General features: G+C 39.9%; 6 protein-coding genes across 6 annotated transcripts in view; 2 read left to right on the top strand and 4 right to left on the bottom strand.

Annotated features, from left to right (window-relative positions):
• Positions 1–2336: 2336 nt before the first annotated feature.
• On the top strand, positions 2337–13370 carry anxa4 (annexin A4). The gene is made up of 13 exons (XM_080047036.1): positions 2337–2459; positions 3969–4022; positions 4690–4777; positions 7180–7274; positions 8405–8518; positions 9133–9223; positions 11001–11080; positions 11411–11467; positions 11558–11651; positions 11973–12068; positions 12415–12473; positions 12759–12881; positions 13120–13370. The coding sequence occupies exons 2-13, from the start codon at positions 4014–4016 to the stop codon at positions 13174–13176; spliced, it is 963 nt and encodes a 320-aa protein (XP_079903162.1). The 5' UTR covers positions 2337–2459; positions 3969–4013; the 3' UTR covers positions 13177–13370.
• Positions 13371–23361: 9991 nt separating this feature from the next.
• On the top strand, positions 23362–25454 carry prlhr2b (prolactin releasing hormone receptor 2b; the record flags this gene model as incomplete). The annotated part of the gene is made up of 2 exons (XM_080047035.1): positions 23362–23819; positions 24821–25454. 2 exons carry the CDS (start codon positions 23362–23364, stop codon positions 25452–25454), a joined length of 1092 nt encoding a protein of 363 aa, XP_079903161.1.
• A 2379-nt stretch (positions 25455–27833) lies between these two features.
• Positions 27834–32813, bottom strand: brf2 (BRF2 general transcription factor IIIB subunit). Its single transcript, XM_080047033.1, has 4 exons — positions 32604–32813; positions 31302–31361; positions 30863–31184; positions 27834–30352 (listed from the first exon to the last, which is right to left on the bottom strand). Exons 1-4 carry the CDS (start codon positions 32752–32754, stop codon positions 29584–29586), a joined length of 1302 nt encoding a protein of 433 aa, XP_079903159.1. The 5' UTR covers positions 32755–32813; the 3' UTR covers positions 27834–29583.
• A 969-nt stretch (positions 32814–33782) lies between these two features.
• LOC307265329 (uncharacterized protein) lies at positions 33783–47283 on the bottom strand. The gene is made up of 6 exons (XM_080047025.1): positions 46833–47283; positions 40021–40445; positions 37662–39549; positions 35423–36241; positions 34886–34997; positions 33783–34657 (listed from the first exon to the last, which is right to left on the bottom strand). The coding sequence occupies exons 1-6, from the start codon at positions 47228–47230 to the stop codon at positions 34451–34453; spliced, it is 3849 nt and encodes a 1282-aa protein (XP_079903151.1). The 5' UTR covers positions 47231–47283; the 3' UTR covers positions 33783–34450.
• Positions 47284–49057: 1774 nt separating this feature from the next.
• On the bottom strand, positions 49058–55074 carry gpat4 (glycerol-3-phosphate acyltransferase 4; the record flags this gene model as incomplete). The annotated part of the gene is made up of 12 exons (XM_080046617.1): positions 49058–49235; positions 49772–49851; positions 49976–50104; positions 50314–50399; positions 50483–50538; positions 51295–51410; positions 51508–51601; positions 51829–51918; positions 52112–52186; positions 52297–52594; positions 52713–52782; positions 54904–55074. The coding sequence occupies 12 exons, from the start codon at positions 55072–55074 to the stop codon at positions 49058–49060; spliced, it is 1443 nt and encodes a 480-aa protein (XP_079902743.1).
• A 2901-nt stretch (positions 55075–57975) lies between these two features.
• cabp1b (calcium binding protein 1b) overlaps positions 57976–62109 on the bottom strand; it is a gene marked incomplete at its 5' end in the record, with an annotated part of 14300 nt that continues 10166 nt past the window's right edge. Inside the window, 7 exons of the mRNA XM_080047034.1 lie at positions 57976–58080; positions 58805–58877; positions 59010–59084; positions 59423–59532; positions 59748–59891; positions 60003–60033; positions 61577–61744. Of these exons, the coding sequence (XP_079903160.1) occupies positions 58055–58080; positions 58805–58877; positions 59010–59084; positions 59423–59532; positions 59748–59891; positions 60003–60033; positions 61577–61744 (627 nt within the window). The 3' untranslated portion in view covers positions 57976–58054. The remainder of the gene's footprint in view (positions 58081–58804; positions 58878–59009; positions 59085–59422; positions 59533–59747; positions 59892–60002; positions 60034–61576; positions 61745–62109) is intronic.

Genomic DNA, 62109 nt, shown 5'->3' with positions numbered 1-62109 from the left:
TATGAGTTGGACACCTGCACAAATGCAAAATAGTGTCTTGACTGGTAGTCACAGACTTTCTGGCCCTACTTTGTGTTTAGGCCTATCTGGAAAAGTCAATATCTCGTACACTGTCTAACAAAAAATGTCATGCCTGTGGCACAATGGAAGCAAAGCCACCAACACTGAAGGTTAAAACAAAATAAAATTCAAAAATTAACTCTGTCTTATTACAAAGAAATGCCGTTTGATTGTATCTGGTCTCACATGCTTCTTTAAAAACGTTTCACTATCAAGAATTAACTATAGGCTGTTTATATGATGTGACTGCTAGAAGTGGTGGAGCAAGTAGGCCTATTCAGACCATTAACTGAGAAACATCTTAAGCTTACTTAGCCTTAGTAAAAGTACAAATACCTCATTGTAAAAGAAGCCTACTCTGTTCAGAGTTCATGTCCAGCATTAAAAATGTTAGGTATACTCCAGAACATGCAATCTAAGTACATATTAAAAATAAAGCAGGATGTGATTATTAGTAAATTATTACTCATGCATTAATGTTAAAGCAGGATTGTACTGTTCGGTTGGGGTTGAGCAAATTAACTATTACATCAATAAATAGAGCTGCAGAATTGCAGATAATTATTATTTGCAAGATGGATTGATATGATGATTATTTCCACGAGTAATTAACTGTTTGTTTTTTGAGAACAGAGGGATATGCCATTACGATTAATCAGAGACCAAAGTGAGACCTTGACATCACCCCCACACACACAAAAAAAGTACAACATTAAAAGTAGAGGGCCTACATTTTTAAAAAAAGATTACAATATTGAAACAAAATATTAAAAGAAATATAAAGCTATCGTTTCAGTTTTACCTGTATATACTTTTGAGATTAAAATTTATAGTAGCCTATAACATCATATTTTTCTTTGAAGGCTATGTTTTACTTGCACTTACTTTTGTAATATTTCTTAAGTAGCTTAAATATTAGTCTCGCACAGTCAGACCAATGTACAGCTAGTATTACCTAGTTATTACTAAAGCAGTCACATAATTATAGTGAAACAAAAAGTACTAAAGCCTATTTCCGTCTATATAAGTGAAGCAGAACGTTTTATGAAGGAGAAGACTCGAATAAATTACAAGTACCGGTGTGGTGCCAAAAAGTGATCGGCCGCCGTAAAGTGATTTCAGCCGCGGGAGGGCGCACAGCCTGTTTAAACTGGGCTATATCGCCTCGAAACGTGTGTGCGGCAGCAATTTCTGATCAGTCATACTACTCAATAGCACTACAGGATTATTGTCCGCTGTATTAACACATACATGTCTTTTAAGGCGAGCAGACATCAACGTTGTACGGGGATCGACCCCGTTTTTGGTGGCTCTCTGTGCATCAAGGTGAAATAAAATAACGTGATTAAGGCAGGCATATAGCTATTGGTTTTTGATTTGTTTATGTGTACCGTGGGTCAATTATCCTGCTTTTTGTTTTATATACCTTAAAATGAGTTGTAAACATTCACGAGTATGACAATTAATAGATTATATCCCTATTTTTGCTTTAAAACGTATTACAGCTGTTAAAAGAGACTGAATTTGTTCTTATCTACCCCATATAGCCCACATGAATATTATAATGTCAGTTTGGAGCAGAAATATCATTTTAACTACAAGATTCGGCTTCAGATCAATTTCTGGCAGCAAGAAAACGACTGAAATATCTTATATTTGACCATTTAAGGGTGTTTCAGCGGGTAATATACACTGGATATGATATAATCTATTTAATGTGCTGCTCATGAATGTTAACTACTAATTTTAAGGCATATAAAACATGTCAGTATCAAGATAGGGCTTGAGATCAATTTCTGGCAGCAAGAAAACGACTGAAATACCTTATAGGCTATTTGACCATTTAAGGGAGTTTCAGCTCGTAATAGACACTGGATGGGATATAATCTATTAATTGTCATACTCGTGAATGTTTACAACTCATTTTAAGGTATATAAAACAAAAAGCAGGATAATTGCGCCTTAAAAGACATGTATGTGTTAATACAGCGGACAATAATCCTGTAGTGCTATTGAGTAGTATGACTGATCAGAAATTGCTGCCGCACACACGTTTCGAGGCGATATAGCCCAGTTTAAACAGGCTGTGCGCCCTCCCGCGGCTGAAATCACTTTACGGCGGCCGATCACTTTTTGGCACCACACCTGTACCACAAATTTGAATTTAAAAATGTAGTAGGCCTATTTACAACAGTAATGCGTTGTTCCCATTTGTTCCGACATTCCCTGAAAGCAGCAGCAGCAGCTCACGAAGGGAGGTCCCTGTTTGTGCATATGCATCCCGGAGGGTGGGACATGAGCTTGAGAGTAGTAGTTATAGCCTATTTTTTAGTTTCCTGATACAGTGACGCTTTACCCTCTCGTCGGGCTCCCCGCTGACCAAATTGTCTCCAGGACAGGTAAGGTGTCTTTCAGTGTCAGGTCGGTCGTGTTTCCGATGTGTTTTGTGCTTTGTTTAGTTTTGTGTTTGACAGATCAGAGCTCAGACTGAGGCTGCCTGGTTCTCTGTCTGCAGGGTGTGCCCTCGAACTTCACACAGTTAACTATTACCACGCTCTGCTTCCTGAATCACTTTGTATAAGGATTTTATATTTGCATTTTGTGAACTTTTAAGTAGCCTATCCCGAACAACCGCTGTCAAAAATCTGAACATATTGAATAGCCTATACATTCAGCTGCAATTATAACGGCGTTATAATAACTTTTAGAACATAATTCCTGTCTGAAGCCCCCCGCCGCCAGTCTTTTACAGAGAAGTTTTCTTCTTTCCTACTATTGGTCAATTACCAATTCATTCACTGACATTATACGTTTGTGATCCAATCTCTTACTCTGTCGCCTATAACTATGTAGGCCTACAGTGTATGTGTGATAGTACAGTATGATATATGGCTATGCACTGTAGGTAGCCTATCTGATAATAAAAGTCCAATATAACAGGCTAACAACTGCATCCAGGTAACTCATACATATGCAGGCTATTACCTGTCACATAGTCTCGCAAAGCCAGACCAAACTACCTGTCACATAACCCACACAGTACATATTTACAGAATTATGGCCTGGAGCTGTTGTTTGTTTTGAGGAATAACAACCAGGTTTTCAATTTTCTTTCCCCAACAGGATCCGCTTTGTCTTTATTTACAGTGTGGTCGATGCACAGTGTGTCCTGTGTGTGTGTGTGTGTGTGTGTGTGTGTGTGTGTGTGTGTGTGTGTGTGTGTGTGTGTGTTAGACACCTGCCCAGTATTTACATCACAACCCCCTCAGGTGTGGCTGCACACACTGCACACAAAGACACACACATATATACACACTCACACATAGTTCAGGTCACTATGTTTGATTAGCAAATATCTCTGCATTTACAGGACAAGGATCCCTGTTGGGAAATTTAAAACATTTGTAATTGTTTTCTCTGTAATAGTCCTAATGTATTATACAAACATCTAGGCAGTGGTTTAGCGCCTTCTGCAGCTTGTACACCTAATATAGGTCTTTTTAACTAGATGCATTTGGACCAATATATGACGACTACGTCAGCAGGTAACTCAACCCTCACTTGAAGGAAAGAACCCCTCTGCCTTTGCTCTCAGTGGAGTAATTACAGGTGTGTCCTAACAAACGCTGTCTTAATGGGATTAGCTCCGGGGGCGCAGGCACAGAATTGGGAGACATAAGAGAGCTCACAACCAAGCGTGTGTGTGTGTGTGTGTGTGTGTGTGTGTGTGTGTGTGTGTGACCTAAACCCTCTTTGAAATGTTGAACTGCATACAATATTGATCACAGGCTAATGAGGGTCACTCAAAAACTGAGACAGTTTACTGCCACCTAAACCTGATGCTTCATTTAACTTATTATAAACACACAAGAGACTAACAATAGCATCTTCTCTTTGTTCTTTGGTAGCTTTTCTGCACCTCTCCAGTTTTGGAAATCCACACTCTATCCACAATGGCAGCGGTAAGTTCGTCCAACAGCTGCTCTTCTAACTGGCTGTCAACATCATTTCCATGTATTCGTATCAGCAGTGGAATTAAGTTTAGCCTGGTTTTTAAATATAATGACTTGTAAAGATGGTGTTGTAAGTCTGCAGCCCGTGCTGATAGTTATGTTTGAGGTCTCTCGTGATCATTTGGTATACAAAATGTTTTCTCAAATCGGATATGAAATTTAGGCCAATATTATTTTGTCTCAAATATAGTTCTCACAGCTCCTACACTTTGTTCTGCATAGGAAATTATAAAAACATATTTCTGACACAGGAATAGATGAATAATGTTTCTAGCTTTAACTTTTGTTATTCTTTGGCATTAAAAATGTATATTCATACAAATATCCTGCTCTGAATAATAATTAGCCGTATATGTTTCTTTTTAAGTAAAAAAAATAATTTCACAGTCATATGTGCACGCCTTGAACTCAGATCTAAGATGAGCCAAGAAAAACTTCCCCTCTTCTGCAAATACGTATAAACAGCTGCTTGTGTCAATCTGTACACATGCATCTTTCTGCACAGTAAAAGTGAACACATTACAAGTTACACATAGTGTTAAATGGAGGGGGACTCCTACTTTTTATTTCTGTTGAATAGATAAATGGTTGTAATAATTTTGTCTTTTTCGTCCAGATTGGAAACCGTGGAGCAGTGACTGAGGCGGCAGGGTTTGACCCAGTGGCAGATGCCCAGAAGCTTAGAGAAGCCATGAAGGGAACTGGTGAGTGAATACAGCCAATGTCATCTATAAAAAAAAAAGATATGCTAAACCTTGTCATTAAGGCTAGTCCTCCACAAGGGGAAAAACATGTAATTTTACTTTTTTCCCTTCTCTCGCCTCCTCTCCAGGAAAGTTTGAAACATAAATTCAGTGTTGCTCCGTGCCCATGTTGTCATGACAGCTCTGAGTTTTTTTCTTGCCCCTTTTAATCTGCTGAGTGTGTCATTGGACTTCGCCTCACCTCTATCCGTCGTTTTGCTAAGCTTCGCCTCAACTCCTGATATGGAGTAAAAAAATTCATCTTGACTTTGCTGATACTGCAGGAAGCAGTTGTGAACTAATCTCATAATGGGGGTGCAACTGGAAGATAAGCACCAGTCAAAGAGGTAGATGTCCTAACAAATATATTCAGGGGTGCATAACATTCAGGTTTTTTTTGTCACTTTTAACACATTTAGGGCTTGGAATGTAAGTGTAGTTTGGGTTTTGCCGGCGTAATCATCTTCCCCTGACTCTAATTTGCGCTCTATTGCTAACAGATGGTTTGTATGCTGTTGCCAACAAAGAGCTGTGTGTGTTAGGCTCATCTCCAAGGTTGCAGTGCTGTTGCATGATTCTATGTCCTACGCCATGAGGGCTGAACAATTGTTCCTTAAACTGAGCTCCAAACATCGTAACATACAGTCATATGAAAAAGTTTGGGAACCCCTCTCAGCCGGCATTATAATTGACTCTGCTTTCACACAAAAAAGATAAAAGTGGTATGTCTTTAATTTACCAGGAACAGCTAAGTACTGGGATGTTTTCCAAACAAAGATTTTTTGAAAAGCAGTATTTAGTTTTATGAAATTAAATAAAATGTGAAAAACTGGCTGTGCAAAAATATGGGAACCCTTGTGGTCTTGCTGAATTTAATGCATGTAACAGCATGTAAAACTGAGGACTTTAAACAAAAAATTGGTTGGATTATGTTGTTAAGCCTTGAACCTCATAGAAAGGTCTGTTTAATCATGATAAAAGGTATTTTAGGTGCCTAAATGCAAGTTCTACTTCTCTTTGACTCTCTGCAGAAGTGAGACAGAATGGGATCATCAAAACAGCTCCCAAAAGATCTTAAAAACAAAGATTGTTCATTGTCATGGTTTAGGGGAAGGCTACAAGAAGCTTTCCCAAAGGTTTCAATTGTCAATTTCTACTGTAAGGAACGTTGTCAGGGAATGGAAGGACACAGGCACAGTTGCAGTTAAACCCAGGTCTAGCAGACCAAGAAAAGTACAAGAGCGGCATATGCGGCGGATTGTGAGAATGGTTGCACACAACCCAAAGATCACCTCCAAAGACCTGCAAGAACATCTGGCTGCAGATTGTGTATCTGTACATGGTTCTACAATTCAGTGCAATTTGCACCAAAACATCTGTATGGCCGGGTGATGAGAAGGAAGCCCTTTCTGCGCCCACGCCACAGATACAGTTGCATGGAGTATGCAAAAGCTCATTTAGACAAGCCAGATTCATATTGGAAGAAAATGCTTTGGACTGATGAGACAAAAATTAAGTTATTTGGTCTTTATAAAAAGCAGATGTTTTGGTGCAAATTGCGCTGAATTGTTGAACGATGTACAGATACACAATCTGCAGCCAGATGTTCTTGCAGGTCTTTGGAGGTGATCTGTGGGTTGTGTGCAACCATTCTCACAATCCTCCACCTATGCCGCTCCTGTTTTTTTCTTGGTCTGCCATGCCTGGGTTTAACTGCCACTATGCCTGTGTCCTTCCATTTCCTGACAACGTTCCCTACAGTCGAAATTGACAATTGAAACCTTTGGGAAAGCTTCTTGCAGCCTTCCACTAAACCATGACAATGAACAATCTTTGTTTTTCAGATCTTTTGGGAGCTGTTTTGATGATCCCATTCTGTCTCACTTCAGCAGAGAGTCAAAGAGAAGTGCAACTTGCATTTAGGCACCTAAAATAAATTTTCTCATGATTAAACAGACATTTCTATGAGGTTCAAGGCTTAACAACATAATCCAACCAACTTTGTGTTTAAAGTCATCAGTTGTACATGCTGTTACAGGCATTAAAATCAACAAAACCACAAGGGTTCCTATATTTTTGCACAGCCAGTTTTTCACATTTTATTTTATTTCATACAACCAAATACTGCTTTTCAAAAAATCTTTGTTTGGAAAACATCCCAGTACTTAGCTGTTCCCGGTAAATTAAAGACATACCACTTTTGTATTTTTTTTGTGAAAGCAGAGTCAATTATAATGCCGGCTGAGAGGGGTTCCCAAACTTTTTCATATGACTGTATATGATTCTTCCAATTTTTCAGACATTTAAGCCTACAATTGGTTAAACTAGGTTATACCATTCTGTGTTGTTTTATTTTTTCGCAGGCACCGATGAGGCAGCCATCACCGCGGTCCTTGCAAAGCGTACTATTGCCCAGAGGCAGCGCATCAAAGAGGCCTACAAACAGGCAGTGGGGAAGGTGAGAGATTTTAGAGAGCCGTACTCAAAAGGCAGCAAACAAAAAGTATTTTTGTGAATGAAAAAGTTTGTTTCTCATCACAAAATGACACATGAAGCACAGGAGGGGAAGAAAAGGCGGCTGGAGCTTTGGAAGAATTTGAAAAGTGTAAATGATGGAGACTCGGCAGCAGCAGTGCATGTGTCATACCTATATGGCACCTAATTCCATTGTTAACTCTCCTCGTCATTCTCTCATTCTTCACAGGTTAGGGATTTGCTTAGTTAACGCAGGGCTGATAATGTGAGAGTTAACCATTAACACTAAAGCAGAAATGAACACCACATGTAAACAAAGACCGGGACAGAGACACCTTGTAATCTATAGAATAAGGTGAATGCTCCCTCTGTTTCCCCCTCTATATAAAACAAATAGGGGAAGCCACAGCAGTGCAATTCATACTGACCGTTCCTTTGTTTCATGATTACGTGGATCAATATGTTAACTAAAAAAGGGGATGTAAGGGATGTTTTATGGTATTGACATAATGTGGTAATGAGAAGACGACTCTGCAGTGCTCGGTACGAGGTCAGTAAAGTTTTCTGTGAGTTTCGTCTGAGGGGAGATGCAAAAAAAAAAAAAAGGTGAGTGTTGAATCCTGGCGGGCAGAAAGAGTGAGTCATGATACACACGGCGACGCCCACATGTGCTCACACAGACCCGTTGTGTTGTCCAGAGACCACACCCTCTAGTGGAGACACTAATCCCACTGCAGGAATGTGTGAAAGTGTTGTCATATCCACGTCGACAGCAGAAAAACCTTCAAATAAAGCTGATATTTACAGATTTTTTTAAAGATATTTTTTTGGCAATTTTTATGCTTTATTGATAATGTAGAGACAGAGGTGAAATGGGGCAGAGAGGGGAGTGACATGCAGAGAACGACCGCGGGCTGGAATCGAACACAGGTCCGCTGCTGGCCGAGGCCCATGGGGGGGACGCCCTACCAACTGAGCTAAGGGCGCCCCACAGATTTTTTTGATAGTCATATTTCCTCACAGATTCCACCCCTTGATGAAGCTATTTCAGTTTTTTGGAATGATTTGTGGGTGATTTCCCTGTTAATCCCTCTGTTCCCATTCCTCCTGCAGGACCTGGCCGACGAGCTGTCTTCAGAGCTGAGTGGAAACTTCCGGAGTGTGGTTCTAGGTCTGCTGATGCTGGCCCCTGTGTATGATGCCTGCGAGCTGAAATTTGCAATGAAGGTCAAAGAGTGTTTCATTTACTTGTCAGTGTTTTCTTTATGGGGGAAAAGTCTAGTGATTGTCAACAAATGCCAAGAGGAGACCAAATTCGACAATGAATTCATCCTTCTATGAAATTTTAACTGACATGTCATTGCACCATCTTCATGTTATTTGGTAACTTAATAAACCTGTCAAATGTAGTGTATTTTGAGTAGGCCTATATCCCACACACACACACCTTGCTGCACTTAATTCTAATTTGCTCAAATGTGTATTAATCCGCAGCCTAAAATAGTCCTAAACCAAAACACAATTTATTCTATTCACTTCTTTTTTAGTATTCCTAGCTGTTTTAGTGAATTATTAAGCCTTATGAAAAATAATTTGTGACATGACTTAAAAAACTTTGAAGGGATTGTGAAACGTATTCAGATGACAGGAATAGCACATTTTGATTTTGGTCTTTTATAGGTTTTGATGACAATAGCAAAAATGTAGAATAATGCAGAACTTAATCCTTTACGCTACAAGTCCTTCAGGTCGTAAAAGTAACGTGTGTATCCAGTATAAAAGCATTACATCTTCCTCATGTCTTCATCCCTTGTTTATTAACACGTGTCCATTCCTCACAGGGGGCTGGAACAGAGGAGGCCTGTCTTATCGATATTCTCGCTTCAAGGACAAATGCCGAGATAAAAACCATCTGTGCTTTCTACAAGAAAGGTAAGCGTGTCACTAGTACAAATATAGTCTTTGAACATCAGTTTGTGTACTTTGGGGACTTGTATGTTATCCGATATTCAGTGACGGAGCCCCTGTTTCTTTGTAGGGAGCTGCAATGAATTCCATTATTAGAGAACAGGATGGCATAAATTATTCATACAAGCCATTGCTGCTCTCTATGTGGCAGTTTATTGTTTGCCCATTTGTTCTTTTGGTTGCAATGGCGGTAGTCCCACAACTCCTTTAGCCTGCAGCAATTAGCATTCGGGATCTTAAACATTGATTCACACAACTGTTTTGTGTAAAAGCAGTTTCAAACAATCAAACCGTTATTACTGTATACTTATTGTTGGGGATTCCGTGGGTAAGCTGAGCCTTTACCCATGAGGACAGGTTTAGGATTTAAGAATGAACTGTGGAAAGATGCAGCGCCTGTTTGAGTCAGTTCGATATATTTAAAAAAATAATGCAATAAAAATGTATGGTCCCATCTCTTGGCTAACATTTTAGCCTTTACAACTTTATAAGCTAGTGTATTTGGCCACATGTAGCCATAGACATAGGGGAAGGTGGGGTGATTTGTGCATTTTGGAAGTTGCAAAACCCCTTGTTTCTAGAAAACCGTGGAAGAAATTGGAAATGTGACCACATATTTAAGAAGAGCCATCCATTTGACTCATCCTGTAAAGAAGGGAGACACAAGGAATAAGATATAAGCACATTTAAGCTCAAAAAACTGTGTTTTGCCTTTCAAAGTAAAATTTCCATGATCAAGGTTTTTTGATTATTGTGTCTGAACAATTATAGACACGTTTGAAAACATTTGACACATGTTTTAGTGCTTTGGTATGCTACACTTTGAGTCTATATAGTTAGCACAATGTCAACCCTAAATTGCTGCATCATGCCTATTATCCAAAATTCTGGGGATGGGGTGATTTGTGCGCAAGGGCCTGGGTGAGTTATAAGTAAGTAAGTAAGTAAAATGTATTTATAAAAGCACATTTATGACAGTTTGCACTGTCCAAAGTGCTGTACATAGTGCATTCAGTAGGTAAACAATGAAGGTAAAATAACAATAACCAAAATAAAAGACGTAAAGCCCATACATCCACATAAACACAGATAGTAGTGCAGAGGTAAGTAAGTAGTGCAGAGGTTAATGGGGAGGAAACACCAGGGTGTACATATGGGTTTTGAGCCTTGATTTAAAGGCAGAAATGTAGGGGGAATCACATTTGTCAGGTGGCAGTTGGTTCCACAAGCACGGAGCAACTAGTGCAAAGTACATTTCTGAGAGTTGTGCCAGTGGCATGGCTGTATACGCTGGTCACCAAAAGAAAGTGATTGTCTACAGTAGCTCAGAAGAGAGTGACATCTCAATTCCACTTAACGACACCACTGATGAGAGTTCAGATGGCCAGAAAGATGATGATGGTGACTTTGTCATTGTGACACAATGACGCACAAATCACCCCACATAGTGGGGTGATTTGTGCGACAAGACAACTTTTTTTCCGAAAGCTATATTTCTTAAACAGTTTATTCCAGATCCAAAGTTTTTATTGCCAGGGATGCACAACATCCTGAAATATATGTACATATTTGAGTTGGAGACATAACTGTCAAGGCCTCACTTTAAAATCACTTTGAGTAAAAAGTTGCACAAATCACCCCACCTTCCCCTATAGTTTTTTTTTCTGTGTATCAGTGAACATGGAGTAGATTACATTCTTAATATTTAAATGTCGTTTTTGTGTTTATTTTTTCATGACAGAACATGGAAAAGACTTGGAAGACGCAGTGTGTGGGGACACATCTGGAATGTTTCAGAGGGTTTTGGTCTCTTTACTCACGGTGAGCAAACATCATAAGCCCACCATTTTATGATTGTCTAACATATTTATTAAAAATTCAATGTAGTGAAAACAATGCGATTCAAGTAAAAGTAGAGTCTAAGTATTCGATTCCATGTATCTTGCTGGAAAACCTCAGCATTTTTGTGATTCATTTTGTTTGCAAGAGCTGATTTAAGAAATGAAAGTATTTTGAAGATGTCTTGTAAAATGTCAGTAGGAACCATGGTCTGTTTGGGGAAGAGGAAGCAATAGTCACATCTGCACCATAAAAAAAAATGTTTCCCCTTTTTTTTCCCTCTGTTGAATGTTGTGCAATTCTGCATTGCAGGCTGGACGGGACGAAGGGGACCAAGTGGACGAGGCCCAGGCTGTTGCGGATGCCAAGGCATGAGTTCAGGTTATTTATAGATGAAAGTATCTGTTTTCAATCATAACTCTCGGTATCTGTTTTTATTTTGAATGTTTGTGATTTTAGGAAATCTATGAGGCTGGCGAGGCTCGATGGGGCACGGACGAGGTCAAGTTCCTCACTGTGCTTTGTGTGAGGAACCATAAACATCTGCTCCGAGGTATTCATCCAGCATTACAGCAAACGTCATGTGGAAATCTGCAAGCTCAACATCCTTGTGTCTATGAGTGTCACATGATGAATGTACTTCATTTTACTAAAATTAGCTACAAAAAAGTCCTGTAGCAGGAATCTAGATTTTTTTAGTGACCCCCTGGTGGCCCTTTTTGGAACAACAGTCTCTTTTTGTTAAATCTCTTTCATGTTTATTCAATCGTGTAGTGTGTAGTGTCAGGACTTTGATCAAAACAAATCAGAGTGATAGTCGGATAGATTTATTCTACCTGCCCATAGATCTCATTGTGGTTTTTTTCCCCTTCAGTGTTTGAGGAGTATCAGAAGATTTCTGGGAGAGACATTGAGGACAGCATCAAGAGGGAGATGTCTGGCTGTCTGGAGGACATCTTTCTGGCCATAGGTCTGTCTCCGCTTTAAATGCCGAATAAATATGTATAGCCAAATATATATAATTACGAGGAATTAACCATGTTCACAACCAGTTCAAATGAGCACAAACAAGGCTTTATAGACAGAAAATAAAAACCAAAATAACAATTACAAAGCTGTTTGTTGTAAAGATAAAGTGCCGAATCTCTTTCTACCCATTGATCCTCTTTCCTCGTTGATACCTGCTTATACTTAATATGAATACCCTGCAAAGAACATCAGAGGGGTGATTTTTTTGGTAGTGAGATCGAGGCGACTTTTAAAAGACTGAGCTTATTGCATTCATGTTGTTACAGCTTTCTGTTTTTGCTTCACAGTGAAATGCATAAGGAACAAGTCGGCGTTCTTTGCGGAGCGTTTATACAAGTCAATGAAGGTAAATATTGCATGCTCAAGGGGGAAACTATACTGTTATGTGCAGTCACTACATGTGAAATTCTTGGTGTGTGTGTGTGTGTGTGTGTGTGCGTGTGTGTGTGTGTGTGTGTGTGTGTGTATACAGTATATCGTGTTTTCATTTGCTTGATTAGTTATCAATACTCAAATTTACAGTTTTCCCATTGGCCGACAGGGAAAGCATTTGTTGACTGAAGGATGCACGTGGTTAAAAATAGGGTCCAAGCTAAGCGCAGTTTAACACAATGTTCTCTCTCTTTTTCAGGGGCTGGGCACTACAGACAGTGTCCTCATCAGAATAATGGTTTCCAGGGCCGAGATTGACATGTTGGACATTAAGGCAGAGTTCCTGAAGATGTATAGCAAGACTCTGTACTCCTTCATCAAGGTGAGTCATTATGAAAACTCTTATCAGCTGAGATTATAATAATGAGAGTGATTCTAACTTGATGTTATGCCCTAATGACGCTCTTGTTTGTGATGGGACTTTCACTAAATATTGTATGTAGATTTGAATTTTTCTTTTTGAATGTTAATAAGAATATCACAGTTTTTGATATAAGTTTGGTAGTCTGATAGGAAGGTCCTTTTTTGAAGTCTCACTGATCCTACTTGTTTGCGCACAGGGAGACACGTCTGGTGACTACCGCAAAATCCTGCTGGATCTGTGTGGTGGCGAGTGAAAAGAAGAAGAAAAAAACAGCTCTGTTGTCACTCTGCAGACCACGTTATGAGCTCCTTGTTTTCTGTTCTCAATACTTACCCTAACTTACCATTTTCTCCTCCAGTCGCCGTCACATTTCACTGATGGACCCCACAGTGCCTTGTTTATGTTTGTACTGTAATAGCAATTAAACCAAAGAGCAGTGACCTTTTACACATGTCTGTGTTTTTTATATTGATCCTGGCTTATTGGGATCAATTCATGGTTTAAGTTAGACGGAGAGAGATATATGCTTCTCACATCTCTAACGAACGTATAAAGACAAATGTTATTGGCTTCCAGCTTCCGGTCTCGTTACAGCGCAACATTTCCATCACTGTCCTGTCGACCAAGTCCATTTGTTTAATTGGTAGCAATACCTCATTCGTTGAGTCAGCCCTTCGCCAATTGACTCAATTACATTAACGGGATGCTAGCTTGATTTGGGAGGCAGTAAAGTGTGCTCTAATTAAGTTAAGGAGGATGCCACCATAGCTCATGCAAAACTTGCGGCTTTGTTTTCCCAGGAGCTGTGTGCAGTGGTTGTGCTCAAGGTGACCACTAGGTGGAACCAAAATAACTCCATGAAGTGAGTCTGAAGCAGCTAAGAACCCAGCGGTGCATGGGAATCAAGGCCCCCTCCATTATGCTTGTGAATAGAACATTATAAGCTGTGTTTATACTTCAGCAAAATATGACTCATCACCAAATTAGTGATGTACAAACCACAGCGTGTTCTTCCGCAGTCCTGACTATTGAACTCTATCGAAAAGACCAGAACCAAAAAGCACCAAACCCTGACTGACTGTTACCAATTCTGCATCCATTTATGTCTCTGTCCTCTGTCCCCCATGACCATCTGGCAATTGCTTCATTTACTAATTTCAGAGGTTATCAAGGCAACTGTGAAGCTGATTCGGGCCCCAGAAAGGCTTTGGTGCAGATTTTCCCAAAACCATTTGGTGGTACATTTATTTTGTTGTAAGGCCTCTGTGTCCCTATTGTAGTCCCCATAAAATTTTAACCTGATTTTTATAACAGGACAATAGCATATCCTTTAAATGAAATGCTTTCAAGCTGTTTTTTTAAAGAAACATCTCTGTTTTATTGTGGTTGGTAAAAATCCTTTAAGTGAGCACCTTCATTTATTAGAATTTGTCGCACGAGGTCTATTCATTAACAGAAAGAGGATTTGTTTATTTTTTTATTGTGCGCAATAAAAGATCTCCCGAAACGCTTTAAAAAGGCATTTCTATTTGCCAGGCTTGCTCATATAGAAATGGTCATAGCCAAGATTTTAAGTGTTTTATTTGATATGTCTGTGCACTCACTCTTGATTATAAATAACAAGTTGTTTTCTGAGGTTTCCAGACGTGCAGGAATACCTTGATGAATTTTGGCAAGCAGAGGCAAAGTTGTTTGAGCAAATTAAAAGGTCACACAGGGAGACGGTTTGTTCATTTCCTCTTTTCAAAGCTTTGAGATTCCTGAGGGAACAACCACAATATTGCAACAGTTGCCATGGGAACAGAAAATAACATGGACTGCAACAGCATCCAACCTGTGATGCTCAATGTACACTCAAGCCCTCTGGCTGCTCACGTACAGATCACTGTATGTGTGTGTTGAGATGAGACATAACAGTACGTCACTAACTTCATGAAAAACAAAGAAAGCAACAGGGAATATGCACTGCCATGTCAAAGGAATAGCTTTAGAGAGATGGAGATGGAGTGTGAACATCTGAAGCAGAATGTACAAAGCAGCCTTGGTCCAAAAAAAAAGATGAAAAGGCACTCAACTAGCAGTCAGTTTGCCACACTTAATTCCATTATCACACTTTAAAGTCTATCTATAACAACATGAACAAAGTGACTAAGAAAACATTGATACACTAGGCGTATTTGTTCAACTATATGTCAGACTTATTTTTCTGTGTGTGTGTGTGTTTAGCCATGCCAGCAGCATGTTGGTCAAGACTTAAATAGGTTGTATCAGTATCATATTCAGGATTAAGGATTAAGATAATTTTTTATTCAGACACTCAGATTCCCTAGACCTAGAGGACATATCCCACTGGCTTTGGTGAACAATCTATTTGTATAGCCTAGGTTTGCTGTTGAAATTTGTGAATGAATATACAGGGGTGTGGCAGGGGCTTTTGTGTATGATACTACACTCTACATTGAAGCATGTATCCCTTTATTCCATAAATCATTGGCTCACTATAATGTATAAAAGTATTACACTTAAAGGAGAAAAATATGGCATTTTGCTCACTCCACAATTTAATTACTGACCCAAAATATAATAATGTAAGACAAAACTTTGCAACGTTTTAGGCTCAACATTTTGTTACATTATCGACTGGTTATTACATCTTGAGTTTTATTTATTTCATAAGCAGTTAAGCAGAGGTATATCTGGCATGTATAAGGGCTTCATGACAAAAAGAAACCTCGCCTCACAGAGTATGGTCACAATAAATGAAGGCAACTTTGAGATTTCACAGGAGAGTTATAGCTTTTGGGACTTTCAGTGGCGGTGCCCTGACAAGGGAAGTGTCTTATTAGAATTTTCATTACACAAATCACAAAAGCAGAAAGGTCACTTTACAGGAAAGGATTTAACATGGGAGACAGGAAGCCAAATACTGGCATATTTTATGGAAATGTCCTAAATGATTTTGTGTTTTAATCCTAGATGGAGTTTAATACAGAGCACTTCAACAAATATTTGTGGGCTGTTCTGATACCGGCTTGTAAAAAAAAACTTACAATACACTGCTTCCTGCAGATACTTTTTCTTAGGATGCATTGCACTCAGTTTAAGATTTTACATTTCTATTCAACCATGCCATTACATTTCGATTTTTTATATGTACACTGTATGGACGAAACTTATAATACATATTTATTTTTGTGAGAGAATTCATTTTGTGCACAGTTGGACACATGTAAATCAATGTTGTCGACGGGTCCTTGTTTACAATATCCTTTAGTTCTGCTCAGCAATAAAAAAACAGAATTACAGTATTTGCACTTTAAATTTTTAAATGTAATTTAATTGTTTTCAAATACTGTCTGATGGTACATTCCCTAAGTAACAGTGCTCAGTACAAAAACTCAAAGTATAGCCTGGCAATCGGTGGTAAAACAGAGGCGATACTTTGAGGATGTTGCACAAAAGTTGAATTGTTGGTAGCAGGGTTTGATAGTCATATACAGTAGCTGTAGTTTAAATTGTGTTGTCCAATGTTAAACAGATGAGAAAACAATACTTTTCAATCGAGCACAAATTGTAGGTTTTGATGGAAACAATTGGTTTGGATTGTTTCAGGTTTTGAGATTGCACCTATTTTGCAAACAAGGCCGTGCTGTTTTTGTCCTTTCATTTACTGTGAGCTGTTTCGACAAATTGGACTGTGAATGGATAAAATGTCCCAAAGTAATCAAGAACAACTGTAATGAAATATGCTGTCTACTGCCTAAGGGAAAAGTTGCCTGCATTTCCTTACTGTGTTTTAAAACCTAGATAATTTACTGGATTTTCTCCCCGCAGGTTAGTACACCCATGTTACTATACATCCCTTTTTCAGAGAGCATATTAAGAATGTTTTCCGATGCATGTTGCAAGAAAAAAAATATTGAGAAGGGAATGGTTTTAAGACATGTTGCTCACCGACTTCTATATGCTCTCTGTTATTGTAAGGGCATATGTCTTTGTAGTTAGTGAAATGCTCTTAAGCATCCTCTAAACAAATAAAGAATTAAATAACCCAGAGCTGACCTTCAGACAGACGTCGGCAGTGACAGTTAAGATGAATGATGGGCAAAATAGTTATAGACAGTAATTATGAAAGAGGATAAGAAGCATCAAAACACGTAGAACCAATTCAATATATTTCCATTAACAAATATGTATCAATTTCTAACTTGACATTTAGAGAAACATGATTAATTAAATGCTGCATTTTGGGATGTGAGCAGAAGAAAACTAATACGACCTCCCTCCGGTGTCACTGACAATATAAGCAACTAAATAAGAAAGGGGGAAATAATTTCAATATCAAAACAAATCAAACCCGCAAACGACCTCAGGTGAAAAGTGAAAGGATAGAAAGAGCCTATAGAGCAATAAAGAGCTTCAACTGTCCTGAGAGATTTAATGAAAGACTGATTTTCATTGGTGTAGGCGGACATTTTGATGATGTAAGTGCATGATGGCAGCACATGGAATTAAATTATAACCAACTTGGGCAGAGTGCAGTTGCATCGCTGAATTTACTAATTAAGTAACGGGGAGGACGGAAGTGTTTCCTGCATATTAACTACGACTGATTAGGAAACAATGTGAGAATTTATGGATCACCTTGATGGCTTCAGCATGCCTGCTGCCAGCCAGCAATGACGTCCATATCCTGCAGTCAAATGATGTTGATTCTACAGTTATTCACTATGTGGAACAAGCCCAATTTCGTGAAATGTCGGTTTCTGTTCATCGCATTTGATTTTCTGTTCCAAAAGTGAATGTGAGACTGCGTGTTAGTGTTTTTACTTTGGGCCATAATGCTGGATCAGCTGTACTATTGTTTGTGTTGAAATACATACAGAAGTTGGATTGTTTACACTGCAGTCAGAAAATGTTTAATCATGACCTTCGGTATCCTTGCTCATATTTCAAAATAGCTCAGCACTGGAAAGAAATAAAATAAAATATTAGATAAAAACTTTACAAATCCCCACTGAAATAGCACTCCATAGCTGCTCTTTTCTGTTGAATTTCACAATTATAGCCTATCTCCTCAGCAATGAAAGGAGGCTTTTACTCTTAAAAGTCAGATATTAAATTGGGCGATTAGACCAGCCTTTGATTGAAACTGTTATGCTGGCATTTTCAATGTATTAATAGCGGATCCGTTATACTGTATATAATACATTGGAATAGGTTTTCAACACAATAAAGACTTCATTGGAGGCTTGGCATGAAAGACCCTTTTTAAAGCATGCGGTGATTTTGACAAGTGTTACTAATTACACAACAATGGATCAGTTCTATTAGGGAAATAATGGCAGTTTGAGAGTGAAACAGTGTGCACACTTTAAGGAAATTACAGCTGTTGAAAATAATCCAGCTATCATTAGTTTGTATTACTCACACCTGTACACGCTTAGTTTACAAGAACGTCCAGGAATGCTTTTGCTTTTCAAATCACATATGGACTGTAGGCGAGTGCAAGTTATTATCTTCATAAAAGTTGCGGCCATTAGGGATTTTATGATATCAAATGTAGTCTCTTCTCTAAGCAATTTATGTCAAAACAATCTGTAAACAAGACACTGGCATTGTATCGCCTTTTAAGCTGATGTGCCAGATATGCAAACTGGTTAACAGTTGGCTATTTCAAAATCCAGCAGAAATGTTTTGGGCAGTGGGAGATTATGCAGAAATCTGCATAATGCAATAGAGATCTGATACACGGGCAGGTGTAGGGGAGTTCCCTTTATGAAGGAAACTGAGATGACAGATGGGAATTTCAAATGCATGAGATTGAAGATACAGACTCTTTTGCAAGGTCTTACTGTTGAAAGATGTTGTTTCTTTGAAAATGTGCTGATTACATTACATTTCATTTAGCTGACAACTTTATCAAAAGCGACTTCTGATAAGTGCATTTAACCATGAGGATACATTCCCAGAACAGCAAGGATCATGTATGTACTGTATATTTAGCTTTAAAACCATCATTTAAACTACAATCTTCTTAGCCAAGGTGCAGTTGGAAGAGACATGTTTTTAGCCTGTGGTGGAAGATGTGTAGACTTTCTGCTGTCCGGTAAACAAACAGTTTGGATTTTTATTGAGTGACTAGACTCGACAACAGGCAGCACAGGAAATAGAAAATAAGTGAATTCCATTTCCACAGGCAGATTGAAAGTTGAATGCATCAACTGGTGACTGGAGAGAGAGAGAGAGAGAGAGAGAGAGAGAGAGAGAGAGAGAGAGAGAGAGAGAGAGAAATTGTGCGAGCCACTCCATGGTCAGTCACAGGGGATGTTGAGTTCCTGACTGATTGACAGGCATAGAACTAGCGCCTATTTATATTGAATAGGCTATGGAAGAAAAGTTGAATGAGCAACCCCATCCCAGTATCTGGCACGCACTGATGTTCAAGGACAACATCTGACAGTATGGACACAAAGAATCATTCAGTGTTAAGACACACACACACACACACACACACACACACACACACACACACACACACACACACACACACACACACACACACACACACACACACACACACACACACACACACACACACACTATTGATCTGAAGTCAGGACATACTGTACCTTTATCTTCATTCTGCATGCACATCACAATAAATGGAGATGACTCACAGTTGACAATGGTGCTTCAATGCATAACACCATTTCTATCTTACTTGAACTGGTGCCCAGCCACGCAGACACTCTTTGTTTCATTTCCTTACGTTTTGAGATGTTGCTGTCGACAGTTCATTCAGAACAAATCTCTATCAATGAATAAAGTCCCAGTTAAACCCATTGAGCTGTGTGGATTAACAAGAGTAATGGATAGTTTCTGGAAAGGGATTTTGTTTTATTAATCGCTGTCTTCAATGGAAACAGAGATTAAGGTAGTGCTTTGGTCAGATACTCTATGGTGGAAACAAGAATATACCTGAGCACTAAAATGTGTGTCCATTATAACAAACAGTACAAAGTATCAGCGTTCAGTAAATTATTTATCATTAGTGTTACATTAAAGGTTGACTATGCAACATTTTCATTAAAAGTTAAATTATAGAGTCACACAAAAGTAATCCGACTCAAATGAATGTGTGGTGGTTACCTGAACAGTCTGACATGTGGCTCCTTCTGACGTTAATTTGGACACATTTGGAGCCCATGCTCACAACACAGAGATGACTGATTTCCGACGAGTAGGGGTTCTTACATAAAGTCTGTGCCAAATAACAGGAAAAAGACGGATGGAAAGGGCAGGCTTATAACAACAGTCTGTCTTTAAAAAGGTAATTGTGTTGCTATTTTCAGCACACAAAATGAAATGTCTAACATGTACCTGTGAATAACAGTACACTTGAAAACCTTTTATCTATAGAGGGTATAGGACAACAATGGAATTCCCAGAAGCACTTACTAATCAAGGTGGGAGTTTAGTGGCATGGAGACATTTTCGAAACATTATCAAAGAAAGAAGCTCCACACGCCTTTCACGTCGCTTGCAACTGAAATAGATTGTGTCGGGTAAAAGGCTTGGATACAAAGAACCTCAAACAAGTTATTATAAGCAGTGCAACATTTTAGGTCTACTAGAAATTACAATGGTGACAGCTCACACTTATTTGTTTTTGTTTTGGACACCTAGTTAGATGGCGAGTCGATTTTCTGCCCACACCAAGAACAACAATTAAAACAGTGCACTAACTAGGGACTTTATTACCCTATTAAATCAGTGGGCTTCCGGCATTGACTGTACATGAATCAACAAACAACCAGGCAAATAAATAATGAAACCGCCCTCAGATAGAGACCTGCACATGTCTGTGAGCTGATCAATAATGACCGTTACTGTCACTGCCCTGACCTGTAACTTATCAGCTTCAAGATCAAACGTCATCGTCAAGTCTAAACCAGACATTCATCTTTTTAGGGTCTCTGCAATCTTATTGGCTTACTGTCATTCCCACAGACTTCTCTTTCCCTCTCTTTATATGTGCCCACCTCTCTCTCGCTCTCTCTCTCTCTTTCTAAAACAGCATTAGCTTCAGCTCACTCTCTGTGGAGAAGCGCTGCAGAAAGGTCCGCTCCAGTCACTCAACTCAGGTAAGGAACTGGGTAATATTTTTTCTCTCTTTCTGTATGCGTTTGTGTGTTTATCCATTTGTTTTTGTTGCATGCCTCTAGTCATAGGAGGTGAGTCTTTTCTCTAAGACAAAACATAATAACCGAATGGAGTAGAAATATGATTACTGGTAGGGTTATAAAGTATCATTTATGTTCTTAATAGTTGCAATACTGCAACAAAAATTTAAAAATTATCTTCTTCCAAATATCAATTAGCAAACAATTCACATCAATTATCATTAATGTCACACTATTCATTAATTTCATGATTTATCATTTGCATGCAATGCAGGGAACATTGACGGGGCTCATATTATGTAGGGAAAGGATTTATTTGCATTCCTATGATTTACATATCTATTTACAAAATGTGCCAACACCAGCCTTATCTGCTAGAGCTCTGTCATGTCAGATTTCTTGACATTAAATGCCACAGGCCTATACAGTATCTAGACCTCTAAGATCTGAATCAGATTTAAAACAGAATTTGTTACAGTGATAAATAGTCAGGCATCATTTTAATAACTCTGCATCAAATTAATATTCTCTATGTAAGTGCAAGCCCTTTAATACAAATGTGGAGGACATACAGTACATAAGTAATTTCCTTTTATCCAAGTTCTATTCATATAAAGTGAAAACATTGCAGAGTTTACTTCAGAATTATGTTCTTACTGTTCTCTATACGTGAGATTCAAATTAAAACAGACTAATTAGCAGAGTGTGTGTCAGCCATAGCAGAAACCTGACAGCCACACAGGAGCTGGAGCAAAAGGGCAAATAGTCCCGATTGATGCTGCAAATTATGTAATGTAGTGAGGTGAAAATGCCAAAGAAATTGTGATGAGATGATGTGCAAATCCAAGGAAAACTACATTAAGGGAAGAGGAACAGGTAGACAATCACCGAAGCCAGCTGTACAACTCCTGGGACATTCAAAACTAGTGCAAATAACATCTGAAAAAAAAGGCAATCAGAATGAGTTATCACAAAAATCTCAACAAAAATGTTAAATTATGGGCTAAAGTTTGTCCCTGCAGGAGTATTATTTTGTAACTAACTTTTAGTTTTAATTCAGTAATCACTGATTAGCCAAAAAAGCATTACATGCAAGCTGATATAAATGTTTTCTTTTTTTAAAGCCTCAGGACATTTGACTAAATCAGGTATAGCAAAGTCTAATTGTATGTAGCTGATGACAACCAAAAGTAACACTGAAGTGATTTCGAACTGGAGATTAAATATTAATGGAAGACACTGCAGGCAAAATATTGTTTTTCCAAGCACCCGTCAATTTTAGTTTTTGTCTATTTTGCTTCTATAATTTGTCTTCTTTCATACTGGTATGAATGAAAGGTCCAGAATGTGCTTTTACGTGTTTATTTTACTAAACCTTGTTTGTTTGCATCTGTATATTTACTATTCTGACGGTTATTACAAAAGGATTTTTTCTTATGTTGGTAATTGTCTGATTTTTCATACATTGCTTTTTTTTAAAGAAGGGGTGAAAAAGGCTGTATTCAAAATATTTTAGGTAAAAACTTGACACTGATATGGTGTATTAATGAAATTAAAAATGTAACTGGCTTTATCCAACATCTAAATTTCAGTTTTTTAAATAAATGCAAATTCACACATAATTAGTTAGATTTGGCAACATTTGCACATTTATTCTAACATTTTTGTTTCACTATTCACTTGCAGTGACTTGCCTTAATACATCTCACATCAAAATCATTTTACACCCCCTTAATTTTCTCTGTATATAAAAGTCATTATCCGCTAAGTGGCTGTGGCAATAACAATCAGATCAGCAGGTCATAAAATATTTCATCCTTAGTACATTTAACTAAGATTACCTCAAATTGAAATGCATCATAACCCAGCAACTCTTGTGAGATAAATATTCTCCTGATGCTTTAAAGTAATCACACAAATAGAGTACTGCATGTCCTCCAAATGACATTTACGCGACCCTGTGATTTGACATTTTCCATGTGTACATTTCTGCTCATCTTCGCTATTCACATTAAAATGCCTCCATAATAATAAACCTTTTAATACTTGCTGTCGGTAAAAGCATGGTTATTCAGGTAATGGTTTTCCATTTAGAAAAATGTCATGAACTGTTCGTCATTTCGTTTGCCATGCAGATTCTTGCCATGCAGATTTAATACGCTCATTTGACCTTTTGAAAAGTAGTTAATGTTTCAATCCTGTTTTATTGTGTTACATTGTGTGTAGGCACTGATATATTTAGTTTTGCCGCCATGGAGGGTAGTAATCACAGCGGCCTGGCAGGGAGTGCACAGCCCTCTGTGTCCGGAGAACAGCAAACAGAGGGTTACATATATGAGGTCGCGGTGCAACAGAACACTTCGGCCAACCGCAGCTCCCAGTTTGCAGATGTGGCCCTGCTGCAGACCTTCAAGCCGCTCATCATCCCTTGCTACGTGCTGGTGGTGGTGGTGGGCGTCTTTGGGAATTACCTGCTCCTCTATGTCATCTGCCGGGCCCGCAAGATGCACAACGTCACCAACTTCTTCATCGGAAACCTGGCCTTCTCTGACATGCTCATGTGCGTGACCTGCGTACCTTTCACCCTGGCCTATGCCTTTAACCCGCGTGGTTGGGTGTTTGGCCGATCCACGTGCTACCTGGTGTTCCTCATCCAGCCGGTAACTGTCTATGTTTCAGTCTTCACCCTCACTGCCATCGCTGTGGACAGGTGGGTGGAGCCCTCATGTGCAAAACTTTATGTGCAATTTATTGTTGTGATTGGTACAGTTGGTGCTGTGTTTGTTTGTTCATATGTTTTGTTTTTGTAACAGGGCACTTAATTATCGTGCAGCTTTTGAGTCCAAGACAAATTTCCCTAGGGAGAAATAAAGTATTTCGTATAGAATCGTACCTCTGCAATGCACGAATGATGCCAGTTATATCACAAGTGACATTTTCCGATTCTTCTGTGAAGTTTCTCTTCTCATTTGTCCTTTTTCCTTTCAGTCCTCTCCATCTCTTTGAGTAAAATAATTGGACTGCCATTTTAGCCAAGAATGAATTGAATCCCTCTTCATTTAAAATTTTTACACACCAGTCTAATGAAGGGGAAAGCAATTGCCGAGCTAATAATTCATCATGTTTCATTTGCACTCAATTCAAAAGGCAGGTGATGAGCTGACTCACTTTTAATTGCACTTTAACAAAAAAGGCTCATCACTTTTGTTAACAAATCGATGACTACAATGCGGCTCATCTGTAATGCATGCTTTAATACATAATTTAACATAGACTCATTTGGCTTAGCATAACTTAATTATAAGGTTTTTATTTGCTCGAATAATGGATGGATAAAGCAGAAACGTCTATTAAAAGTAAATTAAATTAACAATATACTTATAACTGCATGAGTCAAACTCCCATTTCATTCTAATTTCTTTTAATTCACAAGGAAAGACAAAAGCAAAATATCAATCGAAGGCTCAGACTTTCACCTTGACAGATTTATAACTGCTCCCCTGCCTGTTGAATTATGAACAATCTGAAAATCTCTTTTCATAATTGGACTGTGCGGGTCAAATAGTCTGTTCTGTCTCATAAGTGTTTTCAGTTGAATTGATGTAAAGATGATGAAAAGGCTACTTTAATTGCACTGCTCCGACTGACATTCTGTGCTGTGGATCATGATTAATAGCAAATGAGTTTTGTATTCCATTTTCTTTATTGCAGATATTATGCAACAGTTCATCCCCTGATGAAGCGTACCTCCGTGGCGACCTGCACGTATGTCCTCACTGGGATCTGGCTGCTGTCCTGCGCGCTGGTAGCTCCAGCAGTCACCCACACCTACCACGTGGAGTTCAAGGATGAAGGCTTCACCATCTGTGAGGAGTTCTGGCTGGGACAAGAGAAAGAAAGACGTGTGTATGCGTACAGCACCCTGCTGGTCACTTACGTCTTGCCGTTGTCAGCTGTCTTTGTCTCTTACCTCTGTATTACCGTCAAGCTGAGGAACTGTGTGGCACCGGGCAACAGAACACAAGATCAGGCAGGTGCTCAACAAGCTCGTAAGAGAAAGATCTTCCGCCTGGTTGCACTCCTGGTGTCTGCCTTTGCGACGTGTTGGCTTCCCATTCATGTGTTCAACGTGCTGCGAGACATTGACATTCACCTCATTAACAAGCGTTACTTCTTACTCATCCAACTGCTGTGCCACCTGTGTGCCATGAGCTCGTCTTGTTGCAACCCCTTCCTCTATGCGTGGCTCCACGACCGCTTCCGTGCCGAATTACGGAAGATGTTCAAGTGCCACCGTCGCATTGGAGTGCCTGGCAATCACGTTGCTGCCAGTGTGGTCCTGTAATAACCCCCTGAAGGGAATGCTTTGTCGTTCTCTTTCGTGTAAGTCTGATGATTCATCTTGAGTAGGCTACAAGTGGGAACGTTGCTGTGTCGTCAAAGGAATGGAGTTCATCCTATCAGGAAATATCCACAGGAACTCTGATGGCAATCCAGACATTTGTTAATTTGTGCACAAGGATGATGAAAAATACTAACTTGGAAATCCAGACCTGCCGCTGGCAAATTAAAATTTGCTCAGCATGTTGGTCTGGACACGATCCATTGGAGCTCATTTACTATGTCGGAAAATTCTGATTTATACCAATCAAATCGTTCTATCAGTGATTCTTGTGAACCGGGACAAAAGGCCGTCTTGCATATGTAACTGCTGTTATCTTTGAAAATAAAAATATTTAAAATTGTAGATGTTATTAGGGATTAAGAATTGAATGTGCGGCCTCTTGAGTGACAGCTCGCTGCATGTTAGCCCTCACTTCCCCTCGGAGGTATACGTCAGCTAGATGGGCGTATCTCCCTTTCACTGAAATCTAAATAGAAAAGGTACAGTACGTCTTTGGAACCATCCTCTAAAAAACCAAAACAAACTCCAAGGCAACCAGGCCAGAGTTGGTATCGAAATCTTTCTCTGGAAGGAAAAAGTTAGTTGAACAGTTGGACAGACTGACCCAACATTTCTACTGGAGCAAGGAGCACCAACCAGGCTAAAACATCAATGTTCAGTAACAATGCCCCTATTTGGAGCCTTCGTGGTATAAATAAAATGTGCCGTTAAAAACAGAGAATGCACTGAAAGAGAAAACGGCTTAATGCCTGTGTATCTAAAATAAATAATCTATTATATTGGACATTCGATGTACATCCTAGCTGTGTGTGATGATTCAACTGTTTTCTAATGTTTGCATTAAGATAATGACCTTGTGATACAGAAGAGATGAGATCTAAATGATGTCAATTTTCCTCTAATGAACAATGATGAAAAAATCTGAAATAACCTTCGAGGGTTAACAGCTATACAAAATGAAGAGTAGCTGTATTGGATATGAAAAGAAAATGAGACCATCAGTTCAAATAGTGTTGTGGTTGTTTCCAGAAGGGCACTAATGTCAGAATGAATCCTGGTGTGGTGCGCTTTCTTGGAGCCCTGTGAATATAAATTACATCAATTAACTTGCTCTCCCCTGGGCTTCAATTGTCCTAAAGCATGTCTGTAGTTGAATGGATATGCACCTTAACATTATAAGTCATCGCAATTACTTCTGATAGCTTTGTATATTGGCTGCAAGAAATCAAACCTTTCTAGTGCTGGTACTTTGTTCTCTGTTTTCCTTTGGTTTTGTATTGCTTCTTGAGATTTTATACAAATTGTGCAAGCCTGATTTACATATAGACCAATGTTTAGTCAGGAATAGTGAAAAGGCTGCTTGATATTACAGTTCTAGTTCAATGATTTAGTTTGCATAAAGCTTTCACTGAACCTGCTCTGTTCTCTCTCTCTGTATGTATCTTTGTCTGTTTCCTGCAGGCGGACGGGACAGATTTTTCATTGCAGCAGTGATAACAAGTTTGAAGTGCTACTGACACTAAATATATTACACATCACATACTGAATGTAAAACACACACGTCTTTTTGGTTGTTCTTTCCCATCACCGTATTCTTGCAGAGACTCACTGATTTAAGGGTTAGGGGTGGACATTGTGTGGTGTACTCTGTGTTATTTTTCACTATCAAACTGTTTGTAAATTATGTATATGATTCTGTGATGTGACGTAAAAAAAGAGGTACCGTTTGATTTGTAGCTTGTATCAACAATACACTGTGGAAAACTCTCTGCTTCACATGATTGTAAATGAATTATTTCAGCACATGGAATAAATTATAACCAACCTTGGTCAAAGTGCAGCTGCATCGCTGGATTTACTAATTAAGTAACAGGGAAGACCGAGATCCTGCATATGAAATAAACCTAATTAGGCAACAATGAGGGAATTTATGGATCTCCTCGATTGCTTCAGCATGCTCGCTGCCAGCCAGCAATGACGTACTGTGCATATCCTGCAGTCAACTTATGTTGATTCTACAGTTATTCACCTTGTGGAATACTGTAAAGCCGCTTAGCACATTTTCTGTTTAATTGCATTTGAATTTCTGAATCAAAAGTGACATTGTGTGTTTCTTAGTGTTTTTCCTTGAGCCATAATGCTGGATCAGCAGCATGTTGTATTGCTTGTGTTAAATACATACAGAAGTTGAATTGAAACACACCACCACCACACATTCTAGTGAGGCAGAAGTGATAATTGAGTCGGATTACTTTAGTGTGACTATAATTTCCTTTTTAATGAAAATGTTGCATAGTCAACCTTTAAAGACAACAATAATGAAAAATAAATAAAGAAATTGAAAAGATATGAAACTACTGTAAGTAAATAAAACAGAGGGAATATGTTTAATCAAGTCTCATGAAACTCTGGGAAAAGAAAGTAATTCAACAAAAGTGTCCAGTATAACTCTCCATGAACGCTGAACATGTACAAACGTGTGAAAGATTTGATGCAGAATTTCACATAATTGAACAAATGAAACAAATGAGCTATGGAATCATTTCTATTCAAGGGTCTCAGGAAGTCATGGCAGTGTGAATGAACCTGCACTAACAATAGCAGGAAACTGAAGCCGCTAAAAAGGAATCTAGCCATCATTCATCTTATTACTTACACCTGTGCTTTTCTTTACTAGTACCTGACAAAATGTCCTGTGAAAATTGACATATTTGCAAAGTTGGTCTTAATGTGCAACACAATAAAATGTCCCTGACAAAGCAAAGTCCTTTCAAATCAGCTTGCTCAGATGGGCTGTGGATGATTTTATTTAAGACATTTCCTTTACCGAAAAGCATTTCATTTTGTCGAAATTGCATTTTTCGGATTCAACATCATGGGGTGGTTCTATAACTATTTTTTTTCGAACAACTTTGACATGACTTTATTTACAGGTAAAGCAGGTATAACGACCAATACAATAAACAGACATACAGTACAATCTGTTATTGGAAAAAAATACATAAAGACGTTGCAGCAGCTTTAATCAAAAATATTTAATGGTAATTAAAATACCTGCATCTTTATAGGAATGGGCCTACAATAGAAATGGCATTTAAAGCTAAGATAAATCAGCTTTTATTAACAGAACCAGTAACAAAAGTAGCAAATATTGTTCTATATACATACACTATATTGCCAAAAGTATCCGGTCACCTGCCTTGACTCGCATATGAACTTAAATGACATCCCATTCTTAATCCATAGGGTTTAATATGAAGTCGGTCCACCCTTTGCAGCTATAACAGCTTCAACTCTTCTGGGAAAGCTTTCCATAAGGTTAAGGGGTGTGTTTATGGGATTTTTTGACATTTCTTCAAGAAGCGCAATTGTGATGTCACACACTGATGTTGGACGAGGAGGCCTGGCTCTCAAGTCTCCGCTCTGATTCATCCCAAAGGTGTTCTATCGGGTTGAGGTCAGGACTCTGTGCAGGCCACTCAAGTTCATCCACACCAAACTTTGTCATCCATGTCTTTATGGACCTTGCTTTTTGCATTGTCATGTTGGAACAGGAAGGGGCCATCCCCAAACTGTTCCCACAAAGTTGGGAGCATGGAATTGTCCAAAATCTCTTGGTATCCTGAAGCGCTTTCCACTAAATAAATACATTATTTATTAAGTGGAAAGCACTTCAGGATACACTAACCCTAACCCTAACCCAACATGACAATGCACCAGTCCACAAAGCAAGGTCCAGGAGTTTGGTGTGGATGAACTTGAGTGGCCTGCACATAGTCCTGACCTCAACCCGATAGAACACCTTTGGGATGAATTAGAGAGAGCCAGGCCTTCTCGTCCAACATCAGTGTGTGATCTCACAAATGCGCTTCTTAAAGAATGATCAAAAATTCCAATAAACACACCACTAAACCTTGTGGAAAGCCTTCCCAGAAGAGTTGAAGCTGTTATAGCTGCAAAGGGTGGAACGACGGCCAATTAAACCCTATGGATTAAGAATGGGATGTCACTTAAATTCATATGCAAGTCAAAGCAGGTGACCGGATACTTAGCAATATAGTGTAGATGGTTATAGTTTCTCTCTCTCGGCCAACAGATTCTGTGTCAGTGCAAACTCTCGAGCTTCCCGAGGAGTGCGAATGTAAGAATCGATTTCACTGTCGGAGATTTCCTCGTAGCCGGTAACCTCCAGTTGCTCAGGCCGCTCCATTCTCCTTTTCTTAGGTTTAATCACACACGGTGGAGCAAACAGCACTCTCTTCCCCCAGTTTGGTTCTGGACCTGGCTGGTCCTTATTGTCACTCTGCAGCTCAGGCACTGTGCATGGCCTATCATCACTATCGCTGGACCTTTCAGCATTCAGTTCACATTGTTCCGCAGCAAATGCATTTAGAGTTGGCCCTGCTTCAAGCTCAGAGGTTTGGGAGGCGGTCTCGTGGGTCCTCATAGCCTTCCTTAGCAGGGCGAACCTGTACTGTAGAATATCCCCCAGTTGCCGGACAACATTACTTGGCGTCACCGCTTCACTGAGCCAGGGAATCTCGTTCCCCAGCTTACACAGCACACCCTTCATCTCAGTTATTCTCTTCGTAGCAGGCTTGTGCTTATTCACTTTGGCGACCTGACAGAATTTGTCGAGAGAAAGGTTCAGGCGGTGCTTGCTGGGTTTCAAGGACTGCCAGGCTAAATAGATAGCCGCCATCATGATGGGGATGGGCCTGCGGCCAGTCACAATCCAGGCGTCAGCTGCCAGTTCCACCAGGGCCACGGCACGTTTGGTCAAGTCCTTGGAGTTCTCTGCCAATTCTTCAGGAACGTCAAGTGAACTTATTTTGTACCTGACAGAATGAAAAAGAAAACATTCTCAGTAATTATAGTGTTTTAATCTTTTCACAAATAAGCCTGTAATGTGAAATATAAAGCACGTCTTATGTATGCTTTCAGAGCACTGCTTGTTTTTCTATTTTGACAGGTAGCTGCCCAGAGACACAACTTTTAATTACACCAAAGAGATTGCGTTTGACGGCGTTTGAAGCTTGCATCAAGGTTGAACCAACATAAAAGGAGTAATCCGCGTCCACTTGTGAACATTTGGACATCAAAGCTAAATCACTTTTTTGTTAAGAAACGACAGTGATTTAAATTGGGCTTGCATCATAAGATCTACAGGCCGTAACATTAGTTTAACTAATCTACTTTTAAATAAGACCATTCTATGTCACAGAGGGCGATGCCAATAGAGGCTGATGTAGGTAAGAATTATTTATTTTTTTAGATTGTTGCAATTCTACAACATAAAGTTACTGTGGGGAAACTTTTAAACATTCACACCACCGGTCTCCACTTACTCCTGTGCGTGGGCCTCTATGACATCAGTGATGCCGACGAGCGGAGCCTCTATGTGGAGGATCCTGACCATCTCTTTATAAATGGCACCGACGGTCATCGGGTCGACGTCCAGCAGGCAGCTGATGGTTGTCATGGCGATGGGCCAATTGCGTAGTCTGCAGCTAACGAGCAGACAGCAACCGGCAAGAACTTCTTTCTTCTGGAGGCTCACCTGGATGAAGCTTTCGTGTTGATAGGCGTCCGTGTAGTAGACGTGTGAGAGCTCCTCGATCTCCTTGTGGACCCTTAGAAACCGACACATGGCTTTCAAACGCTGCAGACCTGTACGGATATGAAAAAGATAATAAAAATTAGTATGGGCATAGGAGAGGAAAGGGCAACTATGATAAAAATATCTCTAACGAACAAAAGCTCGCCTTGGAGGGATGATCACCTCACCTTTTACCAGGTTAAGACACGGCTTTCTGGCCACAGCTACGGATCGGCTGTAGCTGACATCTGTAAAGAAAACACACAGGGTCAAGGCAAAGACAAAAATCTAAAGGATTTATGTAAAGGTGATGCAAGAGTCAAGTGTTTGGGATCAGCAGTGATAGGCGCCGAGTTCATGCACCTATCACGTGTTTATCTTTCTCTAGACAATTTATTCTTTTGCACTCAAAGGAACATCTACAGAAACATAACGATGTGAGATATTGGTCTGCTCCCACCTGATAAAGTGAAGGTGAATTGGATGTGTCATGGTGCTTGTGTTGCCGTATTAGATGAATAATATTAAAATAAATAAATGGCATTATGTCTTTGCAGAAACAGTGTTTTTATCCACACAGTTAGTGCAGTTCTGTGCGTCAGACCATATCCCATGCGTCAGAAATAAATTACATCTTTAAAGAAAAAATTAAAAGCAATCAAGGGGAACCTGTTCCTAAAGTTCTCAATGTTGGTCTTACAGAGAAAATCTTATTCCTGATAATTCATTAAGCCAATCCTGAAGTAAAGGTAGTTCTGGTGTTTCAAGTGTGGTGGTAAAATCTCCTGTTCAGTCACAAGGTCATAAACAACAGACTTTGTGGTATTCTCTAAGCAGCTAGTGCTAAAACTGTTCCATGATTAAGCACTCTCAAGTAGAGTGAGAAAAATTGGCTAATATTAGATACATATGCATGTGTATATGCTGGCCAATAAGTAGCAATATATTGTTGTACATGAATGCCAAAAATAGGCATAACAAAACAAACATAAGAGTTTTTATATCAATATTGGTTTGATTGTTGTGTGTTCAAGTTAAAAATAAATATTATTGGCAGAAATGGTTATTTACATATATTTTTTAGATTGTTATGTTTGGTCAATTTGCCTTTTTTGATAGTAACACAGCACAGAGGCAGACAGGGATGACACATAGAGGGCATAGTGTAGGGTACAGCTGGAATGTAACTGTGAGTCCTTATAGGATAGCCTAATTAACACTCCCATATCGAAATCAGTACGGGCTCAAATCGTCAGTGTTGCTCGGGCTACGACGAGTTATCTTCAGTTATTGTTACCCATGGTAGGTTGATGGTACATAGATAAAGAGTTTAAACTTTTAAGTTTGCTGGATTGGTTAATAATGTAGGATACTTCCACCAGACTCCTAATGTATCAGGTTCGATAGTGAATAAAACAAAAGAAAAAGTGAACCGACTCTTCTGCAGGTCTTTCAGACGGACACACTCGCAGTAGTATCACAACTCATACCTGTTCCTACTGGGTTGTCACCGTTTGTCAGCGCCCCCTCGGACAACACGTTGCCGCAGTCCGCGCACACAAGCTGGGGGTTACAGCCAAAAGTATCGTCGACAATGTTTGAGGACCCGCAGCCCGGACAGCGCAAAACCGCGTCAGACATCTTCTAAATGCACACGCGGGCCAGACAACAATACACAACAAGTGGTAATTTAATCTGAACACCGGTAAAATACCCGCGGAGTAGACATCCGCATTGTAAATGTAAACATCTGTTAAACGACCAATGAACGTATGACGGAGGGCATGTAAAATGTGTCCGGGCGGATACAACGTTCCGAATGTCAATGGTTCCGCTGCATCCCACCATAAGCTACAGAACAAGAACACATCAATATCTTTTATTTACTATCTATGATTAATATGCCCTGGGTCGAACCTAGACTTTGGTTCCGCCTTCATTTTAGACGGTTGCAAAATATGGTGAAAATGTTGTACATTTCTGTTAAAGGTGCAGTGTGTAATATGACATCAAGAAAGTTCTACAAAGTTCTAGAATGCAACACTCCCTGGGTAACCCCAACCCTTTCGAATAATAACAGAAGCTACAATGGCCTTCAAGGACAAGAACAATTCTAAATTTTAAACAATGCACCTGATGACATTCCAACTATGACACTTTCAAGATGGCGGCACTAGGCCTTGGTCCAAAATATGCAGAAATATGGACATATATGAGACCCTTTCTAAGGGAAAAAAATAATAAAAAAAAAATGTGTTCTGCTATTATGCACTAAATTAAACGTACTTATGGATATTATAATTACTTTCTACAAAATCTGCTAGGAGATAAAAACCCAAAATTCTACACAGGTTTAAGGAAGTTATATTTGTATTTCCTTTTTGTCTTGTAAATTAAAAAAAATTCTCTAGGAAGACCCATCACAACTGCAGTATCGCTTTAATGGTAGAGCTGGATGAATAAGAGAAAAAATAGCATTTCTCAGCTATTCTCACGACAACAAAACTATAACCTAAGGATTATAAAGAAGAGTGTGGAAGATTATGGAAACGTATGAATTTGATGGATAGGAACAAAAACTACAGAAAGCGGCATACAGATGTGCTTTTCTTCGTAACAATACATTTATTTTATTTTGAAGATTATAAAAACCATACTGTAGTAACTTCAGGACAGTGCAGTGATTCATTGTACATCATGTTAATAGTGTAAGCTGAGTAAAGTGCTTATTTTTGTTGGGGGGGTGGGTGGGGGGGGGGGGTGAAAGAATCATGTAAACTTTTGACATTCAGTACAAAAGGCAAGACACTTTATCTTTACATCTAGTGCATAGTTTTGATTGTAAAATAAGGCTCTTTATACTGGATATATCTCCAATGGACAGGAGGCAATAGCATAGAAAAAACATTAAACAGTGATTTAATTTCTGGAGCAAATTCTACTCAACATAAGACTATTCATAACAAATACACAAAAGAGGTTGTTTAAACTTTACACATGTACATACGGTAGCGAAGTGGACACATATCACTAAAGAAACATTTAGATATTTTTTTCAACACTCATATTTGATTGCAAGTCGATATGATCCCCCAGTTGATGTTGAAACTGCGATATTCTCAACAATATTATCTTTTTTTTTTTTTTTTTTTCTCACAATATAATACAATCTTCATCATTATTCATTTGCCATTATGTTGAACTTGAACTCTAAATTTCAAATCTTGTAAACCTAAACGTTTCCTCCAGTTACCCTTCATAACATACTGTATATATCAGATGACTGGATCTGAACCGATTAGGTAGAGTGGGAATCAAGTGTCCGGGGTGAATCCACCTAGACTGCATTCTTTAGAGCGCTCAGGGACATGAGGATACTTGGTGACTCTTCTATGACGCGCACAAGCAGGTCATCGATGTACTTCTCCAGCTCTGATATCTTTTTGTCTTTCTCTGAAAGCTGTTTTTCCTGTTTAAGCACCAGAGAGATGAGTTCCTGCTGAGTCAGCTGGGAGTATGGCCCTTTCAGCTGCCTGTCATTGACCTGAGTGCATAAAACATGGAGAATATGTAAGTGTGTATAAAACACAAATATGACACTTACTGCAAGTTTCAAGTGATGTCATTTGATGAACCATGCAGAGAAACAAGCATTAGCATACAGAAACACCCCTTGGTTCACTTATTGTGATAAAAGAGATACAAATCCCTGGAACCAAAGTAAATTAAAGTAAAAGAAAAGTTTTTTGTTAAACAAAAAGAAGATATTTACCTTTGTTTTGTCCTGAACTTCACTAAGAATTCCTGTAGATTTATCCTTTTCCCCTGATGTGATTGAGACAGACTGCTGGTTCGAAAGATTAAGGGGTTTCACTGGTAGAAGCCTGCAAAGACAAAAATTAAGAAAAGTAGAAAGACATAAGCATAGGCAGGATGGGCGTTGAAAAAACTAGAAATGTTGGTGTGTTTATATTACTCGGGTATAAAGCCATTTTTAGCCAATTTATAATTTTTCTATGAAGATCATAGAGCAACCAAGTTAGTTACCACTAATCAAAATGAAAAAGTAAGTTTGTATTGATCCACATCCACAACACAATTAATAATAACAAGCAAAGATGAAAGACTACACATGATGAAAGATAAAAGATAAAAGAGAATGAACAATGGAAGTCTTCTACATTAGAAATATGCAGTGTGATGATTTTTCTTATATAAAAAGGGTCAGTGCTATTGGAGACTGTGGTGTGTGATGTTTAATAGATGAAGAGATGGATTAGTGGCAGAAATATTCTGTTGCCTGTCTTACCTGCGTGAAGTTGTAGGAGGTCCCTCCTTCTTTCTCCCTGCCTCCCCCCTAGCGCTCTGCACTGTTGCATGCTGGGACACTTGCAGTGGAGTCTCCTGGGCATGCACCGGTCGTAAGGTGCCTGACTCGGTGTCCCGTGCCCCTGTGTTATCTGTAACCAGGCCTACTTCGTCAGTGTTTTGGTGGATCAAAGTGCTTGATGTGGCTTCTTTCTTTGCAGGAACAAGGGGAGCGCGGGACACCTTTGAGGATTTGATTTTGGTTTGAGAGGAGTTTTCTTGGTCTGACACGGCTGGAGGCCATTGTATTGAACCGGTATTACCAGAGGTTGTCGTGACCACAATTTCATCATCGTCTACTTCAAATGGATTTAAACCATAAACATTTGGCTCTTGTTTTACCTCTGGGCCACATTCCGTTTTTGGTTCAGGCTGTCCCCCGTCTTCCACAGTGCCAGGTCTGGACGGTGCGGGACGTTTACTGTGTTTGGATACATTGGTAGTTTCCCGGGCGGAACTGATTTGCACCAAGCTCGAAGTGTTCTTTGCATCCGCGGGAGACCTACTCAGAGGTGCGTTCGATTGCACTGAGCGCAGTGGGAGAACGCTGGCGGCTGTGTTGGCGTCTTCGTCTGTGCTCTGCTGGTTAAGTTGCGTCCCATGTAGCGTATATCCTTCAAGCTCCTCCTGACTTTGTCTCTCGGCTTGATTCCTTCCCGGAGGCTGAGGAGCCGGTCTCTTCTCCCGTTGAGTACTAATAAGATCTTTTTCATCAGCGGAGGCAGTCATGCTTCCTACCAATGACACAGACGAGGGGCACCTGGAAATGAGACACAAACTGCATGACATAAGAGCATACTTGAGCATTTCAATCAAATTAGTCTTCAAAATACTTAAATGGTGCAAGAAAATCAATTCAGCTATAAAAGACGTGCGTCACTGGCCTTGAAAAAATCATCTCAAAACAAGTTATCAAGGATGTTGAAAAGAATATTAAAACATTAACTTAAAAGTTCAACTTTGAACAAACAAAAGAAGAACACGGAATAAAGAAAATGCTGCCTAAAGTAAATTAATTGGTCAAACAATTTTAAAACACAAGGCAGATCCTGGCGAAGATCTCTGGGAAATGACCATCTTCTGTTACCGTCACTCAGAGTAATTGCCCATTGTTCCAAGCCAGTTTCCCTCCCTGTTCATATAACTCCTATTATAATGAAGTAGAATGTGTCCAGCTTTGAAACACACAATTACAAGCGAAGAGCTATGCAATTTTCATAATGGTGTCAGCTCTAGGTTGCATTTAAAAAGAGAAGTGCTGAGGAGAACTGCTGCTGTCACTGACTGAAATAGAGAAGATAAACTACATCAGATAGCACCTACGATAACATTGTATCATTTTCATCATGCATTCAAATATAGTTGCACCTCGTCCTTTGCCGTTCTGTTCCTGGTCCTTCTCTGTTATAACTGCTGACTAATTAAGGCACGTTAACTATACTCCATTACACAGTGCAACAGCCAAAACCTTCCCACAGGTGTATTTAATACAGGTTTCTTTCAACTATGTGAGGTGGACTTTGACTATGTGGGCAAAGCCAAGTGTCGACCAGCATGATCTTCAGTACAAATTAGGCTGACGTTAAAATAGCTTGGCATGAGCTACTTTTTCAGAGAATTAATATTCTCTAACGATTGCATTGTTTGTCAGATGTATCTTAATGACTTTGGTGATCCCTGATTCCTCCAAAATGTTACATGAACATCATTTTGATTTGACCTAAATGAATGAAGCTGCCAAATCTATTCTATGATTCTATTCTTTTTTTGGTTAACATTACACCCGCTAAACCTCTGCATTTTGGCCTCGTCCTAGGGAGCATGTTAGCATGCTCATGTTACCATTCACCTCAAATCCATACTATGCCTTACGGTTTGACCTATGGCTGTAGAAACGTAGGCATGTTTTTTTTAATACATTAAAAGTTCAAGGTTACATTTGTAAAACTGTCTTTAGAAAATGGTAGAAATCCGTTAAATACATATTTTAAAAAATCCCAGGTATAGAGCACTGATAAGGACACAGCTGAAAAGGGTTTAGAGAGATAAAGCTTAGTATTTTGTTGAAACCATGGGATACTTCAGGTTTTCATACAATGAGGGTTTTATGATTTCAATTGCTTTGGAATTAAAAGTAGGTTACCATTCTGATCAGTGTTTGTAAGATGGCATGACCTTACCCTTGTTGATCAGTTGACACTTTGGAGTCTGGATCCTCCTCAAATGGATTGTTTGAGAAGTTTTCTTCTTCAAATGGATTACTAACAGTTATTCCATTCTGTCTCTCCGCTGATTTAATCTCAGCAGTTTTGTGATTGGTTTTATTTTCCTTCTTCTGTTCTTCCTCATGCATCCTCTCCCTCTCCAGCCTCTCTTCTTCTTTCCTCTCCTTTTCAGCCTTCTCCTCTGCTAGTTGCTCCATTTTCTCCTTTTCCTTCCTAGCCCTCTCTTCCTCCTCTTTTACCTTCCACCTCCTCTCTTCCTCCACCCTTATCCTTTCCTGCATTTCCTTGCTGATTCTCTCCTCTTCCTTAATTCTTCTCCTCTCCAGTTCTTCCTGTCTAATTTTCTCTTCTACCAATCTCTCATATTCCTCCTTCTCCTTTCTAGCCTTCTCCTCTTCCTCTCGTCTCGTCTCCTCCTTCATCATCCTCTCTTCTTCCTCAAGTCTTTCTTGTGCTTCTCTCTTCCTCTTGTCCTCCACCAATTTATCACGCTCTTGTTCCCTCCTTACCCTCTCCTCTTCCTCCACCCTGATCCTCTCCTCCCTTCTGACTTCCTCTTCTGCCTCAATTCGTTTCTTCTCCTCCTCCTCCTCTAACTTCCTCTTTTCCTCCACCAGTCTCTCATATTCCTCCTTTTCCCTCCTAGCCTTCTCCTCTTCCTCCTTCTTCTGAATCCTTTCCTCTTCATCCCTTCTTCTCTTTTCCTCTAGCTTCATCTGTTCCTCGAGCTCTTCCTCTCGTCTTTTCACGGTCTCCTCTTCCTCTCGTGTCCTCCGCTCTTCCTCAGCCCTGTCCTCTTCCTCTTTCCTTATTCTCTCCATTCTAACTTTCTCTTCTTCAGCCCTTCTTTGTTCCTCCGCCCTAATCATTTCCTGCTCTTCATTTTTAATTATCTCCTCTTCCTCAACTCTTCTCCTCTCTTGTTCTTCTTGTATAATCTTTTCCTCTACCAACTTCTCATATTCTTCCTTTTCCTCTTCCTCTCGTCTCCTCATCCTTTCTTTCTGAGCCCTTTCCTCCTCCTCCTCCATCCTCATCCTCTCATCTTCTTTTCTTTGCCGGTTTTCTTCCTCCTCGATTCTCATTCTTTCCTGTTCCTCAAGTCTCCTCTTTCCCTCTGCTAATCTTTCACGCTCTTCTTCTTCTTCTTCTTCTTCCTCCTTCCTAGCCCTCTCCTCTTCCTCTCTTCTCCTCTCGTCCTCTTCCTCCTTCCTTCTCCTCTCAATTTCCTCCTTCCTTCTCCTCTCAATTTCCTCCTTTCTAAATTTCTCATCTTCAATCTTTCGTTCTTCCTCTAGTCTCCTCTTTACTTCTGCTAATCTTTCACGCTCTTCTTCCTCTTCCTCCCAAGCCCTCTTCTCTTCCTCCTTTCTCCGCTCCTCTTCCTCCTTTTTATCCCTCTCTTCTTTATTCCTTCTTTCTTCCTCTTGTCTCCTCTTCTCCTTAGCCAACATCTGAAGCTCTTCCTCTTCCTCCTCTCTCCTCCGCTCCTCCTCCTCCTTAAACCTTTCCTCTTGCTCCCTTCTAAGGTCGGCCGCTTCCTCTTTTGTGTTTTCCACTTCGGCATCCTCTTCCTCCTCTGTCCAGGGTGAATATTGCCTCACTCCCCTTAACGACTCAACGGACGGAGGAGAGCTTTCAGGGACGTCTTCCATGGATCCGTGTCCCGAGCTGGCCAGGCTGAAGTTTGAGCCGGTGCGTGCGGTGCGGGGCGGGGGCTCCTCGCGGTACACGTGGCTGCCATTGATGCACAGGTTGCCTGGTTTTTGGAGACTGGAGGAGGAATCCTTGCTGTCCGAGCTGCCTGTGCGTTTATGTATCTTGAACTTGAATTTCTTTTTACCTGAGAAGAAGACACAGGAAGTTAAAACGGTGCACTATGTAACTTTGGGTGTGTCAGAGGAGTGAACATTTTCTAAAGGTTTATTCTCATCAACTGAATAAACAAAACTTTCCTCACGGGACAATTGGATCCCCCGAACACTGTTTGAAGCAAGAAAGCTACCTGAAAAGTTACTGTTTCACTGTTGTTGTTTACAGCAGCAGGGCCCCCCGTTTGGTTCACAGACAGTCTTACGTTTGGTTCCAGGTTCCTCAAAATTATTTATTTTTGATTTATGATGAGAGAACTATTCAATACCAGAACTTACATGTAGAGAACATATGTTTTGTAAACTAACTGCAGGCTCTGCAAATCCCCCTCCCCTGAAACTGCCTAGTGCACCTTTAACACATACACTCAAATGACACAAGAAAATACATGAAATAAGGCAGATAAGAGTCATTATAATTTGTCCCCCTCCCCCCCCTTCACCTTCAGAGAAATCCATATTTAGACCCGACGACTGACTCCCGCTCAGTGAGGAGTTCTTCCCAGGCAGGACAGACATGGACTGAGACATGTTCTTCTGCAGGTTAGACTTGGGAGAAAACAAGGACTTGATCTTATTTTTTTTCTTTTTCCCGTCCTTGCCCGCAGCCATCTGGCCGTCCCCGTCTTCCTCCTCGCTGTCGGTCAGAACCTGAGTGAAGGACGGCACCACGTTGGACATGGTGTCCGATTCCTTCTTCTTGCCGCGAACCTTGTCCTTGAACTTGCCCAGACGAGATCGGGATTTGCCGGCAGCAGAGAGGTCGAACATGCTGGCCGTCATGTTGTTCCTCATGAACTGGATGTCCACCAGCACCTCGCCCCTGTCCTTGTCCGCTTTGCCCGCCTTGTCCAGCAACTTAAACCATCTATTAAAGAGAGAAAGATGTTTTATTACTACAACATTTTCCAAAAAGGCCATGTTAAATCAGAGTTACATTCTTAATTTTTTTCTTTACAACATATTAGTGTCCAACGTTTTTTTTTCAGAACAGATTTAGGATGCAGACTCTTTCCATTTTAGAAATAAAAAAATACTATTTACTGGTCTTAGAAATGCATTTTCGACAAGCAACTACTTCTGTAATATCAGAAAAAGTACTCAGAATAATTATGGAAAATTAGTTCATGTACAGTAAGTGCTTTCTAAACTGAGATTTGTTGTTCAGAGTATAGAAAAAAACTAATGTTGAGATATTGGTTGTTAAAGATGGTTGTATAGGATAAATATACAGAAACAAACAGACAACGTATAGTAAAATAAACAGACCTTTTATTTATACTAATAAATAAGACATGTTGTGGAAGAAAAATAGACAAAAATATCAAACTTGACCAGTGAGAGTGAGAGTCACACACACACACACACACACAGTATTTGAAGCAATATTGATGTTTAGTTGTCATGAAGTTCTTTGTGGAAACTATGATCCATCCCCAAGCAAATGGAGAGTGACTCAGCAGCGGTTTCATGTTTTCGGAAAGTCTGTGAGGATCTAAGCACAATGCACAACTGACCATGAAGGAAAGTTTCTTCTTAAAATAGTAATACAGTCCTGACTGCAACAGCCTGTAATGTCAGGAAATCGATAAATGCAAGCAGCGTACTACTTTATATCATTTTCTCATGAATGTTGTTAGTCCCTTTTTCCTACAATGTTTCACATGATCAACTCATGTAAAAAAAAACAACAACACATGATCAGGCCAGTAGAGTAGAAAGTAGACACTCTGGAAAGTGTGTGCCCCACAGACATGTGAGAACTAAGAATGTCATTGCTATCCAATGCTTCAGTTAATGTTGTGCATATGAACCTTGAATCTTTCTAGCAAAGTCAGGTGTCCTTGTGCTTTGCTTAACCCCCTTTAGTTATGGCTAGACAATATCAAACCATGACAGTCAAAGGACGTTCACCGAGACCAGGCTTTTTCAACCCTGCACTTCTTCTGCACCTGCGTCACAGTCCAGTAGTGACAGAAAAGGTCCAGGAACAAACGGAATACTTTTAACAGAACAACGAAAAGGAGCAGTCAGCATAAAAAGTGCCTATCGGGCAAAAATCTGAGGTCAGCTTGCCACTGAACAAACAACTTCAACTGAAATCTGGATTCCTGGGGAAATGAGGAAACGAGGAAGGGGCCATGGGCATGGGTGTGTGTGTGTGTGTGTGTGTGTGTGTGTGTGTGTGGGGGGGGGGGGGTCAAAATAACATTTCCATGTGGCTATATAATAACTTGTCTGTTCTTGCAATGTGGAACATGAAAGTCACTTAACATGCTTTTTAGCCATTTTCCAAAAAAGTGAAAGAAATGTGATAGAAAGTGATTGTCTGAATGAATCGTGTTTTTTGAACAGTATTTCTCCCCCTCTCCCTGAGATGCCACTGAAATACCACAGTGCCGAATAAGGTATGTTTGAAATTCACCTTCCTCCTCCTCTTCCTCCCCCTCCAGGAATGCTTCACATGTGTGGCAAAAACAAAATTAAGAAAAGGGAAGGGCCTTTTCCTGGAATTTGCGAAATAGTTGAGAGTAATACTGCTGTCACAGCTCCTCTACCATCCTACTGCTGATGAGTCACAGCATTTTGCAAACACACGGCTTCGATATTATAAATATTTCACTGAGAAGACTTCTCGCCCCTTCAAACAAACGCTGAGAGACAGATAATGCATTTATTAAATCATGCAAAATGTAGACGTGCTCTGTAGCTGATGTCAAGTTCTTTCTCGGGGGTTTTAAAGTTAGGAAAAATATTACTTTTGAGTGTTGGTTTCATTGTCAAAATAGAGCTGTTATACAAATCCTCTTCCCCTCCAATATGGCCTAATAGGTCTCCTTTTAGGTCTGTTTTTGGTCTCCCAACACCCCTGCACACAAAATGTCTGCTTATTAATCCACCGTGTTCACCAGCAAGTTGCTAACTTTGTCAAAACATGTGCACTGTCTCTGAAAATAAGGAAGACTGTAGAGGATAGGTTGGACAGCAAAACTGTGACATTTATGGACAATGAGCAGAAGGAAGCTGTAAAGCTCTGTTGAGTTGAGGGGGAACAGCAGAGACGGGTAATAAGTGTCTGAGTGGGTTCATCACTATGGGCGACACATTACAAGTACCCAGTAAGCCATTGTTTAAAGCGTATTGATTATTCTCACTTTTTGGACTTTGCATCTCGGTTTGAAAAAAATTGAAGCTTGACTTATTCTCTGGAGCTTTCAAATGATATCATAAATTAAGCTTAGATGATGTTTCACCCTCACTTCACTTCAAAAGGAGACATTAAATCACTTGAATCCATTTTTAAGTGCTCATAAAATATGGAAACCTGTACAGACAGGGCAATCTCCATAACCCTTTGAAACTCACATTTTTAAGCTTTGTAGAACTGAGAATGACGGCGGAATCTCAGTAACTCTCTGGATTCATGACAATGAGCAACTCCTTTCACAGACTAGTACTCTAGTGTTAATTAAAACAAAATAAATGTATTACATTTACTTTTAAGTTATATTAATCCTATAACAACACTTCATGTCGTATAGCCTACTGAAATGTAAAGTGTTATCTCAACCCTAACCCTTTTAACTACCTATGTATCTAATGCAGAAATGTCCCTAACAAATACATCCCACATGGTATGACAAAAAAAGAAGAAGAATTAAGCTACTTCAGTTTGAACAGAAGGGAAGTTGCAAAAGTGTTTGGGCGTCAGCCTGTCAGGGCAGTAAGTGTGCAGGAGGAGGAATAACAAGTGGCTTTCACTAAACAACACCTGGATGGAAGTGATGATAATGTTGCTGAAGAGTGAAAAGGATAGTGCTGCTCTGCTGTACAGCCACATCCACAAGAGCACAACGCATGACTCGTCATTTTGTAACTGTATTCTACTTCAACCCACACACATCCTTCCTTCCTTGTAAACTAACTGATAAGACAATGCCCCGAGTGGCCCGGGCCAGGCACTTATCACAGAGCACAGCTGTGTGAGTGGGAGAAGAGCTGAGTGAGTTAAAAACAAAAGACAGAAAAAAAAATGTGACAGTGATAATGTCCAAGGACCAAAACTATCCATAGCTTCTTGTATCAGTCAGAGGAGCCAAAATAAAAGCCTGTGCAAAGGAAACCGACAAGAAAGTCCTATCGCATTGGAGGAACCTTGTGTTATTTTTTCACAGTGAAGCAGATTAGAAAATAATAAATGTCATTCAGCTTTTCAGCAGTATCACTGATGTGGAGGTTATAAAGACCTTGTAGTTGACAGTGTTCAAGTAAGAGAAGAATGCACTTTTTCACAGAAGACACTTTGACATGTCAGAGTATTAAAAGCCCAGGTGTAGACATGAATGATGGCTGAACTCCATTTAGCTGCTTTGGTTTCAGGGTCTTGGTATTGTGCATGCTGGCTCACTGTCATGGATAACTGGGACACCTGAATACAACAGAGCCATTGTTAATGTTGTTAATAACAAACCTGTGCTTCTCCTAACAGGAAAGTCAAAATGTCTGAAGTGAACAAGAGTTTGAACATACATGTATAATTCCTCTTTTTTATGACTGGCAAATACTAATATATTTGCATACTTTAAAAAGGCAGACTATGCAACATTTTTCTGCAGGTAAACATACCACCACACATTCTAGTCATGCAGGCATAAGTGATAATTGAGTCGGATTACTTTTGTCTGTCATTTTCAATGCATATGTTGCTGAGTCAACCTTTAAAATTACATTTTAGCGATTCACACAACAAAAGTAGTAATTCAGAGGTCTTGAAAGAGAATTTTAGAAATATATATTTGAACCAGTAAATAAATAAATCTTATTCATTTCCACCTGTGCTGTCTAAATGATTGTGAAGACTGTTCTAACACTGGTGCCTTCTCTTACAACTTCTGTTTTAAAAAGTAAGAACATTTGTTTGAATGCTCAGCTGAATTTAGTAAACTAAACAGTATTTGAGTTATCTTTGGAGAGGGGGGCGGGGGGGCGTTGCAGGCACAGTGGTCTTGTGTCGCTGCTGCCATCACTGTTTGTTCTTCGTTGATAAAAACAGTCAGGAATGTGAGGCCAAAGCTGGATTTAGGAGGCAAGGTGCAAGCTCCCAGAGGACTGCAGCATAATCCACAGAAAACAAGCCGAGCATTTATTCAACACCGCCTACGGAATGTTTCCTGATTTTACAATCATATATATATACACACACACACACTTTCAGGTTAAGAAAGCACACATAAATAAACATGCAGCATACAGTCAGGTGAAATAACACTTGACATTCTGCAAGACTTGAACAGTGACCAAGCTAAAGAGATCAAGGCAGGACGGTTATTTTGAAATGTATTATTTATGCAATAATTTCATGCTCTCGAATCCAATGGATTTTTCACTTTGACAGAAATACAAAACCTTTAGTTGGGTCAATTGCTTGCTTGCCTTTTCTAAAGGTTTGCATGACATTAAAAGACAGTAAATCTATATGGTTTTGTGATCAGCAAAACATGAAGTGCAGCGCCTTGCTATGGCTTACATTACTATTCATCCAATAACCCAAGGCATACACACCCACATAACAACAAACACCCTAGAGAAGTTAGAAGAAGGATGTGTGTGTGTGTCAGACAACACAGGCTGCTTTTGTATTATACTGGTCAACCGATGGTGGACTTACTGTACCTACCTAGAATCAAAACAATATTCGTTCTCACTGAACTACTACTACGCATTGTTCCATTTCTATTTTTAACAAAGGACATCTTGGATTGAATAGTTTAACCATTTCTTTGACCCAAACAATGGCATATGTTCTGCTTTAAAAAGGGAGCAGGTATTATCGAGCACAAACAGTTGTGCCAGCAAGGCCTGTCAAACCTGATTACTGCCATTATGAGACAAACTCAGGAGAGTTGGGTGTGAATATTTTGAACAATAAAGACAATCATTAACCTCTGAATCACTTAACCTGCGCTCGGTGTGTAATGGGAATTTAAAGGAAATCTTAATGCCTGTACACAATGTGCTTATAGTAGAAGGGTGAAGTTTAGGGTGGCCATTGGGGACTCTCTCAATAGTAGACGAGTCCCTTGATCCACGTCTTTCGCATCAGTGAGTAATGTTGATTGGCATCCCTGAAAGCTGCTGCTGAGGGGACAAACCCCTTAAGCCGACCTGCCAGGAGCAAGTGGGCAACATTCATAAGTCAACCCCACCAAGGCAGGTTTGTGCAGTGATGTATCACACACACACACACACACACACACACACACACACACACACACACACACACACACACACACACACACACACACACACACACACACACACACACACACACACACACACACACACACACACACACACACACACACACACACACACACACACACACACACACACACACACACACACACACACACACACACACACACACACACACACACACACACACACACACGAAGCAAATATCACAGAGGGAAATCATACTCCCTTTACAAATGCACAAATTAAGGAAATATATTCAAATGGTAACACTAATCCACAGTTTTCACAGACGCTGCATAATTATTCATAATAAAGAAAACACAGTTTTAATTATTAGGGATTTGATAGGGATTATGAAGTTTTGTCCTGCAAGACCAGAACACAAAGCTGCAGCATGACTCACACAACCAGCAACCAGAAGCCATTCTCCTGTGGCATGGATGAAAATCAAAGTTTCCCAATGTTCTTTGCACCTCATGATTTCCTCATTTAATATGCAGCTAAAAGCTGACAGCAACATCTGCCCAAAAACTTAATTTCATATAACAAACAGGCTTGTATGATAAGGCCATGGTGGAGCCCAGAAGTCTTTTAGAGGTGGTTGATGTGGAGAAGCCTTGATTCCTCATGTGGGTGAGGCAATAGAATAAACATATTTTAAGGCTATATCATGAAAAGGTTTTCTTTGGAGCTATTCCATAAGTAGACACGCTCAATAATGTCTCTCATTCAGTTGGAGTTCTTGTTTGTTAAAGGTAATTATTCTTAAACTGAATAGTTGATTGATATTAATCAATTCTGCAACCATTTGAACAAAATAATTCATTTGTTAAGCAAAAACTGTCTAAATCAACTAAATATGTTTGGGTTCAGGACTGTTGACATGTTGGCAAGACATTTCTTTACTTTGGGAACAGACACAATCAAATAAATCGTGATTTTTTTTCACATATTTTTTCAAATAACGAGCCTCTTACTCCCTGCTGTGTGAGCTTACTCTGTTTTGTTGCGTGTTTTGTCCTCACTGAGCAGCAGCAGATTGATGACAGCCTGTCCCAGCGGTTTGTCTGGTCCCACCAGGGCCCTGTGCAAGACGTGGACATGAAGCGTGCCGCGCTCCGTGCCTCCCTGATGCAGCAGCGGCGGCAGGTCGAAGGCTGCTTCCTCCTTCCACACCGGGGCCACGCTCTTCTCCGCCACCGAGGTCTGGAACTTCTCCTTGCCCACCTGCATGACGGCGTACGCATCGTTCGTGCCGCTCTTGCCCTTCACCCGGAGGCCTCGGGCCTGGTGCACCGTTACCTGGACGCTCGTGGGACACCACTGCTGATCCGCCATCAGGGACATGCTGTTGTAGACACCACTTGTTGGAATAACACCGCGCAGAAATGACATACAGAAACAAAATGCAGCGGCTTATAGGTTCACCACTGGCCAGAATAAGCAAAGAAAAGTTTCCCCGTGAGCTCAGTGCAACTTGAGGAAACAGCTGACTGGGCGTGTCTACACTGATAGGGGGCATCGGTTAAGGCAAGACACTCCCCCAGATTACATGGCTTTCATAAGAATACCTGACTGGCCCTGCATTCCAAATCGCATTCTCTTTCTTTTTACTACACTAAAGTAGGCCTACAGAGTTTTAGGGCATCAGGAGAGAAAATAAAATCAGATAAGGAAGTTTTTTTTTTATTCTGTCGAGAAATATCAAGAATAAAGACGAATACTCCAACATGCTATTGGAGTTAGTGGGGCATTTATGTATTTTCAGCATACTACAATTGACGTGCATGTATTGGGACATCCTAAATATTTTTCTGGCATACTAAACAGTAGGGAAGTATGGGTATTGTAACGCAGGGTGCGTGTCGTGCTTGTTCCATTAACACCACAATGGTCCCTTACTTCAGTCAATAGGCCACACCAGATCCTGTCTGACACCTGTCAGAATGCATCATCATCACCATCCCACATCGGCTGCATTCAAATAGAGACGACAATGACGGATTGATTGATGTGTGTACTTAAGTTGACATTTTAATCATTATAGTCCCTTGGTTGACAAGTCGTTTTAACACATATTTAAGCATATTTTGAGTATTTACAGTCACTGTTTGAACTAGCTTTACCTTAACGTCTTTCTGATCTAGGTCTGAAAACAAGCGACCACTGGCGGGAGGACAGGATACCGGACAAGCCTGTCAGGGATTCAGTTTCAAAGCTGCTCCAGTTTGAATCAGGCTGAAGTGCCAGTGCCTGCATGGATTTCCTTTTCCCCCCAACCTTCAAATCACACTGACTTAAATGGTTAAAAAAATATCTTGAATGTGTTTTGTCTGTTCTTAGCCCATCATGGACTGCCAACCTTTCTAGAGTTGATTCACTGCATTCTCCTCATATCATGCTGGGGGAAAAACCTTTTATTCCCTAGAGTCTGACTAGGATTAGGTGGATATGGACATTAGTATTTATATATTCAATGTATAATCAATCTGCATATTGATTTGTATGTTTATTGTTGAGAAAAATGTTCTCATGTCACAATATGCATGCTGGCTCATGTATGAACACTGCCTCCTGCTGTTAGTAGAGGAAATAGCATGATCATTATTTAAGATCCTTTGTATCAAATCCTCCAAAGACTTAAACACCTGAGTCAAACCATTTAAAACCTAAATACGAATGGCTTACATTGTGAGTCAGGCCTGACAACTTATGATCTCACTTTTTCTGCTTCCCGATGTCCGTCAGAGATTAAAGTTGAAGACACAAACAGAGCTTTGAGCCAATTAGGAAAGTGACGCACACGTGTTGTCTTTGCCAAAGTGTCTGACTGCTTTAACCACTGTAGTACAAGGCACTTCAAAAAGGTGAAGCTTGTTTTTAAATGGCTTTGCACCTGTTCAAATCTTTTTTATTTATTTAATCAAAGTGACAATAAAAAGACTTAGGTATATGAAAAAAAGTGTCTAATTTTAAAAATGTTTTACTGTAACGATTCTCTTAATTTCACATCATACAAATAATAAATAGATAAATAATCAAAGATTTTACAATGAAAAAACATGCAATTATTGTCTGTTCGAGTAAAATAAATACATTTGTACTTATATTTCACTTATAAGATGTGATATGTCACTCACTGCACACGATGTAAGTCTGTAGTTACAGTATACGGCTTGTACAATAAATTTAAAAATACTGTCATACATTAACAATGTATTTTCAATGCCGTTCTGTTGAATCTTGATTGTTTCTATCCACCTCTGGATTTTCATCTTCTGAATGTTCGTCGTGACGACGGTCCCCTTGTTCTTGCTCACCTACAAGAACTTTACTGTAGAGTTTCTGCTGCTCTTCTTTAAAAGTGGCTTTCACTTTCTCTCGTTTCAGCCCTCCATCCCTGAGAATGCACAGGTAAAGCAGTGTTTACACAGTGTCTTTAGATGCTTCTTCCAACAAAAACTTAAGGGAATAATGTCTGGGTCTAACACTTCACAGGTTCTACCAAAGATAAAATGAATCATTGTTTGCCAGTTACAATCTCTCTTTCGAACAAACGTAAACAAATTCAATTTTACTGATATCATAACCTATATCATGACTTTAAGTGTATTCACATCGAGCTGACTTTATGCACATTTTCAATTTACACACAAAATTGAAAAAATAAAATAAAAAACTTAAATATTGCTTCATTGCTGAACGGGCACAATCATTTTGTGGACAAAAAAGGGGACACTGTAAACTTTCTCATATCAAAACATCCAATTAATAAATGCCACATGCTTCTATGTTTGTTTTGACCTGCACTCCTAATTACGGCATTTCCCTGTTAAGTTATTCTTCTGCAATGGTATAGAAGAATATACTGATCTGAGAATTACAATGCAGATAAAATATGCCCTACATTTTGATGGAAACTTGGCCAAAACTCACCAGATGAGATCCACTAATCCTCCTTGTGCAGCTATGGCTGCTTTCACTCTGTTTGCAAACTGCACCGCATCCTCCCCTTCCTACACAAGGACAATAAAATAGTCAGGCAAAGAAAAGGTGGAAAATATACCCAGGTATATAGTCTGGAACTTTTGTCTTTCGTCGCCAAATATTTCATTGTAAGGTTGAGACAAAGGGTCTCACCTCTCGTTTCATTGGTGGCAGGTACCAAACGCTGCAGACAATGGCCCAGCTGCTCATCATCCTCAGCAGATAATTCATCAGGCCATACTTACTGCTGTTCCAGAAAGCATCCCCAAACCTAGGATCATACTTGAAGATAGAAGTAAAGTGGTATCAAGTGTAGGTAAGAGCATGAAATGAACAGAAAAGAGAAAATGTTATGAATGTGTTTGTGTGCGAGTGTGCAAGTTTTTTTAAAGGCCCAGCATAGAAAATGTTGTTGTATCTCCTGTGCAATGGCAATAAAGTATATTCTATTCTATTATTTTCTAAAAAAGGCAACAAAAAAAAGTCCCTACCTTAATGGCCACTGGATAAATGGTGCAGTCAATTTCAAAGCAGCCCTTTTTGAACATCATCACTGATGTGTTGTTGATGCAGGTACCTGAAGAAGACACAGTGTGATGCTCAACACTAAGCAACAAACTCTATGGGGCCTCTGGAGGGGAATCATATTGTGATACACACCCTCAGGGAAGATCAGGATGGGCTGTTTGGTCTTGTCGGCAACATGATCGCCAAGCCTGAAACAAAAAAGCAGAAGAGATGAAACAACCTTGCGCTTCGACTCACTTCTGGAGTTGAAGCTGAATGACTCAATGCCAATATGAACTGATACTCCATGATCCATGTCAAGATTAAAGAAAATGTAGTGTCTATTCTGCCTATACCTGTAAGCTCAATGCTGTTAATATTCATACAAACTAAGTTCTATCCACAAAATGATTCAGGTTATTTCAGGTTTGCATTATGTCATAACTATGCTCACTTTCAAGTTATTTGTTAGTTATAAGTTCTATTAGTTATTTCTTTATCGAGTGTGCAAAACTGAAGTCAACTAGATTTTTAAAAATCTGGTGATAATACACAGCTGAGGCTTTGTAAACTGATATGTTAACAAAGGGGCCCACCGTAGCTAGCAACATCCGTTTACAGAGCCTACGTATTAACACTGGATTCTTTATCAGCACACACACAGTATGGACAGGTATCAGATTGTGAGGAGATATTCACTGATTGTGACACAAAGAGATTTTGACAACTTGGAATTCTCCAGAATACTTGACTGTATAAACTTGTGCACCAGGTTTTGCGACTCCATACTCACAATAAGATGTATACAGACATCTACAGGGGTTAACAAAATGTATTATGCATTATAATTTAACAAACATTGAGCTGCACATCGTTAATGATAATTGGTTGCACAGATGTGGTGTTACTAACTATAGTGCAACTGGAGTTGAAGAGATGCCAACACTGAGAAAATGCAGTGTTACCGTTTGGCCACTAGGTGTCTGTCTTTGACTTCTGATCGATCAAACCAGATATGTGGAGAAGATTTGACCATGGCTCGCTGGATCATTCCCATCATCCCTCCTTGCGCCTGACCTACCTAAGAGACGAGTTTGAGTTGAGTTTAAAAAACAACAACAATGCAACTCATCTGTAATACTGTAAAAGCACACACAGAGACACAGAAACTCGTCTACCATAGAGTAGGAGCCATCATTGGCCAAGATGATGATATCAATGGGTGTTGTGTGATTGGCCACACAGATACCGCCATTCTTTGGTTTGTTCTCCCTGAAAATTAAGACACACACACACACACACACACACATACAGGTTGGTGACGGGCTAACAAACATACAGTCAAAACTTGCCATTATATTCTTTGAAATGGAGATATTTACAAGCAGGCTTATGAAACAGGCTTACTTTTGAATATCGCTGTTCTGGTCATTATAATATAGTCAATAAATGTGATTATATTTTGATATATTGTTGCTTAAATATTAAATATGTTGTACCTGTTATGATAGGTGACGATTGCTGTGAGAGCTCTGTCACAGATGCGGTAACACATCATATGAATCTTCCCACTCAGGAAGAACCTTAACCTGGAGACATACAGCACAATGCCACAGCAATTACTCCAGTCCCCCTAAGGATGCACACTTCAAAGTCTGTCACACAACCACCACATCTTTAAAAGGAGCAAAAGTTCTTCTAAACTCTGAATGCCTATTTCATCTTTTGACCATCTTCCACCCTTTCATGCATACATGAACTGAGAGTGGGAGGGAAACTTACTCTCTATTTGGTAAAAAGCCAATCATAGTAGTCAGGACTAGAAGTAGACTAATGCCAGTGAATGCCAGAGTAACCCTGCAGAAGGAAAAAAAAAGAACATCAAAGTTAAACCTTTCTCAGCTTTTGTGTAATGAGATGATTCTTCCTGCCTACAGAACATAACGTGCCCTGTGTGCTGCTCTGACCTGAGAGGCAGCAGGAAGCCGTAGCGGACGAGGACTCCCAGGCCCCACAGCACAGTGACTCTCAGACTGATGTGTCTGAAGTTGTAGTTGCTTCGAGTCAGCAGGTTCCAGCTCTCCAGCTCCTGGCCAGAGAAGCGCTTGGTAACCTCGTCGTCCACAATGCTCTCCACGCCTCTCCGGCAGAAGTACAACATGTCCGCCATCTCAAACTCCGGCTCTGAGCGCGCACAGCTGGCAGAGCCCCGCAGCTCCTGGAACTCCTGCTGCAAAGACGACGGTGGTTCTTTGGCTATGATTCCTACAATGGTAATAAATGAAGGAAAATATGTGCATGCGAGTCAATCGTAAAACAAAAAAACAGTAACAGGTACAGTGAGCATTTATGGCTGAGAAATGTTGAAATATTAATAGCTGACCATCGCTGTATGGTTTATAGAGTTGCTGATTCTTTTCCTTTGCTCCCATCTCCATACATGAGGTGGCCCACTAATTTAAGAGAAAACACATTAAGAAAGCCAGATGAGAAAACATAATACATGTATTTTCTTGGTTTGTTTGTAATTATTGATACAGAGCAATGTGAAAGAGAGAACTACAGACTTAATTTGATACAATACTGCTGACTAGCAACTATGATGTTGGGTAAGCAGCAATAAGCCCTGCGGGACTCCAGGATTCAAGGTGAGAGAATACAGGCTGCATTGACTGCGATATGATCAGAGTGATAAAACTAGGCAACGACATGATCCCCGAGATTACAACTCTGAGAAATGCTGAGAAATTGCTGAAACATTTACCACTATTAATATTTTAGTTTCACACTTATCTAATTTCTGTCTGACTTACTCACGCACAAATAAGTCACCATATTAATTGATGGGTCAGGTCTTTTATATATAGTTTATATATGCAACCCATGGGCTACAAACTATTCACTATTGTGCATTACATACGTACACACACTCCTATGCCACTGAATACTCCCAGAGCTGCTTCATGAAGCCAAGATGAATTACCACACTACGGAGGGTGTGTCAGGGCTTGATTCTGTTGTGTAAAGAGGCCACTAAAGATAGCCCTGCGAGACACAAAGCTTCACACACCTAATCCTCAAAGGAGGTACCCAGAGCTAAATTAAAACTGCAGAACCACTTGGATGGTACAGTGTAAATAGCAATGCCATATGGAATACTAGCTTCATATTGGTCTGTTGTCGAACACATCTACAGTGGGAAAGCGTGGACTCTAAGCTCTATGTGCTGCATCCGACGTATAGATGCTTTTTGCGAGGCTCCCATAACAACAATAATGTACATCAGAGTAAAAATGACAGGCACTCCCCTTCACACAGGAAGCTTTATTTCCCTTTGGAGATGAATGCACTCTGTATCTTATGATGGAACATGAGAACCTGCACCCCCAGCAGAAAACATAGTCTTGATTAACAGCCACTTCGGATTGAGCAGATTCAGGGGCTCAAACAGGTCTTATCCAGAGTCAACTGCCTTACAATGGCTGCCTTCAACTGTACTACAACCTTAAGGTAATTGGGGAATTGCAATCCCATTCAAAAGTACAATCGTGACTATAATTACCTAGCCTGGTCCTAAAATACCATTGTACTTAATTTAATTTGTTCAGAAGGTCTAAATCGCTCAATTGACAAACGTTAACTCTCTTGAAGGTGGGTGTCTGTTGGAGTTTAAAACTATTGGGTCTGCCCAGTGCCACTCTGGATCTGCCAACCAATCACATAACGTTTGGTCGTGACGTATGTCATGCGCCGGCTTCTGAGCCACTCCTTTTGTTCGCTGATTGGACCAGCAGAAATCTGTCTGGAGGGGCGCTCCGGTGGCGTAGTGGATAGAGTGCGTACCATATTGGCTCCGGCCTCCGTTGCAGTGGTCGTGGGTTCAAATCCGATCCGTGGACCTTTACTGCAGGTCATCCCCCCTCTCTCTCTGTCTCCCCATTTCAACTCTGTACTATCTAATAAAGCTTGAAAATACCAAAAAAAATTCTTTAAAAAAATAAATCTGTCTGGAGAAAACCCACTAATATACCACGCACACCCAGACTGACTACTGAAGGGAAATGAAAATTGAGCGGAAGTATGAAGGCGGGCGGTGCCAGGCTAACAACTACCCTCAGTGTAGCAGAAGTAGTGTGAATCGAACCACTCTACACTGTAAATGTAGTATCTCATCTTAAAAAATATTGTATGCCAGTAAATGGATTTTGTCCCAAGAGTGTCAATTCCATACAGTATCTACACCACATTAGACAGTAGTCCCAAGGCTAAAAGCTTGATCTCTCAGGGCTCATTTCCAAAACCAAAGTCCCTGAGGAAAAGGAAGCAGCAACAGGTTCTGTGCTTCCAACAGTCGCTCCAAGCTGGGAGCATGAATCCGACAGGGAATATAGGCTATATATTTTTTTCTTAAGAGATTAAAAATATAGAAAAATATTGTGCAAAACTTACAACAGTTTAGAGGTATCAATGTGTTTAAAAATAAATAAATCACCAAACCCCTGGTTCAAAAAAACATTATTATAAAGGACTTTTGTGCCATTCTAATAATATTATGCACAAGGCACCAAACCCACCTCAAAGATCTTGAGAAGTGTCCTCATGTAGGGCCTGCGGAAACCTAGCGAGACTCCAAGCACAGCCGGCACAATTATGAAGACGAACAGAAGAGTAAACCACACAGTGATGGAGATGCCAAGCCACCTGCACAGCATGTTATCACCAGGGAATGATGTGAACCAAGTCATGCTGCTTGATGGCGAAGGAGACACAGAGAGGAAAGACACTGCACGCCACCACGACAACACCCACGTCTGCTGGTCCTTTTGAAGCCTCTGTCTCTGAGGCCAGGTGCTGAATTGTACATCAGGAGTAGGCTAATTCATCGTCTGTGTCTGTCAAAGACAGTCAAAATATTATAATTATATCATATTACAATATCAATATAGTTGACACATACTAGGCGATCTCATATTCTTGTTATTTCTAGTGCTCTGACTTTTTAATATGATAGATAGATAGATAGATAGATAGATAGATAGATAGATAGATAGATAGATAGATAGATAGATAGATAGATAGAAAAATTAAGATGTAATTTGCTTGTGTAAAGCCTGAAAGGGCAATGCCACTAAAGAGACACAGATACCGTATAGGCTATTCAATTCCTGGTAACACATACATTAATAAAAACAATACAAAGTATCTCCAATTCAATGGTTAAGTTATGGCAATTGCATTGAAGGTTAAAGGACATTGGGTTAATTGGGTAAGCCTAGCCTACAGTAAACACATAACAAGCTTGAAATGACACTGAAAAACAACTACTAGCATTCCGTAACGTTAATGGGACACATGAGCAAGTATGACGTCAATTTTCTTCATAGTTATTGATTAATACGTAGTTTAACCTGGATAAGTTTAGCTCTTAACATGGTAGCTAACAAGGAAGGGAAGGAACTGCTATGGTGGTTAGCCTACTTTGACCGTTAGCGAACGGGCTGACTTTGTGTTGGGGGGTAATGGCTCTTGTCTTACCGTCCTCTGTGCCGCCGTAGGAGGAGGATGGAGATGACAGGCGGCCAGGAGGTTCTCCATCTCTGGAGAGTCCTCGGGTTAAAGAAGTGCGTGGATCTCCGTCGCTGGGCTTTGCTTTACATCCTGTTGTTCAACGTGCTACACCTGCTGACAGAGTTGTATGGAGTCTTCATGGCAACAGGAGGCCAATTAGGGCCGCTGTCACTGCGCTGTGGGCTGGACACGGACCGTTAATCTGATTACAGCGGGATGGTCCAACCAGGGAGCATGTAAGGTAAAGTCAATCCGTCCAAGTTCCTTTTACACTGCTATCCTGTCTTCTATGCGTTCGCACTATACTGAAACAACGTATTATAAAGTATCCATTACGTTTAGAAATTGGCTACTGGCGGAATAAGCAAATGAGGTAGGCCCTATGCCGTGCGTAAAATAGGCTAATAATAGCCTAGGCTAGGCCTATTAGCCTAATGATTTAAATCTTTGTGGTACCTGATCTGCAACCATCCCACTTAAAAGTGCAACCTGTATTAAAGAAAACAGTTTTTATTTTCCTTTATGCATTCCAAAAGGCCACTGAGGCCCTATTACTTGGCTTTCTGATTCATGTCTCATACTCTATAGAATACACACACACACACACACACACACACACACACACACACACACACACACACACACACACACGCACACGCACGCACACACGTAATAAAGACATTGCCTCGAAGCTCAAGTTCCAATAAAAACCTTTATTTTTAGGCATATTCTGCTACAAATGAAGTTGTGTTTTTAAGCATGCATAGTTTCACACAGTTAAGACAAGTAGAGTCACAAAGTAAGATTTCAGATTAGAAGAATATCTTACTTTAGAGCATGCATAAACACCCCATGTCCTTTCATGTCAACAGTCAACAAATAATTTAGCTGCCCCAGTAACTGAGCTGTCACCAACTTGCATTTCAAGTATTTTTAAAATATAATCCAATCACATTTCTCAGACATACTGCAACTAGGCTACTATTAATAAGACTCAAGTAATATTTTTGTAAACTTTCTTTGGCTTTTGCATAAAGAAGCAAATGCTGCTACTTTACAAATACAGATAATGTATGTACGAGGGTTAAGAAATTGGTATTAGATATTATGCTGTGGGGTCAGTGAATGGATGTGGTTGTTTAATTTTGAGGTATTTACGTCAAAAGTGATAATCACTTAGTTTGGGACTGTTATGTACAGATCTACAAAACCCCACTAAACAAGTATATTTATAAAGGCTTTCGGATACATTTTAAAGCATTAACAGAAGATCTCGTATAAGTTAAGGTATCAGCTCTCGGAGCAGCAATAGTCAAGATTAGCAATTTACTGTGCTAAGAGAAGATTTATTTCTGCATTTAAAGGAGTCTGTTTGTCTAACACACACTTAAATACATATATCACAGCAAGATAGGCATAACGTCATTGAAGTCAGAAGAACTGCATCAGTGCTACATTAATCATATAGACAAAACACATATTGGCCTGCCTTAACCAGAGTTTGACGAAAGTCTAAAGGGACATGGTAAATCTACAGTAGGATGAAGAGAGACATCAATATGAACAAAACACAAACACACAGCTTTGACATGAACAAATGAAATATTTCCATATTGCAATATTGTAATTGTGCAAATGTGTACTCAGCATTAAAAAGGAATGTGCTGTATTTGTTTGGGTGTTAGCAGACATACTGCTGTCAATAATGTGTCTTAATTGCTACAGTTGTTTAGCAAAATAACCCTACCTTTATCCATTGAGTCAACCTCACTTCATCAGCATTATAAATGTTATTATTACCAAAGGAAAATATGCTTTTGAAAATATATTCAGTAAAAGTCAGATATGCAGCTGATTGTTTTGTTTATGCTTTAAGAAACAGCAGCAGCATATAATCAACAGTGTTGCTCCCTGGCTTTAGTCGTCAGCCTTGGTGCTTCAGCATGGCAGTTTCAGTGCAGGGTTGATATGTTTTTGTTTTCTTGTTCGTCGGTGATTCAGAAGTTCAAGATCAATAAGTAAACCATGCTGGTCTCTCTCCCGCTCTCTCTCTCTCCTTCTCTCTCTCTCTCTCTCTCTCTCTCTCTCTCTCTCTTTCTCTCTCTCTCAAATTCACGTTGTGTTTGAACAGGATCAGGATAGCTCCCCGTGAGGAACTCATCGGGACATCATCCGCACAAATTCTGCGAATTAAAAGAAAATGTACTGGTTGTTTTACAGGTGTATCATCACCAGAGAGACTTTGTGCCACTGGATGAGCACACAGCCCCACTGTATGCTGACTAGCACCAAACAACAACAACAGTAAAGCAGGTGAATTTAGTGAGGCATTCATCAGCTAAATAGCCAGATATTTCTCTCAGGAGTTGGTAGTGACCAGAAAAAGGCATACAATGAGAGTGGATTTACTATGTTTCCTTTCTGAAAAATAAATCCAGCCTCAAAAGTCACCTTTATCCAGACCTTGCTTATCATGATCTGCATTTCTACCTATTGCGTATGCAGTACAATGCAGGGAAAATGTGAAAATGATGTTGGAAGAATAGCTAAATCGATGCTGAGAAAAGCAGCACTTTCAAATATTTTCATCCTTAACAGGCTGCATGTATTTATCTTTTTCTCTGTGGTTAATCTATGAGGTGAAGTAATCCCTTGGTATGGAGATAATCTGACAGACAGACCTACTAGCTTCATCCCCTCCCCTCAACATCAGCATGGTATGGATATCAGCTATACACACATGTTGGGATTTTTGATTGTACTTAGAAGTGTGTGTGCAAGTGTGAGTGTGTTTAAGTCCTTCAGAGGTTGGTATGGTGTAAGCATGTTTGATGTCCTGGGCTGTGCTTGTAGATACATTTGTTAAATTGCATGAATCAAAAAATGTGTCTGCATAAGATTATTCACCTTCAAAGTCTACGTGCCCATCTCCGTTGAGGTCAATGTCTCGTAGAATTTCCTCCAGGTCTCTGTGCCCAACCTGAAACAGTCAGGTTGCGGGGAATTGTGTGAATTTCGGTGGCACATATTCAGAGTAAACAGACATGATTCACACAGACACTACAGAGAGCTACAGAGAAGAGGAGGGCACACGCTCGCAGCAGCTGTGTACCTGTTGTCCTAAAAGTTTCTTCATTGCTTCCCTTAGTTCAGCTGTGCTAATCTGACCGTCACCATTAGTGTCAAACTGGGAACAAGAGACAGAAAGAAAAAATTATAAAAACACATGACAGCTTTCCCCCTTGTATTATCCTTGTATTATAAGCCTCCATCTAACACAGTCAGCATCAAGGATTTCCCAAAATACCAGTACAATACTTTAAGATTATTATTAATTCATCTGACATTGTTTTATTTTGCAATATTCCATTGCAAGATAAAACAATGTCAGATGAATAATACAAGTCAGGTAAAACTCTAAGATACTCTATGCAGCACATATTCATTCATCAGTTTTACCCTGTAGTCTCAACTCTATTTCAATTTATTCAATCCATTTCATTCATCATGCTATTAACACCTCACCTCCTTGAATGCATCCCTCAGCTCTTTCACCCCAATCATGTCTGCTGTTTCAGCCAGAAGTTTGGGCCCCATGAGTTCAACAAAGTCCTCAAAGTCAACATGTCCTCCCACTGTTGGACAGATTGGAAAGAGGAAACTGGGTTAACCTGCAGGGTATTCTTAGAGACAAAAATACTCTAATGAATTGCCTTATTTGTTCTCAATCTGATGATTTTTTAAAAGTGGCTGTAAAAGCGTGAACTAAAACTTTCTCGAATTGAGGAAATAATTTATACATTATAATAATTTCCACCGTTTGACAGAGACACCTTTTTTTAAAACTTACAATTCATGTTGATCTGCTGGCTCAGTTCTATCAGCTCCATCTCTGTTGGCATGTAGCCCATTGTTCTCATGCAGTTCCCCAGGTCTTTACAACCGATAAACCCATCCTTGTCTTTGTCGAACTCCTTAAATGCCTCACGCAGCTCTGACAGAGGAAGATAAAAAGGGTATAACTTTGTGAGATAGGTAAAAAGTACTATAAGTATTTTGGTTTAATTCTCTAAATTCTTCTAAATTTTTCTGAAATGTAACGTACCATCCATTTCTTCGGCTCTTAACTCTCGGTCCTGCAAAGGATCACAGGGCAAGGTTAGGATCCGAATGCTGCTGATATTTTTTTACAACCATGCCAATATGCGGCACTCCTCACACAATGTGATGCTGTAAAAAATGAATCAGCAACTACAGGTAGGTTTCTCAGACTGCCAAGAGTCTGCAGGTTTCCTTCCAGCCAGAATGCAAAGGCTTATAGGTGAGATCACCCGCTGAAGAAAACCTGCAGACTTTTGGCACCAATGCGACGAACAACACATCCTACTGGATTTTTAGGAGAATGAGGATTTCTGTTTAATGAACATCTTTTTCAGCATTTGAACCTGAATGCCTGACTATATCCGTAGTGTAGTTGTGTGTTTTCAAGTAATAGAGATGCAGTGGCGATGGAAAGTATGCAAGAGCTCCCGTATTTGCCAGTCCGTTGAACTAAAATGACTCAATCTCAACCCCTGCACCCATTACGAACGGATATGTGAAAGCTTGTCATTGGAACGATGTAAAACAGCAGTCGTCTACACAATTTGATAACAAGACCCTGTCCCTGACAGCCAGGCAAGGTGGAAATAGACAAAAAGGCATAATGGACTCATGTACGGAGCATTTCTGCCTTCACCATCCAGAATTTCCCCTGGGGGACAATAAAGTCTAAAGTCTAAAGTCCATAACCCTGCTTTAATAACCCTCCATCCTGCCCCGAATGTCCACTGTGTTTATGATACAGCCTAATGCCTTAAATACACACACACACACACACACACACACACACACACTTGCATTCAGCGTCCTGGCTATTAAGAACACTTCATAATAAAATGATTGTTTTTATAGAATGTTCGGGCAGAGAACTGCCTTGATTGTTCCAAAATACTTATTGTGTAATAAGAACCAGAGCATAGCTGCCTCATCTAAACTGAATTTCTGTAAAACCTGCAGTGTGTAGAATTTTGGGTTTTATTTCCTAGCAGATTTTGTAGAAAGTAATTATAATATCCATAAGTACATTTAATTTAGTGCATAATAGCTGAACATTTTTTTCCCCTTAGAAAGGATCTCATATATGTCCATATTTCTGCATATCTTGGACCAAGGCCTAGTGCCGCCATCTTGAAAGTGTCATAGTTGGAATGTCATCAGGTGCATTGTTTAGAAATTAGAATTGTTCTTGTCCTTGAAGGCCACTGTAGCTTCTGTTATTATTCGAAAGGGTTGGGGTTACCCAGGGAGTGTTGCATTCTAGAACTTTGTAGAACTTTCTTGATGATGTCATATTACACACTGCACCTTTAAGTTTATCAAACGTAAATGACAATATATTATTTTGGATTGATAAATATGTGTAACTCTTTTCACATGCTTAGTATCATGCAACTAACTCCCCAAATTACATACTTACAAGATTTTGTGGATTTGGGTTAACGGGCTTTAAGTGCTGGTCTAAAGTGAGATGTGATTATTACACACATTCATCACCAGTTTTCTGTTATTGTGCACGTTGCATTAATGCGTGCTAATATCTTGGCATGCATGCACATGATATTGTCTGGACTTACGTACAGGCTGCCGGCCTTCAGCGAAGCCCTTGCGTAGAAAGATGCATGCAGGCCCCAGCACGTTTTGCATGTTGCCTCCGTTCTGGGCCTGGGCCACTAGCGGCTCAAGATAAGACCCCCCACAGCCCCCCTCCTCACAGGACTGCACTGCTTTGTAGTTCTTCTTCTGGTCCTGGAGCAGCATCCCGGGCGGGGGGCAAGACATTGGAGCAGGGGCAAAGACAGGGGTAGAATACCGTGACTCAGATTGTGGTTGCAAGGAGTCAACAAGGAGACGGGATACTTGAGGGGGTTCAAAAGACACATGTCCATCAGTCATATAGAGGTGTGGAGTCAGGGCCATAACCTCAGTCAAGAGGGAAGAGGTTGCAATTTATCATGACAAGGGGCAACTGATGCCGTCCATGAGTGTGCCCCGTAGGTCACAATCCTGCACAACAGAACACTAATAGCTTCTGTGTAATGTGTCACAGGTAATGCCAATGGAGGAGTTTATATTATAGCAATAATGCAAAATCTCTTGTCACACAACACACC

The sequence above is a fragment of the Ammodytes marinus genome, assembly GCF_949987685.1.
Source record: "Ammodytes marinus genome assembly, chromosome: 18".
NCBI lineage: Eukaryota > Metazoa > Chordata > Actinopteri > Uranoscopiformes > Ammodytidae > Ammodytes > Ammodytes marinus.
This window is presented reverse-complemented; position numbering and strand designations above follow the sequence as displayed.

What these genes read in the sequence shown, in the direction of transcription:
- anxa4 (XM_080047036.1), top strand. An exon ending in CCATAAACATCTGCTCCGAG is followed by an intron (nt 11,652 to 11,972) that starts GTATTCATCCAG and finishes TTTCCCCTTCAG; the next exon opens with TGTTTGAGGAGTATCAGAAG. An exon ending in CTCTGTACTCCTTCATCAAG is followed by an intron (nt 12,882 to 13,119) that starts GTGAGTCATTAT and finishes GTTTGCGCACAG; the next exon opens with GGAGACACGTCTGGTGACTA.
- brf2 (XM_080047033.1), bottom strand. Translation starts at nt 32,754, where the DNA reads ATGTCTGACGCGGTTTTGCGCTGTCCGGGCTGCGGGTCCTCAAACATT. An exon ending in TGACAACCCAGTAGGAACAG is followed by an intron (nt 31,362 to 32,603) that starts GTATGAGTTGTG and finishes TTTTCTTTACAG; the next exon opens with ATGTCAGCTACAGCCGATCC. An exon ending in ATAGAGGCCCACGCACAGGA is followed by an intron (nt 30,353 to 30,862) that starts GTAAGTGGAGAC and finishes TCATTCTGTCAG; the next exon opens with GTACAAAATAAGTTCACTTG.
- LOC307265329 (XM_080047025.1), bottom strand. Translation starts at nt 47,230, where the DNA reads ATGTCATTTCTGCGCGGTGTTATTCCAACAAGTGGTGTCTACAACAGC. An exon ending in AAAACACGCAACAAAACAGA is followed by an intron (nt 40,446 to 46,832) that starts GTAAGCTCACAC and finishes TCTCTTTAATAG; the next exon opens with ATGGTTTAAGTTGCTGGACA. An exon ending in AAGTTCAGGACAAAACAAAG is followed by an intron (nt 34,658 to 34,885) that starts GTAAATATCTTC and finishes TTATGCACTCAG; the next exon opens with GTCAATGACAGGCAGCTGAA.